Below are 72,089 nucleotides of genomic sequence, written 5' to 3'. Positions count from 1 at the left end.
CAACCTTGGTCTCAACAATTCTCGCTCATTTAAACCCTCCTCATTCTCGCTAATTGGACTCCCAGAGATCCACCTGGGACCTAGTCATGGATCTCTGCATCCAGATCCCTCAGTAGTTGGATGAGGTTTCTAGCTCGAAAATTAGGGTGTTTGGCCATCCCATCACCAGAGTAGGTCAGTTTGGGCTGACTCTCGACCATTGCCAGCAGTCTGTTGTGGGGGTATCTTTGTGAGGGCGATCTGGCTGCAATATCTGTCACCCCATTGATCGCCAGGGTTGATTTGGCTGATCTGGCTGGCTAGGTGGGTGTCCCCTTCCACCCTCACCGCTCCATGTGCGTCCCTCCCGAAGCTGCATGCTCGGTCGAAGAGGACAACCTTCCCAGAATAGAAGAGGACTGGTCTTCGGTCAAGGGTATACGAGTAGCTGTGCTCCCCTGCTAGAACCTCCAAACAAGCTCTCAAGGTCCTTCACATTCTAAATAAAGGGACAACTGTTTCTTAGTTGTTGATGCTCTTCTGCAATTGTGATTGAGAATGAGGAAAAACGAGGTGAATAAATCAGATTTGGTTCTAAGGATCACTGAAGACAGTAATGTAAAATTTTTAATATCCTGTAGTATTTCATACATTTTCTCATCCTACATTTTAAGCTACAACTGGGAAAATCTTGAAGTTGAAGAACATTATCAAAGTTCTCAAAAACATGGAAGGTAATTTTCTTGTAAAAACTGATAGAAATGGGCCTCTGGTTATATATAATTTATGTGGATGTTTTAATTAAATGAAACAGTGTAAATAATTACAGCTTAAAAGGCATTGATGATCATTAAATGCTCATAAAGACACATGGCAGGTAAGCGATTTGTGTTTGCAAGTGATTCTTTTAAGAAGAAAGACAAAAAATGCCTATGACAAATCACCATTTGAATAATAGCATCATCAAAGCTATGCTGTACAAATGGCAATCCATTTAGTTTGATATTATTTCATATTACAAAAGATATACTCATTGAATATGTGATAAGAATATATACATAATCTTGTAATAAGCAAATAGTCCACAGTATAGTTACTCATATAGTTGTTCTGTCTTTGCTAATTTCAGTTAAATAGATAGAGTCAAGAGTAAAGAGGTGGTTGTTGTAGAGAAACATTATTCCCTATACCACATATTGATGAGGAACAGAAAGTCCAACTGTAAATGAAATGTGGAAATATTCTTGTTGTTATTCTTTCTTTAATAGTTATATCATATGTCACTTTGGATACCAGCCATAAAAGCATAAGGACATGGAAGAAGCAATGTACATCTCTCAATCTCAGAACACCTACAAGACATGTAGTAGTCCTATGTTGAGTAAACTTGTTGAATGTGATTCAAGTTTACAAACAATTGGTTTTCTAGCTTCATTGAGAATATATCAACAAACATACCCTAGAAAGGCCCAATGAGTTCTAGGACTGTGTAAATGCTTGTTTGTCCTGCTTCACATTGAAAATGTAGCATGACTCACAATATAGGCAACTTTATCAATGGAACAAGGGGCATAAATGTCCAAATTCTCACAGTTCTCTTCAAACATGTTAAAAAACACAGAGAACAATGATGCCACAAATATTAGCCAGGTAATAAAGGCTCTTACCATCAAGGCATATTCAAATATGCAAAGTCATCCTTAATGCAGGGGAACAACATGAGTGTAAACAACATGTTAAAACCTTAAGATCTCAGTTCTCTTTATACTTAGACCAAATTGTAAAATTAATTCATGAAGATATAAGTACTCAACAATGTAATGAATGTAGTAAAGCTTTTAAATGTTTCAATTATTCTTGCAGGCATGAAAGAAGTCATACTACAGAGAAATCATATGAATATATTGAGTGTGGTAAATCCTTTGAATATCATAGTCATCCTCAAAGCCATGAAAAAACACATTCTGGAGAGAAACTCTATGAATATAATCATTATGGTAAAGCCTATGCACACCCCACTCATCTTCAAGTACATAAAAGAACACATACCAGAGAGAAACACTATGAATGTAATCAATGTGGTAAAGCCTTTACACAGCCATATAATCTTCAAGTACACAAAAGAACACATACAGGAGAGAAAACCTATAAATGTAATCAGTGTGGTAAAGCCTTTGCTCAACACAGTGCTCTTTATTTGCATGCAAGAACACATACTGGAGAGAAACCCTATAAATGTAAACAATGTGATAAAGCTTTTGTATATTCCAGTCATCTTCAAGTACATAAAAGAACACAAACTGGAGAGAAATCCTATGAATGTAAACAATGTGGTAAAGCTTTTGTACATTCTACTCATTTTCAAGTACATAAAAGAACACATACTGGAGAGAAACCCTATGAATGTAATCAGTGTGGTAAAGCCTTTAAACAGCCATGTAATGTTCAAGTAAACAAAAGAACACATACAGGAGAGAAACCCTATAAATGCTATCAGTGTGATAAAGCCTTTGCTCGACAGAGTGATCTTCAAAGGCATAAAAGAACACATACTGGAGAGAAACCCTATAAATGTAATCAATGTGGTAAAGCCTTTACACAGCCATGTCATCTTCAAGTACACCAAAGAACACATACTGGAGAGAAACCCTATGAATGTAATCAGTGTGGTAAAGCCTTTACACAGCCATGTCATCTTCAAGTACACAAAAGAACACATACAGGAGAGAAACCCAGTAAATGCTATCAGTATGAAAGCCTTTGCTCAACACAGTGCTCTTCAACAGCATGAAAGAACACATACTGGAGAGAAACCGTATAAATGTAATCATTGTTGTAAAGCCTTTGCTTGACAGAATGATCTTCAAAGTCATAAAAGAACACATACTGGAGAGAAACCCTATGAATGTAATCAATGTGGTAAAGCCTTTACACAGGCATGTAATCTTCAAGTACACAAAAGAACACATACTGGGGAGAAACCCTATGAATGTACTTAGTGTGGTAAAGCCTTTGCTTGTCACTCGCATCTTCAAAGGCATGAAAGAATACATACTGGAGAGAAACACTATGAATGTAAACAATGTGGTAAAACCTTTGCACAGCCTAGTTATCTTCAAGTACATAAAAGAACACATACTGGAGACTAACCCTATGAATGTAATCAGTGTGGTAAAGCCTTTGTTTCTCACAATGCTCTTTAATTGCATGAAAGTACACATGGGAGAAAAACCCTATGAATGTAAACAGTGTGTTAAAGCCCTTGTATGTAATAGTGATCTTCAAAGGCATACAAAAACACATACTGGAGAGAAACCCTATGAATGTAATCAGTGAGAAAAAGACTTAGCACAACACTGTCATCTTCAAAGGCATGAAATTACACCTATTGGAAAGAAACCCTATGAATGTAATCAGTGTTCTACAATCCTTTGGTCATCACTCTCATCTTCAAAATTATAATATAACACATACTGGAGTGAAACCATACAATTGTGATCACTGTGGTAAAGCCTTTGTTCATCATAGTGCTCTTCAATTTAATGAAAGAACACATAATTGAGAGAAACCATATGAATGTAAATGGTGTGGTAAAGCCTTAGCACAACCCAGTCATCTTCAAGTATATTAAATAACACATAGTGGAGAAAAACCCTAAGAATGTAATCAATGTGGTAATGCCTAGTCACAACACAGAGCAACCCTAAAACTGTAAAACTTTTAGTATGTAATTGGTCTCTTAAAGTCTTTGAATATAACATTAGACTTTGAGGATCTGAAAAAAAATCATACCAAAGGCAATCTGAATATATATGAATTGTTATGATTTCAGGCCACATATTTACATTTAATTACACAAAATTAATTATTTTGGAAAAAATCTAAACAGTCAACAATCTGTTCAAGCATTATAATGTCTCTTCTTATTTTGTTTACACATGTCAGCTAATATGGACAAAAGTCCTATAAATTTAAATGATAAGGTAACTGAGATAGGGTATTTACATATCCCTGGCTGTCCTGGAACTCACTTTGTAGAGCAGGCTGGTCTCAAACTGATAGAGATCCACTTGACTCTGACTCCTGAGTACTGGCATTAAAGGCATGCACTACCATGCCCATCACTTTCCATCTTTTTGAGTTTCTGCTTTTGAAGGCTAACTGACCTACACACTTCTAGAAGACACTTCTCTTCAAATACATGAAATAATAAATTCTGGTGTAAAATTTCATAGATGTGTATCATTGCTTTTCTGTTGCTTTGGTAATGGATCATATCTAAGTGAACTGAGAAAAAGGTTTAATTTGGCCCTTGGTTCCAGAGCAATACATGAACCAAGAATTCACATTCTTGTCCTGCAGCAGAAAGCAGAAAGTGTAAATTGGAAATGGTGTGCAGATGTAAATACTCAGGCCAACCCTCAAAACTGATTTCTTCTAGCAGGGTAACATTTTCTAAATCTTCTCAAATCTTTTCACAGACTGAAAATGATAGAGTACTTCGACTTCAAGCCTACATGCTTGCTTTCTGTTACATGGACTAATTCATGATGGAGAAAAACTCTGTAATCCTTTAGATGCCTCAAAACCCATGTTACCAAAATTATAATAGAAAAACATTCATGATTAAAAATTAGTTTAAAGATTTGCTTTTATTTTAATTATGCTGCATTTGTGTGTGTTTGTGTGTGTGTGTGTGTGTCTGTCTGTCTGTCTGTCTGTCTGTCTGTCTGTCTTCCTCTGGGTATATGAATGTGCATTCTGGTTCCCAAGAAGGTTAGACCCTTGGAGCTTCTTGCAAGAATCACTAGAAGTCATCCAAAACCTGATCTTGGTCCAGGTAATGAACTTGTGTTAAAGGCTTGATTATGTCTCCATCCCTGTCAATATTTTAAAGCTTTTTATATTCTCTTAATATAAGAAAATAGATAGGTACTCATATAAAAGAAAACTATCTATGTAAACAATTTGGTTAAGAGTTTAAATAACACAGTTGTTTTCAGTTTCAAGGAAAAAAAACCTTGTTTAAGTCTTTTGTTGTAGATTTGAAGTAAGTAAACTATTAACCAAGTTAACTTAAGACTGATATGAAGATCCCGTTGCAGCTTCTATTTGGCAACATTTGAGTAAGATACTGAAGTGTGGGATATAAGGCAAATTCAATTAGTAAAGTTTATTTTGTGGTACTTATATTCATTCTGTGGCTTTTGTTCACCTTCTTTGGCACTTTCACTTATTTAGAGGTATTTATGTGCTGCCTTGTATAGAATGGGATGGCTATCATCTAAGTGGTTCACTTTTATTTAACTATCAGGCAGTATGTGATCACACTTTTCAAGTAACGGTGTTTGTGAAAGGGTGGATTTTTGTTCATGTTTTTATTTTTAATATTATTTCATAAATTCCCTTGAAATGTTGTTTGTTATCTGCTTGCTTTGAATGTCAGTAATTAGTCACGGATACATTAGAATTCATGATCCTTGTGTGTCAGTCTCCTAAGAACAAGTCTAAGGGTAGATGATGTACTTTCAATGATTGTTGTTTTGTAAAAAGTGTAGGGAAAGGGGGCTGGGTAAAGAAACCCACAATGACCCTGGAGCCCATAACTATGGAAAGATGACAGATATGGCCGGTTTTGAAAAAAAAAACATAGTTTGGCTCAAATCAGTGCCATCTCAGCCCCTGACCAACTAACTTGTGAAACTAACCAATCAGAGAACAGGATAGTAGAATCCTGTCCCTAGGGCCCAGAACCAGGGAAAGAAACACAACTTATGTTTTGGACCTGAGCCAGAGAAATGAACTAAGGAAACATGTCCTGACTCTGAAACTGGTGCCAAAATAACACTCTTGGTCCCTAGAATCAGAGTCAGTGAAATAAATATGCCCTTCCCTTAAAGGTAGTGTCAAAAAGCCAAGAAATCAGGACCATCTTTGTCCTAGCCCACAAAACTGGCAAAACACTGGGCAGAAAAAAAACTAATTGGTTGACTCCATCCCCAAAACATCCTATATAAACTGCCCTGCCTGGTCAATTGAGAGTTGTACTCTCCACCCTGGTAGAAGCAGCTACTCTCCTGGACTCCTCCTTCCCAAATAAAAATCTCAAAAGTGCTTTGGGTGTGAAGACCTTCATTCACTGGTGCACAGAAGAACCTTATTGGGACATCCCAAGTTGTTTTGAGCAAGGGGGAGCTGAATAGAAGAACCTTACTGAGATAAACCACAGTGGATTGAACAAGGAGGAGCTGAAAAAAAGTACCTTACTGAGATGTTTCAAGTGGATTGAGCAAGAGGGAGCTGAACAGAAGATCCTTGCTGAGTAGACAGAGCAAAAGAGCTGAAAAGTAACACTTTTGTCCTGAGCCAGAGAAGATTGCTACATTTTTGTAATTTCTTTGGCCAGAGAAGCAGGGCTTTGCTAGGAAGCCCCCTTAAGAAGTCGCTGAGCAAAGCTCCGCTGTAGTGGGTCTCCAGGAGAGGAGCAGGATTGCTATATCCTGCAGGGAGACCATCACCCATCACACTAGGTATAGCCTGACTTTTCCGAAGAGTCATGATACCCTTTGCTGCTGAAGCACTTCCAGGCCTGACTTTCCTGAGAAGTCAGAAAATCTTCCCTTCAGGGTTGGGCTAAACAACTCCAAGTGTCCAAGACACCTTCAGGCCAGAGTTGTTGTTTTGAGCAGCTTGAGGTATCTGGGATACCTTGCCCTCTATGACTGATCTGTCTTTTTGCAGTTTCAGCTATCAGAGCTGTGCTAAGCACAGTGTTTTCTGACTCTCAGGTAGTCAGGACACCTTTCCTCAGATTTGCAAAACTCACGTTTTGGTGCCAAAATCTGGGACCAAACTCAGAGTTGTTGCAACCTATTTACTTACAAATGCATTTTAATGATGTTAATTTTAAAATAACTAAGAGAGAATAAATCATTAAATACTTCATGTATGTATCCAAAGAAACATTTTCATCTATCTGGAAGAGATGTAATAATTTAAGGGAGTCAGTAATCAACACTATATTTCACAATATAATTAATGTGCTATGAATATGTATACATTATTTAAAGTCCCATGCATCTTCATGTCCTCATCTGTTATGCATTTGGCACTTCATCCCAAAGTATTATCTTCTAAGGGAATTATCCAGAGATGTCAGATAATGTAATAGCAGTGAGATTTATTTTGTGGGGTCTACTTTTGTCAAACTTAATATGGTGATCAACATAACATTACAGACATGCACAAGAAAGACATTTCCACCACAGCTGTCTCCTTGATGCTCAAATAAAATTAGTTGTAATATTAAATCAATGAAATGCCATCTTTTCAGATTGTAAACATATTTTCCTTGAAAGATAATTCAAAGTAGGAGAAATTGAATGATAAATCTTATTTGCAAATGAAAATGATATATTGCTATCTCTTTTTTATCCTTTTATTGCATGTGAATTTATTTAGTTTATTCTGAGGACCAAACATTTGTTCATAGCAGTTTCTCAGATCAACTAATGAATGTGAGAGAATATCTTGAATGTCAGTTATTAGTCATGAATATATATGAATTCATGATCTTTATGTGTCAGTCTCCTGAGTACAAGTCAAAGGGTAGATGATTTACTTCCAATAACTGTTATTTTCTCAAAATATTTTAACAATGTTAATGTTAAAATAGTTAATAGAGTATATAAAAACATTAAATACTTATGTGTGTATCCAAAGAAACATTTTCATTTATCTGGAAGAGATTTAATAACTTAAGTTAATTAGTAATCAACTGAATATTTTACAATAGATCTTGATGTACTGTGTATATGTATATATATTATTTAAGGTTCCATGCATCTTCATGTCTTCAACAGTTATCCATTTGGCATATCTTGAAGTATTGCCTTCAAAGAGAATTATAGAGGTGACAGATAATATAATAGCCGTGGCATTTAATTTAAAAACATCTGGTGTGTGTGTGTGTATGTGTGTGTGTGTGTGTGTGTGTGTGTGTGTGTGTGTGTGTGTATGTGTGAGATGTGACTATGGGTTTTTAGGCCATGACAGAAATGTGAAGAATAGAAGACAACTTTGTGTAGTCTACTTTTGTCTATCTTTATTTGGTGATCAAAATGAGGTCACAGCCTTGTACAACAGAGACATTTCTAACAGAGCTGTCTCATTGATGCTGAAATAAGATTAGTTGAAATATTAAAACAGTAAAATATTGTTTTTTTCTGATTGAAAACATTTTCTTTTAAAGATAATGGAAAATAGGAGACATTGACTAATAAATACTATTTATGAACAAAAACTATATACTGATATCTCTTTTTGTCTTTTCTTGCATGTAGAATGAGCTAGTTTATTCTTAGGACCAGACATTTTTTTCATAACACTTTCTCCAAACAGCAAATGAATTTCAGAGAGGAGTCTCTGTGAGTAAAGGTGGTTGTTACTAGGCCTGGTGTCCTGAGTTCATACTCCAGGAACCCACATCACTCTTTCAAATCTTTCTCTTATTTCTACATTTCTGGTGTGGCATATGGACACTCACATGCCGGCACATATATAAATAATTTCAAAACACAAATAAGTGCCATTGAGGTAAGTGGCAACCAAGTGGTTTCATGGCTTTCTTCTCTGGAACTCACATAGGATGAATAGATATCCACTTCATTTCCCAGGATGCCTTTCTCTACAGCATCACAACATTCTGTACTTCATTTTCAGGATACCTTTTTGTATAGTGTCATTATATATGGACTTCATATCCCAGGATGCCTTTCTCAACAGCACCATAACATTTTGTACTTCATTTCCCAGGATGCCTTTCTGTACAGCATCACTACTTTCGGACTTCATTTTTCAGGATGACTTTCCCTAGAGCATCACTATATATGGACTTCATTTCCCAGAATGCTGTTCTCTATAGCATCACTAAATTCTGGACTTCATTTCCCAGCATGCCTTTCTCTAAAGCATCACTACATTCTGGACTTCATTTCCCAGGATGCCTTTCTCTCCACCATCACTAAATTCGGGACTCCATTCCCTAGGATGCCTTTCTCTATAGGATGAGTCAATTCTGGACTTCATTTTCCAGGATGCCTTCTTTATAGCATCAGTACATTTGGACTTCATTTCCTAGGATGACTATCTCTACAGCATCACTATTGGTGGGATTTTATTTCCCAGGATCCCTTTCTCTACAGGATTATTACATTCTGGGCTTCATTTCTCAAGATGCCTGTCTCTGGAGAATCACTACATTTCAGACTTCATTTCTGAGGATGATTTTCTCTAGAGTATTATTACATTCTGGACTCCATTTCCCAGGATGACTTTCTCTATAGCATCAATACATTCAGGGCTTTATTTTTCAAGATGCCTTACTCTACAGCATCATGACATTCAGGATGCCTTTCTCTACAGCATCACTATATGTGGGACTTCATTTTCCAGTATGACTTTCTCTACAGCATGAGCATATTCTGGAGTGCATTTCCTGGGATACCTTTCACTATAGCATCAGTACATTCTGAACTTGATATCCCAGGATGCTATTCTTGAGAGTATCACAACATTCTGGTCTTCATTTCCCAGGATTCCTTAGTGTACAACATCTGTTTATTCTGGACTTTGTTTCCTAAGATGCCTTTCTCTACGTCATCTGTACATTCTGAACTCCATTTCCCAGGATGACGTTTTCTACAGCATCAATATATGTTGTACTTTACTTCCCAGGATACCTTTCTCCATAGCACCATGACATTTTTGTACTTCATTTCTCAGGATGTCTTTCTGAGTATCATTCACACTTCATATTTCAGGACGTCTTTTCCTAGAGCATCACTGTGTATGTTCATCTCCCAGAATGCCTTAGTTTACTGCATCACTCAATTCTGGACTTCATTTCCCAGGATGCCTTTCTCTAGAGCATCACTACATTCTGCACTTCATTTTACAGGATGCCTTTCTCCACAGCACCAGTACTTTTTGAACTTCATTTCCCAAGATGCCTTTCTCTATAGCATCAGTACATTAAGACTTCATTCCCAGGATCCCTTTCTCTATGGATTCACTACAAACTGGACTTCATTTCCCAGGATGGATTTCTCTACATCACTACATTCTGAACTTCATTTCCCAGGATTCCTTTCTGTATAGCATCAGTACATTTGGACCTCATTTCCTAGAATGACTATCTCTACAGCATCACTACTGGTCGGACTTCATTTCCCAGGATTACTTTCTCTACAGGATCATTACATGTGGATGCCTTTTCCCAGGATGACTTTTTCTATAGCATCAATAAATTCAGGACTTCATTTTTCAAGATGCCTTCCTCTACAGCATCATTACATATCAACTTCTATTCCCAAGATGCCTTCCTCTACATTATCAGTACATTCTAGACTTCATTTTCCAGGATGCCTTTTTTCAGCATCAGTTCATTTGCATTTTATTTCACGTGATGTCTTTCTCTACTGCATCATTATACTCTGGACTTCATTTCCCAGGATGCCTATCTCTAGAGCATATCACTATATTCTGAACTTTATTTCCCAGGATGCCTTTCTCTATAGCACCACTACATATTGACTTTATTTCCCAGGATGCCTTTCTCTGGAACATCACTACATTCTGGAATTCATTTCCCAGGATGTCTATCTCTACAGCACCACTACATTTGTACTTCATTTCCCAGGATTCCTTTCACTACAGAACCACTACATGTAGGATTTCGTTTCTCTGGGTGTCTTTCTCTACAGCATCAGTACAATCTGGTCCCCATTTTCTAGGATGCTTTTCTCTGTAGCATGAGTCCATTCTGGACTTGATTTCTCAAGATTTTCTCTGTAGCATTAGTACATTTGGACTTTATTTCCCAGGATGCCTTTCTCTACAGCATCACTACATGTGGAACTTCATTTTCCAGGATGATATTCTCTAGAGCATCATTGCATTCTGGATTTCATTTCCCAGAATGACTTTCTCTATAGCATCAGGACATTTCAGCTTTATTTTGCAGGATACCTTTCTTTAGTTCACCATTATATTTTAGACTTTATTTCCCAGTATTCCTTTTTTTAGGGTATCACTATTTTATTTTCCAGGATGTCTTTCTCTACAACATCACTACATTCTGGACTAGATTTTCCTGGAGTCCTTTCTCTATAGCATCACTACATAAAAACTTCATTTCCTGGGATGCCTTTCTCTACAGCATCACTACCTATGGACTTCATTTTCCAGGATGCCTTTCTCTATTGCATCACTAGGTTTGGACTTCATTTCCCTGCATGTCTTTCTCCACAACACCATGACACTGTGGACATCATTTTCCAGGTGTCTTGTGTTCTTGGGAGTTTACTGATTTCTTTAGCAGGTGTCCAGTGCCCTCAGCGTGTGACACTGACTTTCTGAAGGTTTGATGGGCTCTCAGCAGTGCGAGAGTGGGTGTCAGAGTCAGGGGGTCAGGTTCAGGATTTAGGGTTACATTAGGGTTAGGGTCAGGCATTAGGGTTACATTAGGGATAGAGTTAGCTTAGGGTCAGAGTTGGGGTTATGTGTCTCTACTTTTTGGACTTCATTTCCCAGGTTGCCTTTCTGTGTTTTGGTCATGTACTAGAAAATATGTTTCCTATCATACCCCTTCAATGATTTCCTAAGTTGCTTTTCCTTATAGCATCACTCTGTGTTGGACTCCATTTACCAGGATGTGTTTCTCTGTATAGTCCTTCTGTTCCAAACTACATTTCCCATCATGCCTTTTGGGTTAGAAGGAAACTTACTGTTTCTTTATACTGTCAGTATGCTTTAAACTCTATTTCTCAGGATGCCTTTCTCTGTAGCACCATAAAATTTTGGACTTCATTTCCCAGGATCCCTTTCTTTACAGCATCACTATATGTGGGACTTTATTTTCCAGGATGTATTTCTCTACAGCATCAGTACATTCTGGACTTTTTTCCCCCAGGATCCCTTTCTCAATAGTATAATTATGATGGACTTCTTTTCCAAAGATTCCTCTCTGTATATTGGATGTCTACTAGAAATTACATTTCCCATCATTGTTTTGGACGATTTCCTTATATCATTACTGTTTTGGACTCCATTTCCTGAGATTCTCTTACCTGTATTGTTTTCTATTCCAAACTACTTTTCCCATCATGCTGTTTGTGTCAGAAAAAAAAACTTACTGTTTCAACTTTATAACATTAGCATGCTTTCAACTCCATTTCCTAGGATGCCTTTCTCCATAGCACCACAACCTTTTTTACTTTATTTCCCAAGATAACTCACTCTACAGCATTACTCTGTTATCAACTTCATTTCCTAAAATGCCTTTTTGTATTGCATCATTACATATAGATATCTTTTCCCAGGATGCCTTTCTCTAAAGCATCACTACATGTGGAAATTCATTTCCCAGGCTGCTGTTCTCTACAGCATCGCTACAATCTGAACTTCATTTCTCAGGATGCCTTTCTCTAGAGCATCACTTCAATCTGGACTTCATTTACCAAGATACCTTTTTCAGTAGCATGACTACATTATAGATTTCATTTCCCAGGATGCCTTTCTCTACAGCATCATTATGTATGGAATTTACTTCCTATGATGCCTTTCCCTAAAGCATCACTACATTATAGACTTAATTTCCCAGCTTGCCTTCCTTTATAACTATCATTTCACATGGGCTTCATTTCCCAGGATGCCTTTCTCCACAGCACTTTGACACCATGGACTCTGTTTTTCAGGTGCCCTGTATTCTCACGAGTTTTCCCTTTTCTTCAGCATGTGTCCAGGACCTCAGCAGGTGTAGGGCCTCAGCAGGTTAATGTGACCTTCTGCAGGGTTGATGTGCCTCAGCAGTGTGAGGGTGGGGGTCAGGGTCAAGGTGTCAGTGTTAGAGGTTAGGATTATACCAATAATATAATAACAATCAATAATACAATATACCTTATTCATTAAAATAAATTAAACTTTCATCAATTTTAAAAAGAGATTAAAAAGTCACATGTACATGATGAAATCGCAAGATCAGACACTGAAGAAAGAATTTCTGGGTTACATGAGTCATTTTTCCAATTTTGAAAATTACTTCCAGCCAGGCAGTGGTGGTGCATGCTTTTAATTTCAGCACTTGACAGACAGAGGCAGGTGGATCTGTTAAAATAAAGGAAAGAATGGGTTTCTCTCCATTAATGTCAGAGCCCTGAGACACACAGCAGCTAGGGCTAGTTAAAATGAACTCTTTTTGTCTTGCACGGAAGCAGTTGTGGCCTTCTCCCAAGCCTTTGTTCTAAGGTTAATAGAGCTCATCATAATTGTTCATGTAGCAGCAGAGCAAACAGTGCTGTTAGGTGACTTCTCCTTGATGCTTTCTGTATTTGTGTTCTCTATCTTTCATGTATGGGAGAATTGTGGCATTGGTATGTTACCTTTTAGATTAAATATCAAGATTGACAGTCACATAGGCTCCAAAGCCATCTATTTTCACTATGTCTTTTGCTTGACTTTCAGGTAAGACCTTGTGGTGCAAGATGAACATGTCAGAGACTTTTCTTTTGATCATTTTTGTAATTTATGTTTCTGCATGACTTTGAAATAACAGTGTCTTTACTTGTACATTGTGATAATGTTCAGAAGTGTATTTGTTAACTGAGCATGCTTAGAAAGAGGGAGAACCCTACATGAACAAGTCCAGATTACCTAATTAAAGTCCCCACAATTCTTTGTTTAGAAAAGCATTGTTTTAGAAATAACTCCCATTCTCACCTTGCCTCCTGCAGGTAAGAAATCTTTTTCAATTTATCTGTCCCATCTGCTGTGATGGCTGTTCTTGGTAATCAAACAGACTAAGTCTGGAATAACTAAAACCCAAAGAGTTTGGTGCACAGGTAAGGGGATTTTATTAAAAGTTTAAAGTTAAAGACGCTTTAATCACAGCACTTAGAAGGCAGAGGCAGGCAGATCTCTGTAAATTCTAGGCCAACCTGGTCTAAAGAGTGATTTCTAAAATAGATTCCAAAAGCTACACATTGAAATCCTGCCTTGAAAACAAACACAACAACAAAGACCCATTTTTAATCTGAATCATTTCAGGTGATACCCACCTTCAGCTGCTTGGTGGTCATGCACATCTCTAATGACAGTACTCAGTAAGCAGAGGCAGTTTGATTTTCTGAGATTGAGGCCAGCCTGGTCTACAGACTGAGTTCTAGGACTACACTGATAAACCCTGTCTTGAAAACACCAAAAATCCAATCAACAGTTGTGGCCGCATTGTGAGACCCCAGCAAGACCACCATAAAGCCAATATCTCATGCAAAACAAACACGAATTTATTGATAACAAGGAAGCCTAAGCTTGGTCCATGTCCAACACACAGGCTAACCAGGTGAAGGAGCATGGGGAGGGAGGGGCTTTTTATTGGAAAAACCACAATCATGGTGGTACAAGCCTTAACATCAAATGATTGGATGAGAGTGTGTAATCTTTGAATTTACTGGTTGGGAGATACAGTTATCATTTTTGGGCAGGCTTGAACAAGTTCCAGGCTCTCTCCTTGAGCTCCCATGGGGGCTCTCTGTTCTTGTACATACTGACTGTGGGGGCTGACTCAGTGGCCCAGGCTCTGTCCTTGAGCTGCCATGGAGGCTGGCTGGCCTTGCACATTCACATTGACCCATGCACAAAGCTCTAAGTTGGTGAGGGGTCCCAGACATTAAACAGTTGACTGAACCTTGAGCAGTAAGAGTATGTGCAGAAAGGGATAAGTCATAGCCCTCCCAGAAACTGCTTGCTTAAATCTCAAGAAACTAAAATTGAGATCTGATCTCTGAGAGAAGACAGAGAAGCTTGTTATGATGTCTGCTTGGTCCTTTCACAACAAAGGATAAGATGCAGCTTTAATCTGGATAGCAACTCTTGGTGTCAGCCTACATATATAAAGGGTATTAAAGAAGGAAGTTCTTTCTTTGCCTGCTTGTCCTAGATCTGGATAACAACTTCACTTTTTACTAACATTGGAGGCTACTTCCTTAGAATTTTGGTTTATACTGAAGACCAGGTTAGATCTCTGGCCTCATGGAATGAACAACTATTGAACTCTTCATATTTCTATGGTAGGCAACCATTGTTTGACTATCTCTACCATAGCTTGTGAGACATTCTAGTAAATCCACCTTCTACATACATGGAAGGTTCATTCTACCAGTCCTGTTCATGCAGAGAACCTTGAATAATGCAGTGTTTTGTTTTGTGTTCACCTGTCCATGGAAGAAGATGTCCTGGTTAACAATAGTGCTTGCAAACACATTCCTTCCTAGCTCAACTATGCTTAAAACATTCAACTTTCCATGAAGACTAATCTTTATTATTATTCATTTGCTAAGAGTTTGTTCTGAATTTTAGGAATAAATCTCCTAAAACAATGGAGCCATCACCCAGGTTTCTGCTGGGAGAAAGACCTATTTTCTTGTTTGTGATCTCGTTCCTGCTTTCTTTCCTGGTTGTCTGAATTCCCTGTGACCACCAGACAAAAAGTACATTCAGTTCACCTGAACTCAATGTGAAGTCACAGAACAAACATCTATGAAATCATTTTATTTGTTCTCTAGCAAATAAGACTTATCTGGGGATCAGAAGACAGAGCCATCTACTAGTTAGACATAGAGGCCAGACAGTTTTGGGACACACAAATGCTATCACTCAGCAAACAACATTTCATTTGGATTTTTGTGAGTTCAAGGCCACACTGCAAACAGAGGCAGGCATGATACCACACACCTTTAATCCTGACACCTATGGTCTCATGTCTTTGCCTGGGGAGGGCACACACCTTTAATCCCAGGAAGCAATGGGAGGAAGCAGAGAGTTTTATAAGGCATGAGGACAAGGAACTAGATGCTTTTAAGCAGTTCAACTGAGCCCCTCAGGAGTGAGGATTCACAGGCTTTCAGTGTGAGGATTTGTGGAAACAGGATCGTGTGAGGTGTTGACGAGGTAAGGTTGGCTGTGGCTTGTTCTGCTTTGATGATTTTTAAGTTTTCTCCTCAATATCTGGCTCTGGAATTTTATTAATATGACAATTTAGCAATTTGTTTTACAAACATCATTTTATCTTTAAATCTTTTTTTAATTGTTAATATTCTGGAAAACCTTCCACCTGTGTGACAGGGAATCACCCCACACCACACAGTACAGTGAGCTGCGCACACTAGCTAGTGACATTGTGTCCAGGGGGAAGAAGGGAAAGTGCCTATGGAGTGCAATAAGATAGCTGGGTTTGTATTGGAGCCAGGGCCAAGTGCTATTGAAATGCTGATATCTGCTGATTTAGAAAATATCTTTGTGTGTGGGGAAAGGCAGGCTTAGGAATTATTGTACTGTGTTTTTAAGCATAGTTTAACCCTATGGGAGGTGCTCTTTTCACTCAGGCCTCACTAGTCAATCAGGCCCTCCAGGCAATCTACCAGTAAGAAGTGGTTCAATGTCCTTCTAGCAGCCAGCTTCAGGCTTGACTTCGTAGGGGAGAAGGTGCCATTGATTTTGTGTGCTGTGCTGTGAGTGCTGCTGCAGGGAGCTGAGCAGAGAGCATGGACCAGCTGGGAACCCACAACATGGTGAGTGAGGGGCTGCTTTCCCCAGATGGGGTGGGGCAGATCTTGAGGTGCCAGAGAGAGTGGGGTGTGCTCTCCCCAGATATGGGTGGGAACCTCCAGCCAGAATCCCTGTCATGTGAGGTCCCATGTGGTCTTTGAATCTTCCTAGTCCCATGGAAGGCCTCTGAATAACTTTGCTCTGTGGGCTGATTCTGCTCACAGAATGGGGAGCAGGGAGCTGAGTGTAGAAAGATATTTGTAATCAAATTAAACATTCTTTTTGTTTGAAAGAGTTATGCCCAGATTGTGGGGATCACCAAAAACCCACTATGGAGGCTGTATCCCATAAGTGAAATTAAAAAGCCTTTATTTTCAAGCTCCGGGGCTTTGTCTGTCCCACACAGCAGGGAGAGCAGAGAACCCTGAGCTCAGGTGGGATTGGGTTTTTATAATAGCAGTGGTTGGGGGTGAGGAAATTTCTAGAATTCAGGACCCTGATTGGCTGACAATTATCTAGTGGTATCTCAAAAACAAAAATAGTTGTGTGCTAGATTCAAGGATATTTGGCCACCTTATCTAATTCTTGGAATGTTTGGGATGTTAGGTGCTTCCTCATCCCTGGGTGGATCCCTGGGTGGTGTATGCTTATTTCTTTTCCTGACTCCGGGTGTTGCTTGCTAGTAAGCCTGTCACCGAAAGTATGTCTGGGCCTCTAAGCCTGTCATGCATCTGTGTGGTCATGTTGTTTGGGGACACTTACACAAAAGTATGTTTTTAAACTAGAAAAGGCCTAGTTTCTCCAGTACCTTCTAGAGATTCAGCACTTTGAATTTACCTTTCATGTTTAAGATCCTTTTTCATTAATTTTGTGGAGGTTGTAAAAGGCATCTAATGTGTTAGGTAGAACTCCACTACTAAGGTGTAATATGTAAGAGTAGAATTAGTGATATAAAAGATTCACTAATTCTTTGGAGATAGTAAGTCTCACAAAATAGAATTTAGCTGAGAGAGGACTACTTAAAAAAAACACAAAATAAGTGTATTCTCCAGGGCTGTTACAGATTAGGATAGTAGGATACACATTTGTTCACCAGTATTGTTCAGACACTTGGCTCCAAAGCATTACAAAGGAGACACTGCAAATTTACCACAAGCCACTATGCCTAATCCTATATCAAAGAATATCTAACAAGCTGCTCATTGAGGCATTACAGGTTCACATCCAACCTTAAGTCCTGTCATGCCATAAAATTCCAATTTCTTCTTTAGAAAGGCATAGTTCGGGGCAGTGATGGCACACGCCTTTAATCCCAGCACTCGGGAGACAGATGCAGGTGGATCTCTGTGAGTTTGAGGCCAGCCTGGGCTACAGAATGAGTTCCAGGAAAAGTGCAAAGCTACACTGAGAAACCCTGCCTTGAAAAAAAATTCCTCTAGAAAGGCACAGTTCTGCCAGATGAGCATTATGGCCAAGTGACAAACGTTTGAAAAGTAAAACACAAGGTTTGTGGTGGTGGTGGTACACGCCTTTAATCCCAGCACTCACTTGAGAAGCAGAGGCAAGTAGATCTCTGTGTGTTTGAGGACAGCCTGATCTACAGAGTGAGTTTCACGAGAGGCTCCAAAGCAACACATTGGAACCCTCTCTTGAAAAACCAAAAAAAAAAAAAAAAAGAAAAAAAAAGAAAAAAGAAAGATAAAGAAAGAGAAAAAAGAAATGTAGAGCTGGGTGGTGGTGGTGCACACCTTTAATCACAGCACCCAAGAGGCAGAGCCTGCGGATCTCTGATTTCAAGGCCACCCTGGACTACAGATGGAGATCCAGTACAGGCACAAAAAACTACATGGAGAAACTGTCTCACAAAACCAAAATAAATAAATAAATAAATAAATAAATAAATAAATAATAAAAATAAATAAATAAAAATAAAGAAATGGAAAACACTATTATGTTACACAGTTGCCTGATGAAGCAAGGCTTTCCTTTATGCCCTCAGGCAGGAAGGTGGAAAATTCTTGAAAAGGTAGTTAAAACCTAGGACTTAGGCCTTGAGAGCTTTCCCTAAGGGTCTGATGTGTTGGCAATAGAACAGCTCCTTTCCTAAAGCCAGAAATATGCTTTGGAGATCTGGTAATGGTCTAGGGCTAGGGCCTTTGTGGTGGGGTTTTTTCAGATCATGAATTTATCCCATTGTGTGATAGTTTCTGCTGACTTCATAAAAGTCATCCATTTTCTTCAGTTTTCCCCCTGGAAGTAGTATACAAGTTGCTATTCTTCTTGTTTTTTTGGGTTTTTTTTTTTTTTTTGGTTTTTTTTTTTTGAGACAGGGTTTCTCTGTGTAGCTTTGCGCCTTTCCTGGAACTCACTTGGTAGCCCAGGCTGGCCTCGAACTCACAGAGATCCGCCTGGCTCTGCCTCCTGAGTGCTGGGATTAAAGGCGTGCGCTGCTGCTGCTGCTGCTGCTGCTGTTGCTGCCGCCGCCGCCGCCGCCGCCGCCGCCGCCGCCGCCGCCGCCGCCGCCGCCACCACCACCCCTTGGCTATTCTTCTTAAGAAGCTTAGTTGAGGCTGGAGAATTGGCTTAGAGGTTAAGGGCACTGGCTACTCCTCTTCCAGAGGTCCTGATTTCAATTTCCAGCAACTACTTAGTGGCTCACAACTATCTATAATGAGACCTGGTGCTCTCTTCTGGCCTGCATGCATACATGCAGGCAGGATACTTTATGATGAATAATAAATAAATAAATAAATAAATAAATAAATAAATAAATAAATAAATCCTTTTTTAAAAAAGGTGCTTAGTTGACATGATACATAGGTTGTAAAAGACCTCATTTATTTTCTCTCTTTCTCATCTCCTTCACCTCAGAACCCTGTCACTGAAGAAGATCCTACTGTTTCATATCACTGGGTTACTTAAATAATTTTGGAAATGTCTTTGCTGTGTAAGTCTCCCATCTGTCTAAGTGGGTGGAGTTGCAGTATTTGGTCCCAATTTGAATTACTCAAAGTGTAATCTGAAGCCTGAATCCAAATGTCACAAGGATGATGAAATATGGGGAATGCAAGATCTCTTCTAGGCTGGTTCCTCTTTGAGCATTAGCCAGAGATGAATGCATGCTTTCATTAAAGAGATTTTTTTTCCATATTAATGTCTTAATTGTGTAGAGTGATTTGTCCCTTGGAAGGCATATTGATTCTAGGACACTTGCATTTTAATCATTTTAGAAAGATGTTTCTGACACAAGCTCTCTTATGTTGACACAAATGGCCATGGTCCCAGTGTGTTGCTCTCCAGGTCAGTGATCTTGCTGTCCTCCATATTACAGCTGCAAAATCTTAAATTGAATGATTGTATCACCTCTAGGTTTAAAAACTACCCATTTGATTCATCCAATTTAATATCCATTGTTGTAAAAGGAAAGGACTTGCATTTGGAGCATGGTTTCTACCTTCAGACCAGAATAGAAGGAATAGTATATTGTGCACACTACTGCAGAAAAGAGGGTAGATAATAAGCTGCTGGTCACCATTATTAAAAAAAAAAAAACAGAACTTGATTTTAGTAGGAGGAGTGATTTTGTAATTTCTAAGCATTTACTAATTGAAGTGTTGGGAATTAAGACAGACAAGACTAATTGGAATGGAGGGACTGTGAAAATTTCATGTGCTGGTGGCCTGGAACCCTTGATCCAGCATATATTATAGGCAGGTCAAGTTTCAGTTGAATGTTCTGTGGCTGGCTTGGTGTCCCAGTTCCATCACTGGAGCCTTATGTAGTTACAGAAAATTGCTAGTTCAGCCTCCATATTCTTAATTGTTTGGAATCCTAAGTAGGGTCACCCTTATAGGTTCCAAGATGTTTTTTTTTAGATTTATTTATTATCTATACAGTATTCTGCCTACATGTGTCCCTGAAGGCCAGAGGAGGGCACCAGATCTCATTACAAGTGGTTGTGAGCCACCATGTAGTTGCCAGAAATTGAACTCAGGACCTCTGGAAGAGCAGTCGGTGTTCTTAAACACTGAGCCATCTTCCAGCCCAGGTTCCTGGTTGTTTACATTGCACTATTTTCATAACCCCTGCTAAAAGCTCCCCTATTCCAGTTATCTCTCCCTAACTTCTACTCATTTGTCTCTTCCTTACTCACCTGATCCTTCCTGTTCCCATCCCAACTTGCCATCAGTGCACCTAAAATATCTATTCTATTCCCTCTTCCAAGGGAGAGATGCAAATCTCTCCTAGGGCCATTGTTTCTTCTTTAGCCCCACAGCATCTATGAATTTTACTGTGATTAACTGTGATTACTGTGATTGTACTTTACTGAACTACTTATATCTACTTTTTTTTTTTTTTTGCTTTTTCGAGGCAGGGTTTCTCTGTGTAGCTTTGCACCTTTCCTGGAACTCACTTGGTAGCCCAGGCTGGCCTCAAACTCACAGAGGTCCTCCTGGCTCTGCCTCCCGAGTGCTGGGATTAAAGGCATGCGCCACCACCACCCAGCTCGACCGTATATCTACTTATAGGTGAGTACATACCATGTTTGTCATACCATGTTTGACTCACTCAGGATAATAAATAACTAAAGAATCTTGACAACATCAAACTAAATAATCCATTTATAATGGGATATACCTCTAAACAGAATTCTCAGTAGATGAATCTAAAGTTGCTGAGAAACACTTGAAGAAATGTTCAAAATTCTTAGCCATCAGGGAAATGCATATTAAAACTTCTTTGAGATTTCATTTTATATCTGCCAGAATAAGAAGATCAATAATACAAATGATAGCTAATGCTGGCAAGGACATGGAGCCAGGGGAGTCACTCCTTTGACAAGTGCAAACTTGTACAGCCACTGTGGGAAATAAATATGCAATCCTCTGAAAATGGGTAGTCAATCTACATGAAGACCCAGCTTGGGCATATACCCAAACGATGGTCCTCCACCCTACCACAAGGACAATTGCTCAACTAGATTCATAGAGGCTTTATTTATAATAGCCAGAAACTGTTATGTCTGTGAGAGATTTTGCTGATTGATGATTGAAATGAGAAGGCTCCACAACCTAGGGTAGCAGGAATGGCTATTCCATTTAGGGTGACTGTAGCAAGAACATACCCAAGTTACAGGGGAGGAATAATCATTCTTGATTCAGACATGGTATAACACTCATTTATTCACACATTAAGATTACAAGTAATATTTGTCCTGTCATCCAAATGGAAATGGTGTACCTCTCCAGGTGTACAGGTCCAGACTCGCCACATCTGTTCCTTTGGATCTTGGGTCAGCCTTCCTCCAGTTAGCCATGTCTTCACTGGGGACAGGATTTAACATCTCATGCAAGGGTCTGATGAGATCTGTTGATCAGGTCTGAGGCTTTATTTTATATCTCTTTCTGGCAAGGTTTCTAGTCTTATCCCAACTTCCACACATAGATTATAGCTCATCCCTACTCCATTTGTGGTTTACTTAAGTCATTCTATTGCTTATCACTCCAGTTCACCCTAGGTCTTACATGTTCCTTACAGTGACAATAACCCTAATAAAGTGGGCCTGGGCTAGAAAAGGGAGCCAACTGAGCATGAGACAGTTACTGCCAAGAGAGAACACCAGAAAGCAATCTTTGCCTGTGGGTTTTGCCTTCAATTTTTAGCATGGGTTTTTATCCTCATCTCTCAAGGTGATGGAGTGTGATCTGACACAATCAGCCAAATAAACCCATTCATTGCCTGATATGTCTTTGGTTAAAGGCTTTAATCGCAGCAAGATAAAAGAAAGTTAGAACAAAATATGTAACATCAACAGTGATTTTGTTGCTAGGTAGAACCTGAGAATGTTGTCTTTTGGAAGAATGTGGAAGATATCAGGACCTTAGTTGGCAAACACCATAGAAAGTTACACACAGAACATTATTGGTTCATTGTGTATGACTAGGAATATGGGAATGTTAAGAGTAATGGCTGAAAATGGAGATTGAGGCTATAGAATTTCAGTCAAAATGACTCAGTAAAAATTAGGCTAAGAGTCACTTGTGTCATATTTTGGCTCCAAATCATTTCTTATTCTGTCAATGCCCAGGATATTTATTAATACAGAATTAAAAAATAATGTGCTAGTTTCTTAAATGGAATATTGAATGTGTTGGAGTGTTTTTATAGACTCATTCAGGTGAACAGTGGAAGAAAACAAGAGAGGCAGAAACAATTGAAAATGAGAAGGTAGTTTGAGAGGGCAGTGAAGTGCTGAAAAAGGCAAGGGTTTTCAAAGACTTTATCACCATTGTACTGAAAATGGAAGCACGAAGGGTAATGGAAGGTCTCCTAAGGTTAATGCTCTATTTACCTAGTGCTTGAAGTTATGAAATGAGTAAGCACAGTGATTTCTAGTCCCATGAAGCAACTTCATACAAAACCTGCTTCACCTGTGGTCCAAGCATGTTAGTGTCCATCCCAATCAAGAAGTCAAACTTTGCTGGATCCCCCATCATTTGCTGGTCCTGGAAACAAGAGAGAATCAAAATTTAAGGTCATCGATTCTTAGCCTCTGGTTACAGTTCAGCATTTTTGCAGGCATCTATGATTGGCAGAGACAGAAATCAAGTGAGGAGATTGGGAGGGTTCACTGCATGAAGTAATAAGGATGAGGCTTGGTGCTTTTTAATTCTTTTTTAACTCTTTACTCTTTTGGTGTCTGGCTACCCAGTTCTAAAATTAATTGCACACATAAAGGCTTAGTCTTTCTTATAATTGCCTGGCCTTAACTTGGCTTGTTTCTAGCCAGCTTTTCTCACCTTAAATTATCACATCCACCTTTTGGATTTTAACTTCCTCTATTCTGTATACCTTTCTTTACTTCTTACTCCATTGCTTGCTGTGTAGGTGAGGGGATGGCCCCTGGTGTCTTCTCTCTCTCTCTCTTTTTTTCTTTCTTGCTGCTTCTTCCTTTTTTCTATGCAGATTTTTTCTCCCATTTATTATCTCTGACAGCCATCCTTGCCTATCCTTTCCTGCTGAGCTATTGTCCATTCAGCTTTTTATTAGACCAATCAAGTATTTTAGACAGACAATGTATCACAGCCTCACAGAGTTAAACAAATGCAACATAAAAAATTGCAACACATCTTTGCATCATTAAAAAAATGTTCCACGGCATACACAAATATAACACATCTTAAAATAATATTCCACACACCTGGGTTGCATTTTGTGACCACAAGATGTTGAGATACCTAACCTATGAGACATCTTCCATTTAGACTTAGCTGCATATAGAGAGTAGAAGTAACCATAGAGATAAATGTTTGGGAAATTGCCATTTAAGCCCCTTGCATCTGAGACAGAGATACAGGATTTGTTGTTTTTCTTGCTGTGCTTCAGTCTTTTCTTGGTTCAACCTTCCCTCACTGTGTCCCCATTTCACTGTTTTGGAATGTGAATGAGACTGTATGCCATTGTATGTTCAAAAGATGTAACTCTACTAATTTTACAAAATATCACTGTCAAGAGATCATCTTGAGGGTCAGAAGATACTTTGGACATTTGAACAGTGTAAGGGCTATTGCAGACTATGAGGATCATTGAAGTAACTAAATGCGTTTTCCTCATGAATGGATTAAAGGCGTGTGCCACCACCGCCCGGCCATGTAGTGATATTTTAATTGTGCTGAAATGTGATTTCATTTGTATGTTAATAAATAAAGCTTCCTGGAGATCAGAGGTCAAAGCAAGCTATAAGAAGAGTCAAGAAGTGGTATCACATGCCCTTAATCCAATCACATGGCAGGTAGACTTTGGGTGTGGTCAAGGACACAGCCAAGCATGGTCACAGGAGCTTTTAATCCTAGTACCAAACCACGGAGACCTTGACATCTGTATAGACTGGCAGTGATGAGGAAGTCATGTGGCTGGGCTTAGAGCCAATGAGAAGGTAGAACAGAAAGGCAACAAAAACACAAGTCAGGTAGGAAGAGATCTCTCTCTGGGGAAGCTACTGTTGGTGGTAAGCTAGTTAGTCATGGCTCTTGCTCTGATCTCTTTGGCTATTAACTCTGTATTTGGCTCTGTGTTTCTTATTAGTAAGACTGTTTAAAAATCCGTCTACATCCACACACCGATGGAAACCTGATTTTTGATAAAGAAGCCAAATATGCACACTAGAAAGAAGAGATCATCTTCAAAAAGTGTTTTCCAACTCAATGACTGATTGTAGAAGGCAAATAGATTAATACTGTTCACCTTGCACAAAACTTAACTTTCAATAGAATAAGTATCTCAACCTAAGACCAGTTGGATTGAGTATGATAAAAATAGAAAGTGGAGGAGAGTCCTGATCACATTAGAATGGGAACAGACTATGTGAACAGGAAACTTAACAACCATGAATACATGGGGCTTCATTAAACTGAAAAGGCTTCTGTTTTTCAACAGATACCATCCTTAACATAGAGAAGTGGGCTACACAATGGGAAAATATGTTTACCAAATACATATCTGATAAAGGGTCAATATCAATATGTAAAGAACTAAAGAAACTAGATATCAAGACAACAAATAATCCAAGTAAAATGTGGTATGGAACTAAATGGTATATTCTCAAAAGAAGAAACACACATGGATGAGACACATTTAAAAATGGTTCAGTGTCCTTAGTCATCAGGGAAATCCAAATAAAAATGATACTTAGATTTCTTCTGACACCCATCAGAAGGGCCAATAATCGATAAAACACTTGACAGCTCATGCTCCCAAGAATTTAGAAAAAGAGGAATTCCCATCTATGGCTGTTGGGACAAGTATTTACTGCTACTATGGAAATCAATGTCTTTATTAGAACCATAGAAACAGACTAGAACATGCATCATAGGTGTTTTTTTACTTTATTACTGTGTACTCTAAGAGTGAACTACCACAAAATTACTCCTGTTCCTAATTTCTCCTTGAGAGTCATACCAACTTCTGTTCTTTGTGTGATCTAATTCAATGTGTGTGGACAAAATGCATTGGGAATAAAATTCCCTAAAGTGAAAGCTCTAATGCTTTTTGAAAATTAAACTACCCCTTCTCAAATGGAATATTTGTGGGCATCTGAAATTATAACTGAATGACCATTAAATCAAAATTAATACAAAAGCTACTTTATGTACATATATCCATCTACATTAGGACCCACTTTCGCACACACACACACACACACACACACAAACACACACACACATGCACACACACACAAACTCACCGATTCACTCACATATGAACAACATTGAAAGCAGATTTGGGGACAAATCATAGAGAACCAGAGATTATATTCAACATTTTATGCATGCAAACATTTTTCTTTACATTTTGAATGGCACAAAATACTTTGCATTTTTTAAATCATTATAAAAAATAATACATTTCCAATAAACATAAAATAACCAGATGAAAATTAGTGCTTACCCACTGGAGGCAAACCAAATGTAGTGCTATTCCAAATCAATCCTGCCCATAGTACACAGGGATAAGTGTCATCAAATGAATACAACACTGTTAGTTTTAAATTGGGGGATATGAATCTATAAAGAAAACTCAAATTTCTTTAGAAATATTTAGAAATTAACTTTAAACTGTCCAGAAAGTCAGTTATCCAATACAAAACAGTGGCACACAGACACATGCATCTGAAAAAGTTAAGGGTAGGAAAATCAGTACCTTTGCCTTCTGTTGTATGACAAGTGGCATCACCATGTGATAAAAAATTTTTCTTCCACAACTCTTCCTGTTTCTGTCATTTAAAGTTTTTTGTCAAAGATTTTCTAATGTCCATCTCACCCTAACTCTACATAAAATGATTTATGTTCAAATTAGAAAATCTACCTTTTCTAAAAAACACAAATCATGCTTTCAGTGTTAAATGTCAATATACTGTTTCACAGGGACTTGAAAGTGACATGGTCACTGTCATATTACAGCACATCATCAGTGACAGTACCTTAACTTATATCCTGCCAACCAACAGCCAGGGATCGTGCTGGTAACCTGAGTGATGCTGACAACTTCCTCTCCATTCCCCCATTGATATAAACTCAATAGATCCTGACAAAGTTGTCCTTGTAACAGCTATGGGTAGATTCAAAATGGAAAATTAAGACAGAATAGAATGCTTTTAAAAAACACAAAGAAAACAGTCTTTAAAACTCTCTAGACAATAAGAAAAATGTTTCCTGATTGAATTAATGTTGTAATTGAGGTCCGTGTATACGTTTGCTTGAAACATTTTAGATAGAAGGATTAAAATAGCTTTCTTCACTATCAAACAAAAGAGGAGAAATTTTCAAAGAATTCCTCAGAAAATAGAGGGAAGAATATTATTAATGCTTTGTGTTCTTGGAACAATAGGCAATTTAAAGGAGTCATGGTAGACAGAAGTTTAAATTTCAAATGGATACAGGACATTACGGTGGGGAATAATGTTGGTCACATGATATGCAGTCAGGAAGCAGAAAATTAATGCTGTTGTTCAGCCAACATTATTCTATTTATGCTGTTAGGGTCCCAAGCCTGTTGTAGGGAGCCATACCTACCCACAACTTTCTCTGAGGCCCTGAAGGGAAGACTAAGAGAACGTTAATTCTGTGTCTTTGCCCAGGAGGAAACAAAGCAAAGCCAGTCTGGGGCAGGAGCCAGTGCATCCAAGGAGTTAAAGTCCAGCTTCTGGAGAGCCAAAATCTCTATGTGTACAGCAAAATGTTTGTCAGTCCCAAGGCCACTGTGTGCTCAGTCTGTAATTATTATTAGACATCATGTGTTCCCCTTGTGCAGCATTGTTCAGTTGCTCCCATTGACATCATTCCATTGTGTGACAGTTTCTACTGACTCTGTCCCATTTGAAGAGAGCCTTTGGGATGCTATCCTTCATAATAATCTTGCTTGGCATAAGGAATAGAGTATGCAAGACCTCCTGAGACAACAGGTTCTATTATCTTTATCTCTGATTCTCTGAACCTTTGTTCTCAGGATGCTGTCATTGAAGAATGACTTTGTCTTCCAGGAACAGTGCCAGCCCCATATTTGGATGACTCATCTTTCCCAGTCAGATCCTTGATTGCAATGCTCTTCCCTTGAAGAACTAGAATGACAGTTCTATATACTTGTCACACATTCCCCATATGACTTGAACAATTAAACATCAAGACAGAATAGTGAAGTACATGTTCAATCCCTTTGCTTCAAAAGAAGATGGGGCTTTATCTCTCATTCTTTGGGGAAAATGCAAATATGGTTTCTGACCTACAGGTCTGAAATAACTCGGATATTATGTGAATCTTGTTCTTATGTATGCACTCAGGCAGTAGCATCCTGGATGGCTGTCCATGGCCAAGAAGTGTGTTTCAGAGCTGCTGCATGGGACGCTGCAGTCACAAAGTCTCTGCATGGTCAGGAAGCCATGAAGAGATGGCCTCTAGATGTGGGGAATGTCTGATTCCTATTCATTTCACCTGGAATTCATGTCCATAACACATGGAGAAAGAAAAATCTCAAACATCCAAATGCTCAGTCTACTCAAGTCTGAACAGAAGATACTAGAAATAATACATTATTCAAACAGTTTATGAAAAGAGATCAAAATTATACTGATGGAGAAAGAACATGTCAAATCCACATGAGATTCCATCCTCACCCATTGAAGAAGCAAACATTTCAAAAATAACTTCGACAATGTAGGTGAGGATGCAGTGGGCAAGAATCCCCTCTTTTCGTGGTAGTTATGGAATCTATCTACCATGGTCACTGTGGAAATCAGTGTAAGGTTGGATCAAAAATGAGAAGTCAAACTAAGTGATCTCTCTCAACAACTTGTGGGAATGGAGTCCATATGTGTCACTTGACATCCTAAGACACAGCCATATTAATTGACAAGATAATTTCAGCCAGTCAAGATATAGAAACTATATAGATAAGAACATGAGAGAAATAAAAATTAGATAAGATATATTTTTGTCTATAAATCAATGTGGTGGTCACTGACTTGAAAGACTGAATACATTTTCTCTGTCACCCTTAATAACACATGAAAGAAACTCATCCACACTTGTTCATGGAATCTCTATCAGGCAATGGATTTCCTGCATTCCAACCTAACAAAGGTTCCATTTGTATATAAAATCTTAAAAGAAAAGATGGCAGGTTGAAATTAGATGTGATACTCAGCAACAGGAATGAGTTTGGAGGAAACCACAGTGCTAGGTGGAGACATGTTTCACTACAAGACACTAAATACAGGAACTGAAGAGCAGCCAGGGGATCACATTTTAGAACTTGGTTAGATTGTGAATGTCTACATTGGTAAGAATGTTGGAATGACAGAGTGGGTGTTGAGTCACAATAATTCATTAATTTTCTGGTCAATACCAGGCAATCTGGCCTGATGAAAGGTTCTCCAGAGGACAGGAAACAGATATTTTCAGGAGATTCTGCACATGTGACTAGCATACATTTGCACACAAACTACAGCATGAACAACATTCAAGGCTGAATGTTGTATGTGGTACTGCCCTTCCCTATCATAGACAAAAAAGTACATGTCTCATGATTCAGCTCAAGCTCTGAATGACACAGGAATTTGATGACCCTTGCACCTCTCACTAATACAGAAAAGCTGAGGAAACCCACTGAAATGATCTCCAGTGGTGTTCATGCACATGGGTATTGAAACAGGACAGGGGCCCCAGCTGATCATCAGGATAGTGTCCCTGGGGTATTGACACTCTGGGCATGAATGACATCATGGCACCTGTGGCTGCAGACTGTGATTCTCACAACATGTTTTCCTACAAGTGTTGATGGAAAGGTGGCAGACCTCAAGTGCAGATACTTAGGCCAGAAATTTCCAGATGCTTCCATGAATCTTGACACAGATGGGCATATGGGAACTGTTATCTACACACATGCTCCCCATGTGGCTAGAGGAAGAAAACAGGCACTTAGATTTAAAGGCATGTGTCATGTTGTTCTGCAGGAGAAAAGGGTTTCATTTCTGCTCAGTCTTAGATCCTGGGAGTCATGGAGAAGCTGTGTGCTCTCCTGATTTCCCTCTTGCTCCTGAAGGTTTCTCTCAACTTGTACAGTTGGACAGAAACCAGCTGCTTTTGGAGAATAAAGCATGATGAAGAGGATGGTGGAGGTCTGAGGAATGCCTGTCAGTTTTTAATTTACCTGTCTCCAGAACCGCCTGAGGAAGATTTGTATAATAATATGACGGATTTTATGTAAGTCATTCACTTCTTCAATTCCAGCATCAATGTCATAAGTTACAAGTTTGTGTAAGAAAACTCAGGGAGTTCTGTGGTTCCCTCTGTCATGCTTGAACCACAGAAAATTTTCTCCTTTATTGATCACTATTTTGGTATTTTCCCATGCATTTTATTGTACTGCAGTTTTCTTAGATTAGATTCCAATTCACTAATCTGGAAAGTGAGAGAGACGGGTTTCTCTTTCTTGTTTCCTCATGTTTCTCCTGATTGTGAAAGCTGTCATGGCCCAGGGTCTCAGAATAGGACATGAAACCACAAATACAAACCACTGGCATGAGTTCTGTGTTTAGAGGCTGTGTTACAGTCTCTCTTCAAGTGTGTGTCAAGGATTCCTCCATCAGTAATTGTAACCAAACCATTCATAAAGAGGGTTCTTAATTTTGGTCTTTAACCAGAATGCAGATATTCACACATAGAAATACAGGTGTGTGACTAGTATATAAGATGGCAGATCAAGTATTACATAGATATGTGTGAGTAGACGTAGACATCACTTTAAAAATCATCTCTATACCAGTCCCTGATGTTCTCCAGCTGAAAATGACAATGGATAAAATAAAACCATGAGCTGTCAGATTCTATGCCAACCCAGTTTTATTTTGATTCACTTGTGCCCAGTCACAGATTTGGGGCATGTTTAATATCAGATAGGTGATCGATATTCCTTAGAATTAATTAGTAAACACAACATGAAGAGAATTATTGGAGAAATAAAATATTCTTACTAGAAAAGGAGATGAAATTTGTCAATGAGGTTTTCAGATCCTATGTGTTAGATGTTGAAACTGGTAGATGCAGAGCAGAGATAACAGGGACATAGTAATGAAATTCCTCAACTTTACTGCTGTACAATGTGCCTGGGCCTTTTTGATCCATGTACTTAGGTTCTTTGTGCTTTCTCATGGGAATTTTAAAGAATGTATTGCAATTGTTAGCCCTACTGTCCTGGGCACACTTTCATTCTGGTGGTTGCTTCCCATTATTGTTTTTCAGTTTCAGGTCAGCAAGGTTGGCATTTCTGTCACCTCCTCTTTGATATTCTACCTCATAATGAAAATTTTCATTAATTATACTTTAATAAAGTTATTTGCATGGCTGATCCTTTATTGCAAAATGTATTGAACCAAATTTAAACACATCACATAGTTTTTAGGGTCTTTCACATAATTTTTTACATACAAATAGCATATAACAATAAACATAGAAAACCTTTCTATCTCTACCAATGGAAACAAGACATTTGATGAACTCTTAATTATCATAGGTACTTATTGGATTCAGCATAACTTAAGATGAGGCACAAACACTCATATCAAGGAGGACAAGGCAAACTAGTAAAAGGAAAATGGTCCCAAGCAGGCAACAGAGTCAGACATACCCTGACTCCCACTGTCAACATCCCACAAAAACTCAAAGCTGAACAATCATAACATATGCAGAGGACCTAGCACAGGGTCTGCAGGCTCTGATTGTCACATCGGTCTCTGTGAGCCTGTAGGAGCTCTTCTTTGTTGACTCTATGAACTGTGTTCTCCTGGGGTCCTTGTCCACTCTGGGCCTCCATCCTTCCTCTCCTTCTTTTGCAGGGTTCCCTAACTCTGCCTGTTTTTCAAGTATGGGTCTCTGCACCTTATCCCATTAGGTGCTCAAGGTAGTCTTTCTGATGATGATCAGACTACACTGTTTTATGGGTATAGTAGAGTAACATTAGAAATCATTTCATTTATTTCTTTGTCTTTTCTTCCTTCCCTCCTTCCTTTCTTTCTTTTTCTTCTTTTGTTCTTCCTTTCCTTATTTTTCTTTCTTCCTGTCAGTCATGTTTGGTTTTACTCTACATTTCTGAGCCATCCAACTTGCACTTGTCTTTTCTGTACTCTCTCCCTTCCTCCATGCGTCCCACACCTGATCCCTCATGTTCACATCTCCACCCATTCCCAGTCCAAGTGCAAAAATCTATTCAATTTCAGCCCTTTGTTGATTTCCCATCATCGACTTCTCTTCTGTGTGCTTGCCTGTTTTCTAGAGCTGTCAGGTGTGCTGTGAAGTAGATAGTGTGGTATCTAATTATTTTCATACACACCCTTAGTGCTGGCATCACTTTCATGGTATCTTATAAGTTTTAGTATATTGTGTATTCATTTTCCCTGGACTGCAGAAAGTCTTTAATTTCTTTCTTTAGGTCTGTCTTGATCCAGGAGTCATTTAATATAGTGCTTCTTCCACATGAATTGTCGTCTTTTGGTTGTTGTTGAAATATACTTTTATTCCACTAGGGTCTGATAGCAGGGTGTTATTTCAGTGTTCTTGTATTTGTTGAGACTAGCTTTGTGTCCAAGTAAGTGATCACTTTTGGGTGAAATATTTTAAAGTTTCTCTTTCATTGCCTTCAGAGTACCTTCCCATGCCAAAGATACTAGAATGTTTGTGCAAAGGTTGTATGGAGGCAGCAGCTTAAACTCTGCATATTCAATGCATGGTATGGATGTCATCTTTAGCAATGAGGCCTTGCAATGCATTTGCAGGAGTATACTGTTATCTTCCAAAGAGTTTGTGGTATTTGGGTTTTCCATGGTACCTCATTGACCAACAACAAAATTGTATGTAGCCCAGTTCTAGTCCTGGAAGCATTATTTGTTGAGTGGGGTTGCCAGTTGGAATGCCATCTCCCTCATGATTAGGAGGCATCATTAGGATCACTTTTACATATTTAAGAAAAATTTCACTGCACTGGATTTCCTTGTCACTCAAATGCCCTAAATGCTACATATCTCTGCCCACACTCCCTCCCTCAACCCAATCTCCCCTACTGTATTGCCTCCAGTTTGTAGTGGTATTTGCTTACTTTGGGCCACATAGCTTACTTTGGGCCATATAAAGTGCTTCTTGCGATTGTATGTGACCTCTTAAAAGGAGAAGAAAGAGTGATCATAAAATTCTTCTCCCTTTTATCCATTTATTTTATTTTTAATCCTCTTTTTAAGAGGTCACATACAATGTTAAGAAGCACTGGCTTCTTTGGGCTCCATAGCCCCAGGTTATGGGCAAAGCAAATACCCTTATATTTCCCCCTTTTTTGTCTCAATAAGAAGGTTCTAAACCTAATGCAAACTATATACAGTAAGAATGATTATCAAATGTTATCCAGGAAATACAAAGGGCAAATCACATAAAGAAAAATGGAACTACAACTGACAAGAACAACATCAAACAAGAAACACACGCTACATGTGTGGATAATAGGTAAATGGCCAATTGTCAAGATGACTCCAATAGCTGTCCTAGCCTGAATATCCTAACTTTAGTATCTAAGGTTTTCTTAGCTAAGATATGAGGGGATTATAACTGTAACTATCTAATCTTCAATCCCATCAAATATCTAAGAAGGAAGATATTGGGACCTGAGAAAACACAAATTGCAAGTAACCAATTATCAAAAAATTGTGAGAATAGACAGAGACAGCTGGCAATATGGACAGTCACAGCATCACTGTGGCATCCATTCTGACTACAGTCCTAAAATATCTGACAGACAATTTCTAGAAGCAGGAATTTTGGAAAACCATCTTACCTTGTCTTGGCAAGGTTCAGTAGTCTCTTTTCCTTGTGTTCCACTCATCCAAAAAGGACAGTATGCATACTGTCAGCAGTTGAGGCAAGGGCAGTCTTTGCCCAGCAGGCCATTTTGTGCCAAGAAGAAGACAAACTTACAGAAGAAGTGTCTTAGAACCCCAACATTCTCTCGGGATTAGATCAGTGATACCAGGAGCTGTTGTGTCTCTCATCAACAGAATTATAAATTATCAAAACTATAAATGTCATAGTCTCTAGGTCTATGAAACATTTCAAGACTACCTGTCCATCTGACCTGAGTTCATGTAAATCTGTAAAACTTACCTAACCTAACTACAGATATGACAAGCATGGGTGACTATTAATCTGTAAATCTTATATCCCTAAATAACTTAAGGACTCAGTCTTCACATAATCCATATAAGTAATCTGTAAACAGATATAGCATATATGGACAATGACCTCAAAATTGTGACAATACACAAAATATCTTAAATAGAGTTAGACTTTTGTGACTTCTTCATACATGCTCTCTTACTTACCTGACTTTGGATCAGCTAATATATGTATATATATATATATATAATATATATATTATATATGTATATTATATATATAAAATATATATAATAGTCAGTTATAGATTGTGGAAATTGTGCACAAATTATTTCCAACATTTTTTACATGAAATATTGCCAGGGTAAGGCAATTTAACCTTCCCTGGTGGAAGAACTTCAACCGATATCTCTTAACTAGCTGAGAATTACTTTAAGTAGGTACTGTGAAGGCAGATATTTTGCTGTGCTTTTCTTGTAGAGGTAGTGTTAAAAAACAGTCTTTTAGGTCAGTAACTATAATAGATCATCTTTTAAGTAACAGAGAAAGCAAAGGTGTTCCAGGCTGTACAGATCCCGTTGACTGAATGACATTACTGATGGTTCTCAGATCCTTCAGCATTCTCCATTGAACAGATTTCTTTTTAATCACAAATACAGAAGAATTTGAAGGGCTGGTAGATTCTTCAATATGTTGAGCAGTTAACTGCTCCTGAACAAGCTGTTCTAAGGCTTGTACTTTGTCCTGTGTCATAGGGTATGGCCCAACCCAGAGAGGTTTACCAGCTAGCTATTTCAAAAGCAGTGCCAATGGTACCTCTGAGAGGTATATGGTTTAATGGTGGTTGTGCTCTGTTTGTGTACAGCCTGAATGGTTGGAGGCTATATTTATCATATATCATAATATTATTCCAAGAAACATAAATTGGTCTATATTCCACTTCTGAGATTGGAGAAATGTTATTCTAGGTATTTCATTGCTGAAACAGATCTCTGCCGCAAAGATTCACTGCTACATTAGTCACATACAGCTTCAGCCTTCCCCATTGTCATTCTGGCCCTATGCATTCAACATATCTTGTGCTTTGTTTTACCTGAGATGGGGTTGCAACCCCTAGAAACTGGACATCTGCCTCTTGAAGAGGACAATCCGGATGCCATGATTTTGGTGTAGTTATAGTGAGATCTGCACCTGTGTCCTCAAAGCCTTCTAGAATAATGTAATCAATTCATACTCAAAGCTTTGGTCTTTGTTCTTTTATGGAGGTCTTCCAAAATATATGTTTTATCATGTTTTTTTCCAGTTTTTGATCAGAGCTGTTCTATCATCCAGTGCATTACTGTGCTTTACAATAGGTACTGGATTATTTTATTGTCCTGTGGAAGAATTTCCTCCACAATGACTGGAAATGACTGGACCACATTCAATCTGGGGGCCTGGAGGAGGCCCTCTGAGGTGTTTTCCAATGGTAAAGGATTACCATGTGTATCTCTTGTTGATCTGCATTCATTGGTCCAGTGTCAGCCTTTGCCACATCTTCTGCATAATCCAGGAGGTTGAGGTCTCCTGTTTGGGTTATTTCTATAAGAAGCATTGCTTCTAGGAGCACCCTGAGAGTAATTTTTTCTCATGACCAGGTGTACCACAGTTAAAATACTTTAATGCCTACTTCCACATTTTCACTCTCCCATTCCCAGTCAACCCATAATTTGTATTCTATTTCTCCACCCCCATTGCAATCCACATGCTCTCCGTCATGTCTTCTATACCTCATCTCTCTGAGTCTACAGTCTGTAGCTGTGTTATCATGTATTTAGCAAATAATATCCACATATAAGTGAGTATGGTCCATATTTATGTTTTGGGTCTTCATTATCTTACCTAGAGTAACTTTTTTCTAGTTCATCCCATTTGTCTCCCAATTTCATGGTGTCATTTTTTTAACTGCTGAGTAATACTTCATTGTAGAAATGTACCATACATTTTCTTTATCAATTTTTACATTTAGAGACATGTATGTTGTTTACATTTTCCGGCAAATAAGAATAGAGCAGCAATGGATATGGTTGAGAAAATGTCCTTTTGATAGGATCAAGCATCCTTTAGGTATATTCATAAGAGTAGCATATCTGGATCTTGAGATAGAATAATTCTCATCTTCATGAAAAATAACTACGCTGATTTCCATATTGGCTGTACAATTGTCCACTCCCATCCACAATGGAGGAGTGTTCCACTTGCTTTGCATCCTTATGAGGGTGAACTATCAGTTGTGTTACTGATCTTCAATATTCTGACAGATATAAAATGTAACCTCAGTGAAGTTTTGATTTACATTTTCCTGATGACTAAGGATACTGAACATTTCTTTAAAACTTCTGGGACATGTGATATTCCTCTTTGGAGAATTCTCCTTAGGGAAAAGTGGCTGGCTAAAGAACCCCACTCTGAATCTGGATCCCAGAACTAGGGAAAGATAGATCGGATCAGGACAGAAAGAAACACAGTTTGGCTCAATCAGATCAGACCCATCTCTGCCCCTGGCTAACTGAGTTGTGAAACCAACTATCACATAGCAGGACAGTAGAATCCTGGGCCCCAAGTCAACCCCTCATTGACTCCAAGATAGCCTGTGTAAACTGCCCTGCCTGGTCAGTTAGGAAATAAGTCTGTTCTCTCCACCCTGGTAGAGGAAGCTACTCTTCTGGACTCTTCCTTGCCAAATAAATCTCTTTCTCCAAAGAGTTTTGAATATAAAGATCTTCATTCACTGGCATAGAGAAGATCCTTGCTGAGACATCCCCCAGTGGACAAAACAATGGAGAGCTGAAAGAGTAGGCCCTCTCAAATTGTACCAACTTAGATCCTGAGACCCCAGATGGAAACCAGCTCCAATGAAGTCAACCTTTGGGTCATTGATTATTGTCCTTTCTCCTCACCATCTGTCATACCTTTTAACATATAACAACCTTCAAATATTACCTCCCTCTCAAGTTCTTTCCCTTCAGGTGGCTTTGGTAGAGAACACAACAATGACTTTTCAATCTTGTCCACTTCTTAACATCTCAAAGCTTCTCTCCCAACCAGTCCTGGAATATTTGCCATCACACTTATGCATTGAGACTCTAAAAGAGTTACTACACTATCTGATACATATTCAGTAAAGAGCAATACCTCTGGTTACAGATACATGGTATACATGTGGCAGCACTTTTATGTACAAAGAGTACGTGGAGTAGGATATGCAATTATCTCAGATACCATAGTGGTCAAAACACCATTTCTTCCAGCCCATACCACAAATCAGCAGGCTGAATTGATAGTTCTAACCCATGCATGTCAATTATCAAAGAGACAACCCCAAAAAACTATGTACAGACCACCAGCCTGATCATTGTCTCAGAATAATGAGACCTCATCAACCTGTCAAGGATCATGCCCCACCCTATCAGGCCACACCCTACCTCTTCTCCTTCTAATTCCTCCCAATCACTCATATTGCTATTAAACTTTACATTTGGAGGTTTAAGGTTTAGGAGACATATGCCCAGCTGTTAAATTGGACCACTCATATGGTAGGGTCTGGAGACTGCTGGAAACATAATGCATATGCAGGAAACAACTCTGCCTATAATAACAAATGGAGAATCTTTTACTTTCTGATTAAGGACTCATGGCATTCTAATTGAAAAATGGGAGTTATTGGGAAATTTTACTATAGCATCTATTAAATTTGCCCACCAGATATGCTCAAATTATAGAGGGCACACATTCTACTCTCTCAGTCCCTAGGAATGGATAGAGTAGAAGTGGTACAAGATCCTCAAAGGCTCTTACATCCTCAATGTCACCCTCTTTTTTTTTGATCGCACCTCCTTGTCACATCATCTCTTGTTTCAGACCCTAACTACCACATATCAGCTATTGAATGATGCTCAGGCTGACAGTTTTGGAGAGTGCTGGTTATGTGTCCTTCCAGAGTCAAATGCTCATCCATCATTTGTGGCCTCACCCATTGTCCTATTAGATTCTCCCACCTTACCATTTATTAATTACTCCAAGCCAAATTTCACCATTACCCCTTATGTCTCTCACATTCTCTTTGGCATTACAGACTGCTTTAACTCCTCAGGAGTACACTTCATGGGTACTCTGGATTGTTCAGAATGCAATAATACCATTACCCTTGGTACTAACGCCCAGCCCTTATGTCCAAACATTCACAATGCCTGTATTCTCTGTGGTTCTCTGGTTTATAACTGTTTACCTGCTAGGTGGTCTGGGACTTCTGCCCTGATATTCCTGTTTCCTAAATCAGGGGTGGTACCTGGTGAAGAACCCTTGCCAATTCCCATCACTAAGTTCATAGCAGCAAGGCATGACAAACGAGCCATCCAAATAATACCCTTCCTATCAGTCCTGGGCATAACTGCATGTATAGCCACTGGAATAGCAGAACTGATTACTTCTCTAGCTATTTACAATCAGCCTTTCTCACAATTCATCCAGGATTTCCAAAAAGTAACTCAGACCATCCTTACTCTTCAGGAACAAATAGACTTACTGGCCACTGTAGTATTAAAAATCAGAGAGGATTGGGTTTCTTAACAGCAGAAAGAAGTGGTCTTTGTCTGTTTCTTGGGGAAGAATGTTGCTTTTATATCAATCAATCAGGGTTAGTGAAAGATAAGACACAACAACTCCAAATGCATCTTCAACTCAGAAATAGCTTGATGCCCCTAGACAGTAGAACACTAATAGTCAGATATGGAAATGAATGCTACCTTTCTTATCCCATCTTTTCTTCACTTTCCTGGTCCTACTATTTGCACCCTCCCTCATAAACTTCTTGGCTAGATTTATTCAACAATAGATCCAAAATATTTGGTACCAAACTCTGAACATGTTAATATTACGGGATTACCAGCCACTGTCAACAAAGCCAGACATCTGCAGAACCTGGTTACATCTTGAGGAGGAAGATCAAGATTGTACCAAGAACCATGATGCCACAATTCAGCAGGGAGCAGTCTAATGATAACTTTGCCCCCTTTCCAACCTCCAAATGCTTATTTCCCTTTTCAATCCCCAGCTGCTTATTACCCTTTCCAACCCCCAGCTGCTTATTTATTACTAAAGAAAACAAGGGGGAATGTAGAGAAAAGAGGGTGGCTAAAGAAAGCAACCCTGACCATGAGCCCAGAACTAGGGAAAGGTGGATCAGATCAGGGAAGAAAGAAATACAGTTTGGCTCAGTTTAGATCAGAGCCATCTCTGCCTTTTGCCAAATGAGTTGTGAAACCAACCAATCACAGAGCAAGACAATAGAACTTTGGGCCCCAAGTCAACCCCTCATTGACTGCACCCCCAAGACTTCCTATGTAAACCACCCTGCCTGGTCAGTTAGAAAAAAAATGGCTGTTCTCTCCACCCTGGTAGAGGCAGCCATTCTCCTGGACACCTCCTTCCCAAATAAATCTCTTTCTCAAAAGAGATTTGGGTGTGAAGATATTCATTCACTGGCATAGAGAAGATTCTTGCTGAGATGTCCCTCAGAGGCCAAACAAGGGAGAGCTGAAAGAGCAGAGCAAGGAGGAGCTGAACAGAAGATCTTTGCTGAGATGTCTCTTAGTGGACACAGAAAGAGTGAGCTGAAAAATAACACTTTTCTCTGGAGCTGGAGGAGATTGCGACATTTATGCAACGGTTTCCCCTTTTGCAGTGTGAAGTAAAAGAAGCATCATCTTGGGCTAGAGAAGCAGAGCTCTGCTAGGAAGCCCCCTTAAGTGGATGCAGAGCAAAGCTCAGCTGTAGCATCTCTCCAAGAGAAGAGCAGGATTGCTATATCCTGCTGGGAGATCATTCCCCTTCACACCATTTATACTGTGACTTTCCCAAATAGTCAGGATACCCTTGCCTGCTGAAACAGTTCCAGGCATGATTTTCTCAAGAAGTCAGAAAAATTGTCCCTTCCAGGTTTGGCTGCTTCTTTGCAGTTCCAGCACTCAGAGCTCTGCACAACAGCTCCAGGTGTCCAGGAAACCTTCAGGGCAGATCTGTTGTTCTCAGCAACTCCAGGTGTCCAGGATACCTCACCTTCCAGGGCTGAACTGTCTCCTTGAAGTTCAGCCATCAGAGCTATTCTGAGCATCTCCAGGTGTTGCCTGACTCCCCAGGTAGTCAGGACACCTTTCCCAGAGTTTCAATACTCACGTTTTTGCTGCTAAAATAAGTACTAAACCCAGAGTTGTTGCAACCAATTTACTTACATTCTCTCTTTAGATTTGTCCTCCATTTTTAATTGGATAATTTAGTTTGTTGATGTCTAGTTCAGTTCATTATATGCTTTAGAAATCAACTCATTATATATTTGGAAATCAGTTTTTTATATTTTGTGTGATGTGGGGGTTGTTGAAGACCTTTTCCTATTTTGTAGGCTGCCATTTGGCCCTATTGATGGTTCTCTTTGCCTTACAAAAGCTGTTCAATTTCATGAGGTACCATTTATTCATTTTCAATCTTAGAGCTTGCACTATTGCTATCGTGTTCAAGAACATGTCACCTGGCCATGCGCTCAAGGCTCTTTGCAACTTTCTTTTCTATCAGGTTCAGTGTAAGTTGTTTTATATTGAGTTCTTTCATCCTCATGGACTTGAGTTTTGTGCATGGTGACAGATATGGATCTCTTTGCATTCATCTACATGTTGACACACTGTTATGTCAGCACCACTTTTTTGAGATGCTTTCTATTTTCCTTTGTAAAATTTTGGTTTCCTTTTCAGAAACCAGGTGTCCATCAGTTTTTGGTTTAATATCTGGACCTTCTACTTAATCCCATTGGATAAATTCTCTGTTTTTATCCTAATACCCTGTATTACCTTTGGTTTTTACTGTTATAGCTTTGTCGTGGAGCTTGAAATCAGAGACGATGTTAACTATAGGGTCATTTTATTTTAGAGAATTGTTTATCTATCCTGGTTTTTTTTTTTTGTTTTCCCATTTGATATTGAGTAGTTTTTTTTTCAATATCTGTAAAGAATTGTATTGGAATGTGATGGGAATTGCTTTGAATCTAAATATGGATTTTGGTAAGATTGACATTTTAACTATGTTAACTCTACCAATAACTGAGCATGGGAGATCTTTCCATCTTCTGATATTTCTTTCTCTTTCTTTCTTCAAATACTTGAAGATTTTGTCATGCAGGACTTTCATTTGCTTGGTTAGAGTTATACCCATATATATATATATATATATATATATATATATATATATATATATATGTGTATATATATATATATATATATATATGTATGTATATATATATATATATATATATATATATGTATATATATATATATATATATATATATATATATATGTATGTATATATATATATATATATTTTAATCTGTGGCTATTGTCAATGGGGTTGTTTTTCTGATTGTTTTTTCAGCCCATTGATCATTCATATATAAGAGGACATGTGATGTTTTTGAGTTAATCTTATAATTATGCACAACACTGAATTTGATTATCAGCTGTAGCAGTTCACTGATAGGATTTTAGGATTACTTATGTATACTATAATAACCTTTGCAAATATTAACGGTTTGACTTCTTCCTTTTTTATTTGTATACACTTGATCTCTTTTAATTCCTAGTTACAGCATGAGCTTGGGAAGAGCAGGAGACATCTACATTGGGTTGAAGGCCAGGATCTATTGTGTGATTTTTTGATATACTCAATATGGTCAAGACACTTTTACACATGAATGAAAATTTTAATGAATAAAATCTGCTCAACTTTAATCCTTCTTTATTTATCCTTTAACAAATTAATGATAAAGTGCCATTCTGTAGATATATGGTTCATGTAATTGTTTTTTTCATGTTTCTCTAGAGAATGACAATCACAAAACAAATGTAGAGCAGACTGAATGTCTAGGCCTGTAGATGGCATTCAGGGATCACAAAAGCTCCTTATGTATTTTTACAAAGAGAGAACTATTATCTCAGAATGATCTATTTAGATGAGTTCTGGAAATGCTTTCATCTTTAAAGATCACTTTTTCCATACCTTGACATGAAGAAATCCAGAATTAATATACAAATTTAGAGGGGGCATAGAAAAAGGTTTATTTCATTGGCTTTGAACATTTTATATTTGTAATATCCTCTATGATGCTCTTGTGTCATTTTTAGAGTACCAACAGAGAAATTCAAGTTTTTTCTGGCATTGATTTTTGCTACTGAAGAGATCAACAGGAACCCTTATCTTTTACCCAACATATCTTTGCTATTTTCTATCCTTGTTGGCCTGTGTTCTAATTCAGTGAAAGTAATTGATTTAATATATTCACCACAAGCAAATTTTTTAATTATTCCTAATTATGAGTGTGGAAATTCTATATGTGATGTATCACTTATAGGACCATCATGGAGTACCTCTATAAAAATGACAACCATTGTTACATCTCCAAAGGTGAGACAGAGTGATACAAATTAGAGATTGCAGCTTGTCTATGCCAATCCCAAGCTTCTATAGAGAATGAGTGGGCAACATGAGTTGGTGTGTGCCAATCTATATCTTCTAAAGGATTAAGAAATCACTTTTTGGTATGTCACCAACATTTCTTTGTATTACAAAAATAAATGAATTGGTGGGGGGCAGAAATGCAAAACTTTTGTTGAACATTCAGACTTGTCATAAATATTCTAGAATCCAACTCAACATTGACAGGTTTATCTAGCTGTCTTCTGTAGGAGGTCTGGAAGGTGAGTAATACAACTCATATCTATGAATGAAGTTTCTGCCTATTATATTCCCCACATTGCTTTCTTTGAACATCTTTATAGCTTATTCAAGGATTGCATGTAATTGTTTCCAGAAACATGTTTCTAGATCACAAACTTCCATTTTAACTTAAAATTTAAGCCTTTAAAGCCACAAGCCTAGTTTTCTTCGTTCTGTGACTATATAATCCCACTCTGTCTTCTCCCCCACCCAAGTCATCATGGTTGATTTTGATTTTAAACCCTTCGAGAGCAATGCATGCCTCCTAAGCATTCCTTTTGTATCATTTTGATCAGGGAAGACACAATTTCTAATCTCTACAATCAAACTTGGTACATACAATGTGACTCAATATAATAAATATTGTAGGTCCTTCAACTTCATTGCAGGCTTATAGAAAATGCTCAGATACCTGAATATGACATTAAATGTGTGATAATAGAAGAATATTTGTAACCTGTGTCTATTATTTTGTTTGTTTCAGGTTCCGACTTCTACATGCAGTGTAACATGCACTCCTGGATTCAGGAAATTTCATCAGGAACACACAGCAGACTGCTGCTTTGACTGTGCCTGGTGCCCAGAGAATGAGGTTTCCAATGAGACTGGTATGTGTTTGTCTGTAGAAGAAGTTGCTAAAATGGACAGAAAGTCCTTGAAGGAAAATGCAGAAATAAATCATGTGCTTTTAATTGAATGATTTCTCTGATATCAACCATAATATGAACTCTGGGAGGAAATTGAACTGTCTTCTTTAAATGACACATCTTGCTCACACAATGAAGGTTACACAATCTATATTTTCCTAAAAAAATTTTTTTTCATTAAGAAAATTTTTTCAGTCATTTTACACACCAATCAGAGATCCCTCTCTTCCCTCTTTCAGCCCCCCAAAACTTAACTACACTCCCTACAACAAGAAGAGAAGGCCTCCCATGGGGAGTTATATTCAGTAGAGGCAAGTCCAAGCCCTTTCCCTTGGTTCAAGGCTTTATGAGGTGTCCTATTATAGGTAGTGAGCTCCGAAATGGCCTCTCATGTATCAGATGGATTCTGTCCTTCCTCCAGAGGGCCTCAAAGCAGATCAACCTGCACAACTGTGTCATGATGCAGAGAGCCTTTTTCAGTCCCATTCAGGCTCCACAGCCATTGATACCACTTTCTGGAGTTTCCACAAGTTTGGTTTGGTTATCCCTGCATGTTTCCCCATCATGGTCTTGATGTCATTGCTCATAAAATCCCTATTCTCTCTTTTGACTGGATTCCTGGAGCACTGCCTGGTGCTTGGCTGTGGATCTCTGCATCTGCTTCCATCTATGATAACAGATTAGGCCAGTTCAAGCACTCTCACCCCTATTTCTATTAGTCCAAGCTGGGATCATCTTTGTGGATTCTTGGCAACTTCCCTTGTACCCACTTTCTCTCTATCCCCATGACATCTCCATCATGGTATCTCTTTCATTACATTCTCCCTCCATCCCTTTTGCAGGTCGACCATCCCATTCTCTTATGTTCTCATCCCCCATACCCTACCCTTTATTGCCACAACTCACCCCCAGTTCACTCATGGAAATCTCAACTATTCCCCTTTCCTAGGGTGATCCATGCATCCCTCTTTGGGTCTTCCTTGTTAGTTAGCTTCTCTGGAGCTGTGGTATACAGTCTGGTTATCATTTCCTTTACATCTAGTACCCACATATGAGTGAGTACATACCATGTTTGTCTTTCTGAGTCTGGGTTATCTCACTCAGGATGAGTCTTGAACTATTTCCTTCACATGATTAATTGTTTTTTCATGGTTTTCTTAGGTTTCTTTAAGGGAATTATTGATTTCTTCACATTTTTTGTTTGTCTTTTCTTCAATTTTTTGAGGGAATTCTTCCTTTGCTCTTTAAAGACCTCGAGTATCTTCATGAATTATCTTTAAGGTTACTTTCTTCTGCTTCTGCTACATTGTGATGTTCAGGTCTTGCTGTTGTAGAAGAGCTAGGTTCTGGTGATGGCATACTGCTCTTTATGTTATTATATATATTTTTGCACTCATGTCTGCCCATCTCTCCCTCCAATAGGTGCAAGTGGTGCCTGTTTCTGAGCAAGCTGTCATTGGTCCACTCTGTGGTTGCTGTGTCTGTGTCTTAAACTTAGCTCTTGGTCTAATTGGAGCTGGCAGATTCTGTATGTCAGGGAGCAGCTCTTGGTTCAGTCCAAGCTAGGTGATTCTGTGAATCGAGGAGACACTATGGGTCTTTTTTTATTATTTTATTTTACAATATAATTTACTTATCAGGGCTCCTTGTCCAGTCAGAGCTGACAGATTCTGTGTCTTAGGAAGCCACTCTTGGTCCAATGAGAGATGGCAGTTTTGTTTCTGTGTCTCAGGAAGTTACTTGGGTCACAGGAGGATCGGTATTGGGGTAGGGTGGGGATCTTGTAAATTGTAGGGTCTGATGGGGGGTTTGGGTGGGGGGGCCTTCATGCAGAAGTTTTTTCTGCTGGCCTGCAACTGGGGCACAGATGGGTGGGGGTTCCCAGGACTGGCTGTGTCCAAGGGCCTAGATCCTAGAGGCAGGACTCACTGGGTAGGAGAAGAGTCCCTCACTCCAATGTTTAATGAAAACCAGAAATATTTTGTAGTTTATTCTAGAAGAATCTTTTGAACACAGCATTACTATCCATATGTCTAATCTTCCTTCACCATTTGTACAAATTGACTTTAAAACAGAATCAGCCGGTCCACATTATTGTCCACCTGGCACAGAGCTTGTCACTGATGAGGACCAGAGAGAGTTTCAGACTCTTGTATTTAATGAAATATATATTAAGACCTTGAGGAATAGCTTACAGAAGAAAGCAATTGTTGTGAAATAATTAGGATGAGTATTCAGATACCAAAAATATACCCCAAGATGTGATAGTATTCTTCAGCAATCACATCCTACCAAGAAATATGGAAAGATTTCAGAATAGTCATAATCTTGCATCTCATCTAGGTTGGAAAGTGCAGTTGGGAACAAAAAGAGACTTTCTAATAGAGAGGGAACTGAAGAAAAATACCTGATGATTATCTCCTGAGCCACAAATACATGCAGAGATGCATGTGTGCTCACACTGACATGCAAAAATCACTCACACAAAAAGTCGTATGTACACGTTTATGCATATCATGTAAATATAAGCATATACTTAATTTAAATCTTATTTAGTTTAAAATTAATTATGCCCTCTTCATTTCTCCCTTCAATACCAGCATTAGCCTCACTTGAAACACAGTGACATGTTTACTCAATTCTCAAGTCAATAGCAAAAGGACTAGAAAGGCAGATTAAATCCAAATACATTATATGAATGGATGAATTTTAAATACAATGTTAAAAATATCTAAATTTTTATGTCGTAATGTATTAAAAATTCATGAGTTGTTTGAATTTTTTTCTTCTAATACACGGTGAGTACTGGCAAGAACCAAAGTAAACATGAAATTATAGATATCCACATAGAAGACATCATTGGAATAAAACATAGTAGAAAAAGTATGTTTCCTTTTGTCCAAATATTTATATTAAACGTTGATGTTATGAACTTAAAACTAAGGGCATTTTGGTGCATGAGAGTACAGCTTTCTTTAATGGAAATATTGATTTATGCAAACAGTGTGTACCTGAGAGAATTGTCAGTCATTGACTCTGTATGAAGATACAGACCAATGGCACAAGCAAAACGCACATACATAGCATTGTATCCCCTGCCTTTGTGATCTGGGCATGCTGTCTTAGTCAGTGTTCTATTGCTATGAAGAGGCACCATGAACATGAACATTATTTTTTGAGAAAAGCATTTAATTGTGGCTCACTGACACTATCAGAGGTTCAGTCTATTGTTGTAAGTACAAGGACCCCGGTCGCACACAGGTAGATATGGTTCTGGAGAAGTGGCTGAGTGTTCTCTTTCCAGATTCTCAGGCAGAAGGGAGAGAGAGACACTGGGGCTGTTGATTATGCCACGGCGCTGCCCCTCGTGGCTGGTTGCTGCCCGCAGCAGCCATGCCGGCGGAGAAGCATGCTGATTGAAAGAATCACAGCCATGGTTACCTTTTTAGAGCTTTATTGGGGGGAGAGACAGAGAAAGACAGAGAGAGAGAGAGAGAGAGAGAGAGAGAGAGAGAGAGAGAGAGAGAGAGACAAGGGGGGAGAGGAAGAGAGGGGGACCGACGGGGGGAAGGAGCGCAAAGGAGAGGGGACAGAGAGCCCACAGAGGGCCCACCCGCTTTTTAGGCTGGGAAGCTGGCAAAGGCTGATGATGTAATTAAAGGATGTAAATAAGGACCAAATCCTTACATCCCAGACTTTCCCTTATTATTAAAAAAAGCAGGTAGATGGGACTAGGGGCATTGTTCCTCTCAAAAACTGTTTCCAGCTGACTTTTGGATGTTGGTTGGCTCTTGGGGGAATGGAGAAGGGGAGTCTTCCAAGGTAGACCGGCATTGTAGGATGCTATCTGTCATCCGTTTGCTCTGAAGACATGTATCCCTCTTGACTGGAGCTGGGAACTTTTTGTTTGACAAGATGCTGGTGACATAGAAAAAAAAACTTCGATAAAAGAATCATTATTATTTTATGTTGATATTTATCTGAGGTAGATCTGGCCTGTCCCTATGGATTTTGAAACATGTTAAGCTTTATCAGAGACAGATTATTTTAAAGCACCTGTTTCCTTTACTGGTTCAGCATCTAGGAGACAAGTGATCAATTGTTAAAAGCATCTCATAGTAATAGATGTTTACATTAAAATCCTTTTGTAGCGCCCAGATGCTTTTGGTTCTGGAGGTGTAAATACCTTTTAGCTGTTACAGTTTTTTATTTGATGATCTCTGGACTCCGGTTCTGTGGTGGTCCTGTACCATTAGCTGAACAGTGAGATAGAACAGGAAACTGGGAAGAGAAAAGCTTGTGGTACATGAGAATTTTTTTTCCCTTTGGAATTAGGGACAAGGCAAAGATCAGGGCTCTGTCTGTATGCACATGAGAAACACAGGCAGTGGATCTGGAGTGAAGCAATGAGCTCTTATTTTAGGTGGAAATCTTTTTTCATTAACTCTGAAAGTGCAATTAAATCAGGTGAGGTGGTAAGGCTGTCCTCTGTACCTGACAATAATGGAGAGATGTGGCATCCCAAAACTCCCAGGACTGAGTCAGTGGCTCTGGTGTCCAGAAGGAAAGAAACGGATCACTTCCCTGCTGCGTTTCGGGTTCCCTGCCATGTCTGTAGCCGAGCCTATGTCTGCTGGAGGTCTTAACTTGATGTACCCATGCATCTTGGTGCCTGGGGGCAGTCAGCTGACTCTTTGTCTTTCTAGCTGGCACTTTTAACAAGCCTGTCAATGGCCTGGCAGGGCATTTGCTAGCCCGTGGCCTTTTCCTCACTTAAAACAGGGACCCAACATCTTTTGGGAGTCAGCGAGTGCCAACACTTGGCAATTTTGTTTTAGGACTTTATCTTTTCCCTGGCACACCTTAAATGCCACAGATGACTCTTTTCCCTGTGGGGTCAGGAGCTTTGCTCTCCAGATGTTTAAGTTTTAGTCGGGGAGGTCAGGGGAACAAGAGACAGATATTACTCGGATATTCGAGTCACGGCACCAGTGTTGGTTATGCCACTGAGCTGCCCCTCGTGGCTGGTCGCCGCCCACAGTGGCCATGCCGGTGGAGGAGCATGCTGTTTAAAAGAATCATAGCCATAGTTACCTTTTTAGAGCTTTATTGGGGGGGAGAGACAGAGAAAGACAGAGAGAGAGAGAGAGAGAGAGAGAGAGAGAGAGAGAGAGAGAGAGAGAGAGAGATGGGGGAGAGGGAGAGAAGGGGACCGACGGGGGGAAGGAGCAGAAAGGAGAGGGGACAGAGAGCCCACAGAGGGCCCACCCACTTTTTAGGCTGGGAAGGCGGCGAAGGCTGATGATGTAATTAAAGGACGTAAATAAGGACCAAATCCTTACAGGGGCTATTTGTGTTTACTCAGAAACCAAAGCCCATTGTCAATGACACACTTCCTCCAAAAAAGTCACAGGTACTCCCACAAGAATAAATCACTTAGTCCTTTTCAATCATGCCTCTCCCTGGAGAACAAGCATGATAATCTAGGAGCCTGTGGGGGTCATTCTCACTCAAAATCCTATATAATCATCTCTGGTCCTCCTAGGCTCATAGGCACATCATAATTCAAAACGCATTTTATCCAAAGTTAAAAGTCCAGTAGGGCAAATTCCAAATTCTGCATCTCTGTGTCTATTTTAAAGCACTCTTTAGATCTCCAATACTTTTTTCTGTTTTGTTGATTGTAACAAGCTACTCTCTCTTGGGCTGGTTCATCACCCTGTCTGCAGGTATCTTGGCAGGTGCCTCATGACTCCGGCATGTCCAACATCTTGGGATCTCCAATGAAATCTGTGCTTCACCTCCCCTGTTTCTCTCAAAGGCATCTTTTGACCTCCATGTAGGGACACCTTGGACAAATACCTGTCCTAGTGACCTTACTTAGCTATGTATGGAGGTTCCACACCTGCCTTCTTCTATCCTTTGCTCAAAGCCAGAACCATGTGACCAAATCTTCCAATGTTTTCTGCTTATTAGGATGTTCAAATACAGTTTTACCTGATTTTTATTTTTAATGATTTCTTTCACCAAAACCTAATGTATTTCATTTCACAAGTTGGAAGCTTAGCTCAGTGCATTCTTACCTTGATATTGTCATTTCCTTTATTCCATTTAGCAACAGGCTTTCCTTGAAATGTTTTATATCTTTAAGCTCTGGAATTACCTGCATTACACTTCCTGGGGCTCCTTTTCTTCTCAAACCATTTGTTTAGTATTTTTCCATGCTCACCTAGCTCCTTTTCACTGTGGATTTGAATAAGAGTATCAATTAATAACTACATAAGGAAGTGAATGTTGCTCAAGTTTTCCTGGTCTTGCCTGGCCCATGGTCAGGACAAATGTCTATCACTCGCCAGTCCCACAGCCAAGTAAACACATAGAGACTTATATTACTTATAAACTGTTTGGCTGTGGCAGGCTCCTTGTTATCCAGTTCTTATATCTTCAATTAACCCATTGATGTTAATCTATATGTTGCCACATGTTCTATGGCTTTACCTGTTGCCTTTACATGTTGCTTCCTGGATGGCAGGATGGCATCTCCTGACTCAGCCTTCCACTTCCCACAATTCTCTTCTCTGCTTGTCCCACCTATCCTATACTTTCTGCCTGGCTACTGGCCAATCAGTGTTTTATTTATTAATCAATCAGAGCAACACATTCATAGCATCCCCAGCAAGACAACACTAGACTGTCTTAAAATTCCCACAATTTTCCTAATTCAAAACTCTTCAGTTTGGCCTCAGATATATTTTTGGACCAGAACAAATAAGAACCACACTCTTAGTCAAAATATTAAAGGAACAGTCTCTAAGCCATTTTACTAATTTTTATGCCTATGAAGCTGCTTGAGTTTCAGAGGTACCTACTTTTCAAATATCCCTCAGGACTGCTTTCCATGATCTCAATAGCATGGCCCATGAAGCCTTACTTAAAACATTCAACTGCTTTCCTAATCCCTAGTTCCACAGACCACATTTTGGCAACAAGAAGCATGTCTGGGCCTGTCACAGTAATATTTCACTCCTCCCTATTATTTCTGTCTTCATGTGTGTTATATTACAGTGAAGAGACACCATAACCATGACAAGACTTATGAATAAAGCATTTAATTTGGGCTTGCTTCTAGTTTTAATCCATTGTCATAATGACAGGGAACATGTCAGAACAGAAAGAGACACAGTTCTGGAGAAGATGAGTGTTCTACATGCAGATCCTCAGGAGCATGAAGAGAGAGGCACTGAGGTATGCTTGAGCTTTTGAAAAAATGAAAGCCCATCTTCAGTGACACACTTCTCCCAACAAGGTCAAACCTACTCCAATAAGAACACATATTTTAATCTTTTCAAATAGGTCCATTCCCTAGTGACTGAGCAATCACATCTCTGAGCATATAGAAGCCTCTCTCACTTTATCCACCACACATTCACAGTACAAAGATCTGTAGATAATAAGTATAATGTTTGAGAATTTAACCAATCTGAGCTGTTTTTTTTTACCACTTATAAGCCCTAAGAAAACAAGTATTTTTCTTATTTTAAAAACTTGCATAAATATGGAAGTTGATAAATGGGAATAAGAAGCTACTCTGTTCCCTTTATGGTAAAGGTGGTGATTTCCATCACCAAGGATGGATTGCTACAGAGCAGCCTGACCTCGCTGCTCCCTATAGCAACAAGGAAAAAATTATCAATGAAGACAAAAACAGTTATTGAGGTGTCTTCAGATTAATACAGACACTAAAAGATTAAGACTATAATGATGGAATTTTTAATTTCCTTCTGCAGATATGGAGCAGTGTGTTCACTGTCCAGAGGATCAGTTTTCCAACCCAGAGCACACACGCTGCCTGCAAAGACATGTCTCATTTCTCGCTTATGAAGACCCATTGGGGATGACTCTGGCCTGCATATCCCTGTGCTTTTCTGCCCTCACGGCTCTTGTTCTTGGTGCTTTTGTGAAGTATAATAACACTCCCATAGTGAAGGCCAATAACCGCATTCTCAGCTACATCCTACTGATCTCCATCACAATCTGTTTCCTCTGTTCATTGCTCTTCATTGGGCATCCCCACATAGTCACCTGCATCCTTCAGCAGACCACATTTGGAGTCTTTTTCACAGTGGCTGTGTCTACGGTCTTGGCCAAGACAATTACGGTTGTCTTGGCCTTCAAGCTCACAACTCCAGGAAAAGGAATGAGAGGGTTATTGGTATCAGGGGCACCTAAATTTGTCATTCCCATCTGTACCTTGATCCAACTCATTCTCTGTGGAATCTGGCTGGTCACGGCCCCTCCCTTTATTGACACAGATACACTATCTGAGCATGGACAGATTATCATTGTATGCAGCAAAGGCTCAGCTATTGCATTCCATTTTGTCTTGGGATACATGGGCTCCTTGGCTCTGGGGAGCTTCACTGTGGCTTTCTTGGCCCGGAATCTTCCTGACAGATTCAATGAAGCTAAATTCCTGACCTTCAGCATGCTGGTGTTCTGCAGTGTGTGGGTCACTTTCCTCCCTGTCTACCACAGCACCAAGGGGAAGGTCATGGTGGCTGTGGAGGTACTCTCCATATTGGCCTCCAGTGCAGGGTTGTTAGGGTGCATCTTTGTCCCAAAATGTTATGTGATTTTCATGAGACCAGATTTAAATTCTCTTCAAAAGTTCAGGGATAAATCACTTTACTGACCCATTCCTAGTTTTAAGATTTTTAGATGACACTTAAAATATCTCTGTTCCATTTCCTTGGAATTACTCCCTCTTCCATTCTCAGCTTTCATCATTTTCCCATCCAGTTTATCAAGTTTCATAATGTCATCCTTATTGAACACATTTTGGTGGTAATGTGGGTGAGACTTTATACATTCTACTCTTTATAGTACACATATTCTCTCAGTAATCTCCCTCATCTTAAGGCTCTCAAGATCTTTCCTTACTTCTTCAATGTTCCCTGGGCCTTACGTTGAAAGGGTTTTGTAGATGAATTTATTGCTTTATTCTAAATGTATATGTTGAATGGGAGGAATCATTCATAAATAAACCCTGTTAGTCTTAATTCCCACCTATTTTTCTATGTGGTATCCTGAAGAGTACTTTCTAGCAACTTGCATGATAGTAAGGGAAAGGATTCTACTTGAGCACCAGGTAGACTTTTTCATATTTGATGACAGAAGTAAGTGTTGTCCGCTGGAATATCACCTCAGCAGCTGGTGCTATAGAGAAATCCCAACCCTCAAGCCTGAGGGATCTATATGGAAAAAGATGTGGAAATATATAAAAGAGGCAGAGGTATTGGATGTCTTCATGGAAGCATTATAACCTAGAAATCGACAGGAATAGACAATCACATGAAATCACAACAGTGTTGGAAACAAAATCTGCAGTGCCGCCAGCCAAAAAATATCACAGTACTAACAAGTAGACAGGGACTCAAATATCATCCCTAAACAAGAAATAGTTTACAGTTCTTGTTGTTTTGCAACAGAGACAACATTTTCTAGAATGGTGTTTCAATGGTTATTTCAACCACACTCCCGGGAATTATCATGCGTTTTGTTGTAGTTGGCCACACAAGATATATTTCATGGGTTCTTATTTTGTGTGTTTTGGGCAGAGGGCTTCTTTTTATTCTCTTTCTTCGGACATTGCTTCATTCATTTGTTTTGCTTATTTGTTAAGATTTCCATTTATGCTTTGTTTTGTTTAAGAGAGATAAGAAAAATACGAAATTGGATTCAATGATAAGTGTGGAGGATTGGGAAGTCATTCACAGAGGGGAAAATATGATGAAAATATATATTTGAAAGAAAGATCTAATAAAAAGTAAAATTAGAAATACATGTATGAAATAACTAATTGAGTATGTGTTTACATATAAATGTTAAATAAATTGCACTTTTGGCATGGTAGCAATTCCCTAAGATACACAAACCATCTTACAAAAATTACAAGGCATGAGAAACCTTTCTCTAGGTCATTTTTCAGCGGGATCCAAAATAAGCTCACAAACATATAAGCTGGGGACACTCATTTTGTTGCTTCCCAGAAATTAAAGATATGCCCTATTGCTGAAGACACCACATACTTCAGATACAGACATGCAAAAATTGACATTGAATTGACTGGGAAGCCTCCTCCCTGAGGACCAGCTTTCAGAGTATTTGAAGGTGCTAAAAATTGCCAAGAGAGAAACACAATTTTTTTTAGTTAACAATGGTTTTCACTCATTTTACACACCAAAGGTCCCCCTTTTCCATTCTCCTATCCCTCAGTCTCCCCCTCTCAACACCCCTTACTCCTACGCACAAGAAGGCAAAGCCTTCCATGGGTCTAAGCCCTTCTCCCTGACTCAAGGTTGCACAAGGTTTCCCACCATAGGTAGTGGGTTCCAAAAAGCCCACTCATGCACCAGGGTTGGATTCTTATCTTTCCACCAGGGGGCCACCCAAAGCTGGATCAGACACTCTTCTAGTGTCCTGAGATCTACTCCCAGCAACCACAGTGTGGCTCAAAACCATCTATAATGAGAGCTGGTGTCCTCTGCTGGTATGCAGGCAGAAAAATGTGTACATAATGAACAAATAAATACATAAATAAATAAATAGATAGATAAATAAATAAATAAATGCTAGTGTGCAGGCAGAAAAAGATGCACAAAATAAACAAACAAACAAGTAAATAAATGTTTAAAAAAGAGAAATAAATGTAATTATAATATCTTTTCAGCAGTAAAGCCTATGAACCATCATAAAGACTATCACAGCAAGATAAATTCAAAGATGTGATTGTGGGAAGTTATATTTGGGGTAACCAACACTTGTTTAGACATCTTTAAGGCACTCAACAGAAGGGAATTTATGTTTGTTACTGTATACCTAGCCAAGTACCTAGGATTAGTGATGTCTTAGACTCTAAGGGAGAACCAATGCTTCCTATTTCCTGAAGCAGTATAATTCTGGAAAATTATTCTTCTATGCCTGGATAAGCATAGTCCTGGCCTCTCAAGATAAAGCTTCTTCTTCAATACACTGAATGCAAAGCAGAAACACCCAACTTCTCAATAGGTGAGGAACAAATGGGACACCCAACACAATTTTATATATATATATATATATATATATATATATATATATATATATATATATACATATATACATATATATATGTGTATATATATGTGTGTATATAAATGTACACACACACACACACACACACACACACACAAAACATTTTGGAAAGGGACAGAAGGACCAGTAAGACCTGAAAGACTAGGGTGTCTGCTGAGGAGTGTCTTTTCTATGACAATGAAGCTGATATAATTTAGCTACAACATTTTGTGACAAAATGAAAAATACTTCCTCACACACAGACTCAACATTATCCACAAGATAACTAGGAGTCTTTGTTCAAATATAGACTTCATGGATAAAAAGGCTTAAAAATGAACAATTATAATGTATTTATAATTAATAAAATCAAAAACATGGATGGCACCACTGGCAAAAGAAGACACAAAACCGAGCTATAAATACATATTATGGTCCCTTAAAAAAGAGCTACAGGATTGTAATCAAAGTAAAACACAAAAAGACAATGGCCAGCACCAACCCTCTGCACTCTAGTTCTGTCCTTTGCCAAGAATAGAACATGGATATGGCTATAAGAGCTGTTCCACCAAAGTTGGAGAGATTTGCTTGGAGCTTTCTTATATTTTAACTTTGTAGAAAATAGTTTTGATTATACCTGCAGCAACTTGTTTTATCCTACTTGCTTTATAAGTTACAAGCACTTCTGAAAACACGTTGCTTGTCACTATTTTTATACATACTTGTGCATGAGAAAGAATGCCTTCCATATGTTTACAAATGACATACAAAATAAGAGGGTACCAGATTTGCTGGATCTGGAATAGTAGAGTTATCAGCCTCCCAACTTGAGTGTAGGTATCTGAACTCAGGTCATCCATAAGAAGAATATGTGTTGAGCCACCTGCAAAGACATATAAGTCTTTTAATCCAATAAACCAAAAGTCATTCACAGATTAACAATGACAAGAACTACAAACCCCAAATAAATAAGGAAGCAATTAACTGATCCTTGGGAAAATGATGTATCGAAATTAAGATGTTACTTATGGTAAATCTACAGCATAAAATAAATAAAATTCAATAACAATGCCCAACAATTTATAGCAGGAAAGCTGATTACAAAATGATGCTCACAATGGAAAAACTCAGAATGTTCAATAGAGTTATGAAAAAATAGTACACATATTGATATAACTTCTATATTTACCACAAAACTACAATAATCAAGAATATATTATAATATTTGTAAAATAATAAAGAAGATAGAGAGAAAAAGCCAGGAAGAAAGGAAGGAACATATAGTCAACTGTTAATCAAAGGACCAAGGGAAAATTATCCAAGAAAAGTGTGACTTCACCAATGTTACCCAGCTACCAGTGATTCTATGTGTATAGAAATTAAATAAGCAGGGCCTGGAGAGATGGCTCAGTAGTTAAGAGCACTGACTGCTTTTCCTGTGGTCCTGTGTTCAATTCCCAGCAACCACATGGTGGATTGCAACCATCTGTAATGAGAACTGGTGCCCTTTTCTGGCCTGCAGGTATACATGCAGACAGAACACTGAATTCATAATAAATAAGTCTTACAAAAAATAAAATAAAATATACCCCATTAACATGCTTTCTCTGGCAACTTGAATGCAATACTCAAGTCTTGCCCAAAGGTGGAACGAGAGGAACAACTCCACAAGACAGTGTTCCAACCTTCATATGATACTGTGCCACACATACACAGGAATAAATTATTAAAAAAAAGAAATTAAATAAGCCCAGACTTCACAAGTACAACATAACATTAACTCAAAGTCACCCTTGAACAATTGTTTCTGACCCTCAAGGTACTGATATTCTTTACAAAGACAGAAACCCCATGCTCTAAAGCTCTAGCTGCAAAAGGAGGTGATCTCTTGCTACCTTGTGGTTTCAGGGAAACCCAGCCCCACAGATGATCAATTCCAAAACAATATAGAAGAATAATTTCAAATCTGCTTTCTGTCATGTGAATTATGACACAAGATATGGATTTTACGCTATCTGCCTGCCCAACACCATGCACAATGGAGTAACCTCTGCAGCTCAGAAACTCCATTTATTACTTAGAACTCAACTTTGCTAAATCACACCATTGCAGCTGGTGGTAGCAGAAAGTTCGAAGCATTCTAATGACTTATTGCTGAAAGACAATCCACATCACCATCTTTCTATCATTTCCACACTTAGAATATTAATTAAAAATACCTTTAATAATAGTATGCATCCATCTCTGGCAAATGCTCAAAGAGGAGATAGCCTACACACATTTTGCATTCAACATATGCTGTCATCCTTGTGTCTTTAGCTGCATGCTCCACCAGGTATTACTTTCAACAATTTAAATAGAGACAGGCAACTTGTAGGTCTAGCCAATTGGGCAGATGGGTGAGTTAGACAGCAAATATATTTCCAGAGTTATTTCTTAAACATACTAAACACCTGAGACAGCAGGTCATTCTTTAGTGACATTGTGCTGAGTTGAAGCTGACAAGGGATGAGAATGATGGGAAGAGTGGAAGGTAGAAAAAATAAAAAAAATAAAAAATAAAAATAAAACATAAAAGCTGGGGTGGGGAGTTCTTACACACGCAATATTGCATGCCCTGTAAGCTTCTTAAAAAAGAATAACACTTTTTATACTGTTTCCAGGGGGGGAAGTGGAAAGAAATTGGGAACTTCTAGGAAGTCAGCAGACACTACAATATAATGGGACAGACTCAGGAAGAGGCTAATTGAAGAATGCCATAAAGGGGAACATAGGGCATCTCAAGAACATTACTGAATAAGCCCACCAGTGGTGTTTGGACTGATAACCACAGCTCCATGTGGGATCTGAAGCAACCCCACCAAAAAAGCCCTTGTTCCACACGATTACTAACTCACTCAAACATATTCCTGATTCTATGGAAAGAGCTCCATTTTATTGTCAATACATCAGGCACCTAGGGAAAGCTCCCAAGGCCTACTATCCAGGCTGTTACTAGGTTTCCCAAGAATGTTCCTCCTCCTTGACTGAGGGTAAAAATGATGAAAGTCTTGCTTGATCAGGCCAATCCTTAACACAATGGTGTTTTTCTCTTCAAATAATTGTCGCCTGGTTTTATAATGCCCATCTGGCAGAACTATGCTTTTCTCAAAAAGAAAATAAAAATGTTGTAGCACACCAGGATATAAGGTTGTTTGTGACCTCGTAATGCCTCAATAAGCTGCTTGTTACAATGTCATTTTTGATAAAGGTTTGGGCCTAGTGGCTGGTTATATATCAGCAATGGCTCCTTTGTGATGTTTTGCAGTCAAATGTCTGGACTATCCTGATGAACAAATAAATGTATATCCTACCCTTCTAATCTCTAACATGCCTTGGTAGCATGTACTTATTGCTGTGGTGTGTTAGAGGTAGTCCTCCCTCTGCTAAATTCATTTTTGTGAGACTTACTATGCCCTGAGCATTAGTAAATGCTTTATATGACAAATTATACTCATGTACATCACACCTTAGTAGTTGAGTGCTACTCAATGCATGAGATGCCTTTTACAACCCCGCAACAAAATTAAGTATAAATGGATCATATACATAAAATTAAATGCAAAATGCTGAAACTTTATATGATACTAGAAGGTACTCTCCAACCTGCCTTCCATGGGTTCAACAAAAGAATTTTGTAGTTCAAAGATATTTTGCTTTTGTTTTTTTGGTTTTGTAGTTGTTGTTGTTGTTTTGGAGACAGGGTTTCTCTGTGCAGTTTTGGTGTCTGCCCTGGATCGTGCTTTGTAGACCAAGCTGGCCTTGAACTCACAGAGATCCACATGGCTCTACCTCCTGAATGCTGGGATTAAAGTCATGTAGCACCGCTGCCCAACTTCAAAGATGGTTTTAAGTATAGCTTCCAACTTCCAATTCTGTGAGCGGATTCACCCAAGAGAGCAAAGTTATTCAGAGGCCTGCCCCAGGTCCCGGGAGTTTCAAGTACCACAAGGGATCTCATAGGACAGATTCTGAAGGCAGGTTGCCACCTTGATCCAGGGAGGACCCAACACACTAGATCCTAGATCTCACCCTCTGCTCCACCCTTTGGTAAACAGCAGCCCTTCACTCACCATGTCATGGTTTCCCAGCTTAGCCATGCTCTCTGCTCAGCTCCCTGTAGCAGCCCTCAGAGCACACCACATAAAACCAATAGTACCAGCTCCTGTTGAAAGACAAGTATGCAGCCTACAAAAGCAAGAAGGACCCTGCATCACTTTTGCCTGGCAGGTCAACTGGAGGACTTGATTGACTAGTGAGGCCTGAGTGACACGAGCATCTTCCATAGGGTTTTAATGTGCATAAAAACACAGCAGAACAGTTCCTGTCCCTCTCTTCCACCCCAGAAAAATACTTTTCCTAGATCAGCAAAAATATGTATGTCAACAGCACCATGTTCAAAAACAGACCCTGCTCTCTTGCTGCTCTTCATAGGCACTTCCTCTTCTTCCTCCTGGACACAATGTGGCTAGCTAGCTTGTACAGACCACTAAACTATGTGGGGTGGAGTGGTTCCCTGCCACATAGATAGAAGGGTGCCAGGAATATGAACAACTAAAGAGACATTTAAAGACATACAAGGAGAGTGTTAGTTGTGTGACTTAACACTGACATCAGGTGAACAGAAGGTATTTTTTTTACCTAGTTGTTACAGTGACTTCAGGCACAAGCAAAGAAAAGCAGGAACTAGATCACGAACAAGATAACAGGCCTTTCTCCTATTAGAAAGTTGGATGATCGCTCCATTACTTTAGCAATTTTATTTCTGAAATTCAGAGCAAATTGTGGGCAAATTAAATAATACAGAGTAGTCTTATAAAGAGTAGTCTTCATGGAAAGTTGAATTCTTAGAGAATAATGGAGCTTGGAAGAATACATTTATGAGCACCATTGTTAGCCAGCACATCTTCCTTCATAGGCAGGTGAAAAACAAAACACAATTGTATTATTCAAGCTTCTCTACATGATCAGGACTGTTAGAATGAATCTCTCTATATATGTAGAAAGTTATTTCATAGAATGTCTTACAAGCATTCAGGTTGAGAAGGAGATAATTTTAACTAGCCCTGCTTGCTGTCTGTCTCAGGGCTGGGACATCATTGCAAAGAATTCCATTTTTAAGCTTTATTTTATTGTTTTGGGCACAGGTGTTTGCCTCCAGGAGTCTGTGCAGTGTACTTGCAGAGGCCAGAAGAGAGTTACAAGTTATGGTTAGGTATAATGGAACCTGAGTCCAATGTAACAACACATGATGCTTCTTTTAACTGTTAAGCTATATCCCTAGGACACTTCTTTACTTAAAATTTATTTCTAATCACTTTAATTAATATATATTAAAAAATTTCCCCCCTTCTTGCCCTCTCTCTCTCCCTTTCAAATTCTTTTCTTCCAATATCTTCTTTGTTAATCATATGAGAATATGTATGCACAAACATATGAATATAACCTGCTGAGTCCATTTCTTTTGGTTGTGTTTATAGGGATTCAAGGATGAACACATTGTACTGGAGATGCAAACATGGAGCTCATCCCTGCCTGAGGCTAATTTTCCCACCTGTAGGAGAATTCTACTATTTAATATGCAATAAGAGTCTTATTGCCAAATGATCTAGGTGTCTTAGACTGGAAACTTTATCAAGAATAGAAAATATTATCAAGAATAGTAAACTTGAGGTGGTAAATACCTCAGCTAACAATTACTAGTGTCATGGCCCTGAATTTCAGGAGCTGCGGGGAAGACTATGGACATTGTCCTGATCCAATCACAGTCTCCCTTGTCTTTGTGGTCCTCTCCTCATACTCCAATAACCATTCTTATTTTGCATGACTTTGAAATCCAGAAATTCCTACCTCCAAATTCTAAGTACCATGATTACAGGCCTGTGCCATCATACCTGGGTAAGTTGGCTTCAACTGTATTTAGTAAGGAATTAGAATGACATGTGAGTAACAGGAGCAGTTACACTTAACTATATTAAAAAAAACATTTATCTCTGTGAGCCTCAGTTTCACCATGTGCAATATAAGGAAAGAACTCTTCCTAGGTCAGTAATGAGTTATAACAGAATCAATAACAAAGAAAAATAAAATTTCTCGTAGTTGGAAGATAGTGGCCATTAAGGCAGAAAGGCTACATCTGATGGGAACCTTCTTCTGTTGCTGGAGATAGGACCAGAACCTGTGCCCTGGTTACTCTAACTAGTCAGGGTTCACCATTCATCCTCAGTAAGTCAATTAAACAAACCAAGTTATCCAGGGAGTGACATGACCATTTATATTGCAGGTCCTCTGGAGGTAAGTTGGGCCTATCTCTCTGATGTCATAGGATGGCCTAGAGTACACTTCAAGTGCCAGGACAGCCAGGGAAACATAGTAATACTATTCTTATTAAAAAAAAGAAAAAAAAAAGAAAGAAAAGGGAAAAGGGAATAAAGCAAATTATTAACGAAAATTTAAAACACGATATTTATTCAAATTCACTAATTTGAAACAATAAAGAAAGTATAAGATAACTAATCCATCCTTGGGGTCCTAAGAGGTTAAGATAGAAGGCAAAAGATATGGAAAACTAAATCATCTAATGAAGCCACATAATTAATTTTTCCAATCTTTAAAACCCTCCCTAGCTGGGCAGTGGTGACATGAGCCTTTAATCCTAGCACTCGGGAGGCAGAGCCAGGCGGATCTCTGTGAGTTAGAGGACAGCCTCGTCTTCAAAACGAGTTCCAGGAAAGGTGCAAAGCTACACAGAGAAACCTTGTCTCGAAAAACCAAAACAAACCAAAACAAACAAACAAAAAACTCTCCCACATTCTCATCTGGAGGATTCAAGTCTTTTCCCACAATCAGATGCCCAGTGAAATTAGAATTTTATGTGGTCCACTATTTCCTAGTTGTTAGCCAAAGGGAGAGATATAAATGTCTCTTTAGAATATTCTTATTCCTACCAGGAATGTAGGTTACAGTGATTTACGGGGTGGGGACAGAGGAGATTTAAGGCCCAAGTGAGGATCACACAGTTGGGGCTGCAGGAACTTGTCACTGACAGCTACATGAAGACGTCAAAAAAAAAAAGAGTGGAAGGCCTGGAGTACACCAATTTACCACAGCTTAGTAGATACAGAGAGCACAATAGAAGTGAGATTCTCCTCAGGTACACCCCAAACATTCCTGTGTAGTTATTTGACCCTGGGCTGTCACACTCAAAACTCTCTCCCTAATGATTTTTTCAGACTCTATAGCTCTTTGCAAATGCCTGATTTCCCCAGACTTAGAGCCACTTCTGTTTGTGTTTCTGGATCCGTGACAATGTCATCTGGAGTCACCACCATTCAGGGCTCCTAACTGAAAGTCTTAAAAGAATCACAAAAGCAGAATATCATCCCATTCAGACAAGTCAGTCTTCATGCCTGCATGTTCCTCTTCTCTCCTAACAGGAGATATAAACTCCAGCATAGGTCCACCTAACAACTGTCCTTGTGGGCTCACATTACTGCTCATTTTTTGACATTGAAGATAAACACAGTCTTCTGGCTTTGATCAAGCCATCAGACATTTTAAAGACTTGTCAGTTTCTCTCATGATCTTTTTTTTTTTACTCTTCCCTCACTTTTGGGCTTGGGAACTTTTTTAAGAACAATGTCTATATTAGGTTTGGGTGATGTCAAACTTGTATTTCTTTTGAGAGCTCAAAGCTGAGGTAAAGAGTAAATCAGGATCATACATTCACACCTTACTGCTATCATGACATGTTCATGGGGCTGAATAAATTGTTCAACACCTGAGAGCATGAGCTACTCATCCACAGGGCCTGGATTTCATTCTCAGCACCCAAAATACAGCTCACAACAATCTGTAACTATAGGCACTGAGGATCAGTGATATCCACTGGTACCCGGCATGCACTTGATATACACACAGGCAAAACTCATACACCTAAATTAAATTTCCTCCATTTTGAAAATAACATATCCAATGTCCAGTACAGCCCATACTTTACTTCATAGCTGGGAAGTCCTGAAACCAAAGGCAAGTCACATTCAAATGTTAACTGTTGTTAAGCAAAAAGAGGCCATGGACTAGAAAAAAATGAAGGGTCTGTGGGAGAGCTTGGGGGCAGGAGAGAGATAGTGGAAATAATGTAATGGTAATCCCCAAACATATTGTTAAAAAGTTGAAACAGGCCGAGTGCTGGTGGCACACGCCCCAGCACTTGGGAAGCAGAGCCAGGCAGACTATGTAAGTTCAAGGCCGGCCTGGGCTACCAAGTGAGTTCCAGGAAAGGCACTAAGCTACACAGAGAAACCCTGTCTCAAAAAAAAAAGAAAAGAAAAAGAAAGAAAGAAAGAAAGGAAGGAAGGAAGGAAGAGAGAAAGAAAGAAAGAAAAAAAAAGAAGAGAAAAAGTTGACACAGACTTTATGGCCATTTGCTTCAGAGCCTAGTGATTTGTTTGAGAGCACACCAAGTTCTATTCACATCATTTGTCTTGGAGTATACATCTTAAATGTGTAAAACACATACATATCAGACAGGGTCATACCATTTTATCCCATTTCTTCTATTTACTTTCAACTGGTATAACTGTGAGACCAAAATGAGCCACCTTAGAAATAAGACCAAAATGCTTTCACCCTAAAACTAAGGCCTAAGATTTCTCCTTTTGGGAATAGGCCATTAGTTACTGAAACCAGTCAGTTCAGATTCCAGAAACCAGGAAATGTAAAAGGACAGAGTCACAAGGTAGTCACGAGGTAATGCCTGCCTGACTATGGAATGTTCTCTCCCTGGTTTCCAAGGTAACTGACCATAAAAATGCCCCCACCTGAGGGCAGCCAATGAGAAATGGTGGTGGGCAACTACTCCCTTAGAAGTAAGATTAAGCCATGATTTCTAGAAAGCCCCTAGAAGTGAGCCAATCAGAACTGTACCCATAGTAGCACCCCTAAACGATGTAACCTTGTGATTTTTTCACTTTAAAAACTGAGCTTGCAGATAGGTGGGCACTTCCTCCAGCCTCTACTGCATTGGATGTATTGGACGAAGTTCCTGCCTAGGCTTGTATTGCTTTTGGATATCCAGAATTAAACCTTGCTCTTGCATTTCCGTTTGCTCGTCCTTGGTGGTCTCTCTGGGGGTCGCGATCTGAACATAACTACAGGAATTTGATTTCATGAAATTTAGCTCACTATCCAGATTCCTGATTGCTTTGTCTGTGAAACCAGAAATGGTCAGTCAGAATATTTATTTATGGTCTAAAATTGATTACCTTACTACACATTTCTCATAGTAACTACTGTCACATCAGGAAAGCTTTCACCCTCTTTCTTGTTTCTCCTGTGTTGTGACTACATCAGTTTTAAAGTTAGCAAGTGAACTCAATTCTTACACAGGTCCTACTTTATTCACAATAAAATCTAGAGGAGTTGGAGGATACTCAATCACTGATCTATTTTCCCTTTCCACAGTTCAGTCAAGACCCAGTCAGGAAGGAGTTTTGGACTGTCTTCCCAGCACTGGGCCCCAGAGGCAGGATTCAGTTTTTAAAGCAATTCTTAATTTTATGGTGTGAGACAAGCCTGAGCTACAGAAATCAGTGATCTAAACCAGTGGTTCTCAACATCCCAAAATCTGTGACTCTTTTATACAGTTCCTCATGATGCAGGTATGCCCATAACTATATAATTATTTTCACTGTCAATTTTTAAGGAAATTTTTACTACTGTTATGAATTATATAAATATTTGTGGTTCCCAGTCATTTTAGGTCAGTCGTGTCATATGATCATTTGATCCCCTAAATGGAGCTATGACCAAGGTTGAGAATCAGTGCTCTAAATTAATATAAATAAATAGATAAACAAAGAGCACTTACAAAAAGAATGGAATAATATTGTTAAACTGAGAAACTTTGAAAAAAAGGGAAAAAAGCAGCAATGCAATTAAAGAAAATGAATTTTTAAAATATCAATAATTGATGCTTTAACATGATAAAAATAATTGGAAGAAAACTTAGGTATACTGACTTTGAAATGGAGTGGGCACCTCCATGGTAAAGTCAATACTATTAATAGGAAAATTTATGACTTTGTACCATGTAAAGTATTAGCCTCTGATTGTTGTAAGCTAACACATAGAGTTACAGCCATTGGCTTATGTCTCAAACCTCTCAGCTGACTTAACTGTGTCAACCAGTATTATATATATCTGCATAGAAGAGTTTGCTAACTGGAAAATAATTATGTAGTAGTTCAAGGTATTCTCTCTAAACTGTACACCCACCAATTCTATCTGTTTTTATAAACATGGAAGGAATTAATACATGCAGGAAAATTACAGAGAAAGTCACTCTCCCTGCCCCATTAGTCCTTCTATGTATTGGAAAACCCTGAGTCTCACAGCCTTTAACTTCAGTTGTGATCTAGTTATTGTCTAGTCTGTTTTCTCCTGCAGTGTACACAGTACACTGTTCCTCCTCTTCTCGACTGAAGGGAAAAGCCATGGTCCACATGTAAATCCTTTCCCTGTTCTGCAATGGACAGTCCACCATGTGACTCAAACGGGTCATTTTAGAACTCTGTGGTGCTGCAGACAAGTAATCCAATAATTTAGGGTGGTTAATCATGAGAATAGCAATGGCAATGTTTTGTCAGGCTACAGAGAGGGTCCAAATCTGCCTCAACCAATGTAGAATACCTTGCCTCCAAACTGCTTTTCAAAAAGAGTGTAGAGACCCCTGTTCTAAAATTAATATACCTTTATGGCACACCAGGACCTAATGTTGGATGTGACCTTGTAATGATCATTTGAGCTGCATTTAGAAGCCAGTTTTTTAATGGAGTGATACTCCTTTCAGCTGGTTATAAATCAGAGTTGTCACCTTTGTTATGGGAATGTAGATTCTTAATCCTGGGGAACAAATATTTGCATCTTTTTAAAAATTTATTTAACTTTATTTTATGTGCATTGGTGTGAGTGTCAGATGCCCTGGAACTGGAGTTACAGACAGTTGTGAGCTGCCATGTGGGTGCTGGGAATTGAACTTGGTTCCTCTGGAAGAGCAGCCAGTGCTCTTACACTTTGAACCATTTCTCCAGCCCATTATTTACATCTTATCACACTAATCTCCAGCAGGCATGGTTAGCATACTACTTATCTTTGGGGTATTTGTGATGCAGTCCCCCCTTATCTAAATACTACTTTGAGAATTAATGTCTCCTAAGATCTAGTAAAACCTTTTTCCATCAATTCCACTTTTCTACATCACATTTTATCAATGAAGTAATACTTTCCACAGGAGATACTGTTTATGAGCTCGACAGAATTAACTCCAGATGGATCCTCAACCTAAATGTGAAAAGTTCAAAATGCAGCACTTCTGGAATATACCAGACCATGATTCTTTGAGTTCAGCAAACCTGGGTTCCATAGTGACAACATAATCACTAAGGGCGCCGGCATTTCACAGTGATGTCAACAACAAGGTTATTTCAAATCACAGTCCCACTCTCAATGCTCTGCACTGATGCAGTCAGCAGAGCGAAGTTACACAGAGGCTGCCAGCCAGCCCAGGAATTTGAAACACCACCCAGGACCACATAGAAACAAGCTGGAGCATGCAGGGCAAGCAGAACCACGCTGGACCATGAAGGACCATGCAAGAACATGCCAAACTCTACATCCAGCCACTGCCTCCCACTCAGCCAGAGGAGGACTCACCAAACTGGCTCCTATGACTCAACTGAGCACTCCTCCCAGTCTGCGGACAGCAGACCCTCACTCACCATGTTGTGGTTTTCCAGGTTGCCCACACTCTCTGCTCAGCTTCCTGCAGAAGCTCTCACAGAGCAGCACAGCACATAAAATCACTGGCACCAGCTCCTCCTCTAAGCCAAGCCTGAAGCTGGTGACCAGAAGACCCTGCACAACATCTGACTGGCAGGTAACCTGGTGGATGTGATTGGCTAGTGACGACTGAGTGACAAAAGCACCTCCCATAGGGTTATGCTGGTCTTAAAGACACAGCACAAAGGTTTCTGACCCTGTCTTCCACCCCAGACCCAGACTTGTTCTGAGCCAGCAGAGATTTTCATTTCAACAGGACCTGGCCACTGGCTCAAAAAGCAGACCCTTCTTTCTCCCTGCCCTCCATTGGCACTTCCCCTTCATCCTCCTGGACACAATGTGGCTAGCTTGTACAGCTCACTATACTATGTGGAGTGGAGTGATTCTCTGTTATGCATTTGAAGGGTACCTTGAATATTAACAACTAAAGAGAGATTGAAGGACACAAAAGGAGATGTTTGTTAGGAGTCTTCAAAGTGACATCATGTGAATTGAAGGTATTTATTAACTGGTTGTCACAGGGACTTCAGAAAACCAGGAATTTTATTCCTGAAATTCAGGGAAAGGTATTGGCAAATTAAATATTTATAAAGAGTAGTCTTCATGGAAAGTTGAATACTTAGAGAATAATGGAGCTTGGACAAATGTCTTTATGCACACCATTGTTAGCCAGCACGTCTTCCTCAGTGGGCAGGTGAAAAAACACAAGTGTATTATTCAAGGTTCTCTACATGATCAGGACTACTAGAATGCATCCCTCCATGTATGTAGAAAGCTGATTTAATAGAATGTCTCACAATCTGTGGTCCAGGTAGTACAATGTTTTTTTGCCTGTCAATGGAAATTTGAAGAGTCTGGTAGATGTTCAGTTCCTAAGTATGGATATTTCAGCTGACCTTCAGTATACACCAAAATACCAAGAAAGTAGGCTCTAATGCTGGTAAAAAAATGAACTTTAGCCAGTGCTCAGGCAAGCAGACAAAAACAGAGACAGAGCTTCCTCCTTCAATATACTTTATATATGCAGGCTGCCTCCTGAGGTACAATGTAGATTAAAGATGCATGTTAATCTTATTCATTTTTTGATGTTTTTAAGAGAGGATTTATCTGTATAGCCTGGGCACCCATTCTGTAGACCAGGCCAGCATCAAATCATGAAAATTCCAACTGTTTCTGCTTCCTGGGTGCTTGGGTTAAAGTTGTACACAGCCACCATGCATCTAAAATTGGATTTCAACTCAAGTGATCCAAATAAAAGATGTTTCTTTAATTTCAAAACACTAAAAAAAATTCATCATGGGTATACCCAACTCTTTTTGCTTTAGTTAATTCCCGAAGTAGTCAGTTTGACTACCAGGAATAACCATCACAGTAGCCAAGAATGAAGAAATGAGAAAAATGTCTTACCTGCAAGAAGCAGGGAAAGCATGCTTTTCCTAAAAAAAGAAGTATGTGGATTTTACTTAGGAAGTCTGGACATGTTCATGTACAGTTCTCCCTATTCCTAAGCAGGCAAGTAAACAAATCATCTTCTGAACATGGTCACAATGTAAAAGCAGAGATATTTAGGGGTATTTTTACTGTAATGCCATGCAGAAACATATATAAATTATAAAAATGATGGAAACAAATGCCTGTGGCATGTTCATCTTGTATAAAAGGGTCTTAGCTGAAAGTCAAAAAATGACACAGTGAAAAATATTGCTTTGGAGCCTATGCAACCTGTCAATCTTGATGTTCAATCTGAAAGTTAACTGTACCAATGCCATGCTCACTGATGGAAAAGATAGAGAACACAAATACAAAAACTTCAAGGAAAGTCACTTAATGGCACTGTATATTCTGCTTTCAGATGAATGGTTATGAGGAACTATATTAACCTCAGAGTGCAGCTGCTTTTGCCTCTGAACAGGCTGGCTCAGTGGAATGCCAGAGCTCCTTCTATAGCAATGTCATTTTTAACTAGCTGTGGCTGCTGTCTGTCTCAAGGCCATGACATCACTGTAGAAAATTCCATTCTTCCCTTTTTCAAAAAAAAATTTTGAGATAGGATTTTTCTGTGTATCTTTGGAGCCTTTCCTGGAACTCACTGTGTAGCCCAGGCTGGCCTAGTCTCTCTGTAGACCAGGCTGACCTCAAACTCACAGAGATCCTCCTGCCTCTGTCTCTCAAGTACTGGGATTAATGGCATGTGTCACCACCACCCAGTCTCTATTTCTAACTTTAAAAAAAATTAAATTATATGGGTGTTTTCCTTGCATGTGTCTCGGCACAGTAAATATAGACGTCAGAAGAAGGCAGGAGATGCCTGTAAGCGGAATTACAGCAAATGGTTAGCTACCATGTGGGTTCTAGAAATAAAGCCTAGTTCCTCTGTAACAACAGCCAGTGCACTTAATTGCTGAGCATTTCTCTATCCCTTCTTTTTATTTAAAATTAATTTCCATAAATTGTTAATTAAAATATATTAATGTCATATTTTCTTTCATCTCTTCATTCCATCCCTTCAAAAATCCCTTTGAACTTCTTCCTTGTTAGTTATGGGTGAACAAATATGAAGAAATAGAAGAATACAACCTTCTGTGTCCATTTTTATTAGTTGTACATATATTGATAATCAGCTGACCATATTGTACTGAATAAACAATTATGAAGCTCATCTCTGCCTGAGGCTAATTCTCTCGAATGGAGGAGAATTCCACTTTTTAATCAGTGCTTTCTTCGTGAAAAAAAAAAAAACTCTTTGTCCTTACTGGAGTGGATACTTATTCTGAATATAGATCTGCCTTTCCTACTGTTATGACCAGATTGCAGGGACCCCCAAAAGACCAACGTGGAGACCAAATCCCATATATAAAATCAAAGAGCTTTTATTTTCAAGCTCAGACTGCTGTGGGATGTATGGCAAGTGTGTTGCTGATTAATCAATAAAACACTGATTGGCCATTGGCTAGGCAGGAAATATAGGCGGGGCAAGGAGGAGAATAAAGCTGGGAAGTGGAAGGCTGCATCAGAGAGACACTGCCAGCCGCCACCATGACAAGCTGCATGTGAAGATCCTGGTAAGCCATGAGCCATGTGGCAAGGGATAGATTTATGGAAATGAATTAATTTAAACTGTAAGAACAATTAGCAAGAAGCCTGCCACGGCCATACAGTTTGTAACCAATATAAGTCTCTGTGTTTACTTGGTCGGGTCTGAGTGGCTGTGGGACTGGCAGGTGAGAGAGATTTGCCTTGACTGTGGGCCAGGCAGGAAAACTTGAGCTACATCAGACCTTGGTCTGTGGTATATAGCAGTAAGAGTAGACAGATCTGTGTCCAGGAAGTTTGGAGGTTTTATCATAGCAGAGATTAGGGTGAGGAGATTTCTCAGGTTCAGGACCCTGATTGGCTGAAAAGGGGATTTGGGAAGGGATGGAATGAAGAGATGGAAGGAAATGTGATGTAATATCTTTTAATTAAATTTTATAGAAATAAATTTTAAATAGAAAGGGGCTAGAGAGGTGGCTTAGCAATTAAGATGACTGGCTGCTATTACAGAAGACCCAGGTTTCATTTCTAGAACCCACATGGTAGCTAAAAATTTGCTTTAACCCCAGTTCCAGGCATCCCCTGCCTTCTTCTAACCTCTGTTAGTACTGTGCACAGACAAAACATCATAAAACTAAGTTTTTATGTTAGAAAAAGGGAAATCATGGAATTCTTTATGGTGAGGGCACAAACCTGAGAGATACAGGAGCCAGGGCTAGTTAAATATAACTTCTTCTGGTTATGCATGGAAGCTGCTGTGGCCTTCTGCTCCTGAGCCAGCCTGCTCAGAGGCAAAAGCATCCTTGTTCTGAGGTTAATAGCAATCATCATAACTCTTAATCTAAGAGCAGAATATATAGTACAGTTAAGTGACTTTTCCAGGATGTTTTCTGTATTTGTGTTCTTTCTCTTTTGTATCTGTGTGAATTATGGCATTGGTACAATTATCTTTTTGATAACATCAAGATTGACAGGTCACATGTGCTCAAGAGCAATCTACTTTCACTCTGTCGTTTACCTGATTTTCAGCTAAGACCTTGTGGTACAAGATGAACATACCAGAGGCATTTCTTATCATTTCTATAATTTATCTAAGTTTCTACATTACTTTGAGGTAAGAATTCCTCTAAATGCCTTTGCTTTTGCATTGTGATCATGTTCAAAAATGAATTTGTTAACCTAGCCTGTTTAGGAATAGGGGAACTCTATATAAACATGTCCAGACACCCTAAGTAAAATGAACATTTTCACTTTGTTCAGGAAAAGCATTGGAAAATCATCTATTACTCTACTGGCCTCCTACTGGTAAAAAGTTTTTCTTCTTTCTTCTGTCTTGACTATTGTGACTGTTATTTTTGGTAGTCCAACTACTATATTTGGACATAGCTAAAACCTAAAGAGGTGGGTACACTTGTGAGGGATTTTTTTAAAAAGGTTTTGAAATAAAAGTCCCATCTTTAATGTGGGTCATTTGAGGTGATATCGTCCTTCAGCTACTTGGTGGCTGTGCACATCTTCAATTCCAGCACTCAGGAGGCAGAATCAGTTGGACTTTCTGAGTTTGAGTCCAGCCCGGTCTACAGAATGAGTTCCAGGGCTTCACAGGTAAATCCAGTCTCAAAACTCCAAAAAAAATTAAAGTATAAGCTCCACCTTGACTCTTGATCATACATTCTGGAGACAGCCTAAATATATAGAACACGGAGGAGGGAGCACAACTTTCCCTGCTTGTCCTGCATCTGGCTACCACATTCCTTCCTTTAACAACATTAAAACCTACTTCCTTAGAATTGTGGTGTGCACTGAAGACCAGCTGAGATATACAGTCTCAGGAACTGAACAATCACTGAATTCTACAATTTCCATTGCTAGCAGCCATTGTTGGACTACCTGAACAACAGTTTGTGAGACATTCTAATAAATCCACTTTCTGCCAAACAGTGGTGGCACACTTCTTTAATCCCAGCAATAAAGAAGCAGAAGCAGGTGGATCTCTGTGAGTTCGATCGAGGCCAGCCTGGTCTACAGAGTGAGATCCAGGACAGGCTCCAAAGCTACACAGAGAAACCCTGTCTTGAAAAACATACATACAAAAATAAATAAACAAACAAACAAACAAACAAATAAATAAATAAATAAATAATAAATGATAGATAGATAGATAGATAGATAGATAGATAGATAGATAGATAGATAAATCTACTTTCTTCATACATGGAGAAATTCACTCTACCAGTTTTGATCATGTAGAAAACCTTGAATAAAGCAATTGTATTTTTTGACACCTGCCCACTGAGTAAGATGTGCTGACTAACAATCGTGCTTATAAACACATTCTTGCTACTTCAATTATTCAACTATCCATGACGACTACTCTTTACTATCATTCATTTGCCAACAGTTTGCTCTGAATATTTGGTATAGAACTCCCAATGCAATGTAACTATTATCTTCATTGTGATCTTGTCCCTGCTTTGCTTTGCTGGTTGTCTGAAGTCCCTGTGACAACCAGATAAAACACACCTTCATTTTACTTGATGTCAGTGTTAAGTCACACAACAAACACTCTCCTTGTGTGCCTTTAAATCTCTCTTTGGTTGTTAATATCCCAGACACTCTTCTGCCAGTGTGACAGGGAATGACTCCACCCCACATAATATATAGTGGTCTTTTCACGCTAGCTAGTCCCATTGTTTCCAGGAGGAAGAAGAAGAAGTACCTATGGAGAGCAGGAGGAGAGCAGGGTCTGCTATTAGAGCCAGGGGCAAATGCTATTAATAAGCATATCCCCGCTGATCTAGAAAAAGTCTTCATCTGTGGTGGAAGGGAGGGACA

At 39.0% G+C, this 72,089-nt stretch overlaps 2 protein-coding genes across 2 annotated transcripts in view; both read left to right on the top strand.

The window, feature by feature from the left end:
* LOC131901599 (zinc finger protein 431-like) overlaps positions 1 to 3,096 on the top strand; it is an 8,913-nt gene extending 5,817 nt beyond the window's left edge. Inside the window, exons 3-5 of the mRNA XM_059252703.1 lie at positions 653 to 713; positions 1,843 to 1,940; positions 2,863 to 3,096. Of these exons, the coding sequence (XP_059108686.1) occupies positions 653 to 713; positions 1,843 to 1,940; positions 2,863 to 2,978 (275 nt within the window). The 3' untranslated portion in view covers positions 2,979 to 3,096. The remainder of the gene's footprint in view (positions 1 to 652; positions 714 to 1,842; positions 1,941 to 2,862) is intronic.
* Positions 3,097 to 42,246: 39,150 nt separating this feature from the next.
* Positions 42,247 to 52,022, top strand: LOC131901596 (vomeronasal type-2 receptor 116-like). Its single transcript, XM_059252700.1, has 3 exons — positions 42,247 to 42,273; positions 43,070 to 43,193; positions 51,020 to 52,022. The coding sequence occupies exons 1-3, from the start codon at positions 42,247 to 42,249 to the stop codon at positions 51,922 to 51,924; spliced, it is 1,056 nt and encodes a 351-aa protein (XP_059108683.1). The 3' UTR covers positions 51,925 to 52,022.
* Positions 52,023 to 72,089: the final 20,067 nt, after the last annotated feature.

This window comes from Peromyscus eremicus, unplaced genomic scaffold, assembly GCF_949786415.1.
Source record: "Peromyscus eremicus unplaced genomic scaffold, PerEre_H2_v1 PerEre#2#unplaced_115, whole genome shotgun sequence".
Taxonomy (NCBI): Eukaryota; Metazoa; Chordata; class Mammalia; order Rodentia; family Cricetidae; genus Peromyscus; species Peromyscus eremicus.
The sequence above is the reverse complement of the archived record's forward strand: the minus strand, read 5'-3'. Positions and strand labels throughout refer to the sequence as shown.

Coding starts and splice junctions, on each gene's coding strand:
- LOC131901596 (XM_059252700.1), top strand. CDS start 42,247: ATGACAACCATTGTTACATCTCCAAAG. Junction 42,274..43,069: donor CCATTGTTACATCTCCAAAG/GTGAGACAGAGT, acceptor TGTTTGTTTCAG/GTTCCGACTTCTACATGCAG. Junction 43,194..51,019: donor TGAGGTTTCCAATGAGACTG/GTATGTGTTTGT, acceptor TTCCTTCTGCAG/ATATGGAGCAGTGTGTTCAC.